Source organism: Pyrus communis, chromosome 7 (assembly GCF_963583255.1).
Source record: "Pyrus communis chromosome 7, drPyrComm1.1, whole genome shotgun sequence".
Classification (NCBI taxonomy): Eukaryota; Viridiplantae; Streptophyta; class Magnoliopsida; order Rosales; family Rosaceae; genus Pyrus; species Pyrus communis.
Window position 1 is genome coordinate 15,821,059 of NC_084809.1, and position 72,089 is coordinate 15,893,147.

Below are 72,089 nucleotides of genomic sequence, written 5' to 3' on the forward strand. Positions count from 1 at the left end.
TATGAACCTGTGTCTAGCTCGATTTCTGAGATTAAATTGTTTGGTGTGGTGATCATATTGGATCGCCCACTGCTCGTTTATATGATTGGCGAAGATCCAACTGTTGAATCGTTGTCAGTTTGTACAATGTTGTTGTGGAAGTATATTAAAGCCCTTAGAAATTTAAGAATCAAAAATCCGATATTTGGCTCTTTCAGATTGGGTAATCTTGGATTGTTGACCTTAGTAAGGCCTACTTTGACTGATGGTTAACTTTTAGTCAACATGCCCTTATTCTAGTGTGTTGTTTATTTATAGAATGTTGATGAGGCTTAATGAAACTTAGTTGATTCATCACAATGACGTTTCGTTCCTGGTTAACGCGCGTCTCGGTTTGATGCAAGTGGCATTGGGCCTCATTTTGCATGTCGATCTTACTAACTTTCCTAAGTGGGGTTTCATGTATTGATATTAGGTTTCTTGGAGCAGTGTGGTGAATTTGGAAATGAGAATGACCCAGGTCAGTGACTTTAATATTATGTGATATGGTTATTACCTATGAAACTTCCTTACTATAGATTGTGGATACAGCATAGATTTACAAATGATTTTATAGAAATATGTGCTACTATAATTTGTTTACCAAATTGTGTTATCGAAAATATATATCTATGCTATGTTTGAAATGATTGTGATATGTGATGGCTAATATAGGACTGCTAACCCAATACATGGGGGTGATGTGGCATCGAATCAGAATCTGCACCATGTAGCAGTGGTACATGGTCTCGCCTAGCTATTCCACATTTGGGGACCATACTATTTACATGTTACGCCTGGTTAATTCGCATTGGGCAACCATACACTACCTACATGGCTACTTGTTCTTAAGAGTGGTTCTACTTAGTTAAACCTCAATAGGGGACCACATCCTATTCGGTTACCTATTGTAGGCTTTGGTTGAACTATGTCTGCCTCTCTATAACCCTAGTGTTTCTTGCACATACGAAAGAAGAGATTGAAGGCATGTGTGGCTTAATCTAGAAAGAGATGAGTAAATCAAATGGTTTACTTGATAGTGTATATAAAGTGAACATATTTGGATGTGACTCATTCCTACTTGATAGAAAATAAAGATGCAATGATGAAAAAGATAATATTCTCATTCCTATGTGTGATTGTATTATTGATGGTGTGTCATTCCTGGACAACTTTGGATTGTGTGATGACTGAATTTTATCTTGAAAGACAGTGGTGAAATTTAGAATTGAGAACTATGTATATACATTTTAATGAGGCATATGATGGTTAAATTATGAAATATGTGGCAATTGGATCTTTGTGATAATTCAAAAATGATGAAAGACAAATGGTGAGTCACAATCTGAGAAGAGAATGATGGAATAATGACAGTGATCAGATTGACCGATTGATCCAGTATTTAGAGGAAAGTCATGTGTGGACGTGGTCACTACTTTTACATTTAATCATTTAATTTTACTTATATTCATATACGTTGTATTATTGTCACTCACACGAATTTCATAGCTTATCCAGGTTTTGCTTTGCTTGGAACACCATTCCCACGACGCAGGGCTATTTTGTAGAGTAACGGGTAATAGTTAAAGAAGATAATTTCGAGTGGTGCAACTATTATAGGCAGTGCACTCGAGAGTAAAGATTGCCACCCTTTGTTGTAAATTATTTCCGTTGAGCTTTGATGTTTATGGTATGTATGAGTCTCAACATGAATTATACATTGTACCGCTACTATACTACCTGTCACCTGTCAACTCCGAGTGTATTTCGAGATCGAAGCATGACAGTGCGACCCTAATTTAAGAAGACTCAGGGGAACAAAAGTTGGTGTATTATATTTCTAAAGCTCTTCTCAAACCAGAAACATGATATCCTAATGTGGAAAACTCATCCTAGCACTAGTTACCGTGGCCAGAAGATTCAGCCGTACTTTCAATCATTCAAGGTAGTCAACTTGATGCAATACCCCTACGATCTATCTTGGATAGTCCAGACGCATCTTCCAAGATCAAACAGTGGGTCATCGAATTGGGGCTACATAAAATCGTCAATTGTCTTAAAACCTCCATCAAAGCCCAAGTACCCGTAGACTTCATGGCATAATTCACAATGCTAAATCAAGACATTTATTCTTTCACGAATTCGTGGGACACACACGAAAGTCTCAAAATATGGAAGCTTTAAATGGACAAATCTTTGAACATAAGCGAAGCATGAGCATGCATGGTCTTGATGAAACCAGATGAATCCATACTAGAGTAGGTTATAAAGATGGGATTTAAGGCTAGCAGCAATAGGTGGAGTATGAGACACTGCTCGCTGGGCTGAGGATCACAACAGAACTACAGGAACTATTAGTATATTGCAAATCAGTGCTAATAGTGAATCAAGTCAAAGGTGATTAGGCCGCTCATCATCTAACGATTGGGGCTTTACCTCACTAAAGTCAAAGCACTACTTGAAGGGTTCAACAAGTACCTAATTAAGTAGATCCCCAGAAATAAGAATGGACACGCTGATGCCCTAGCAAACATCGCACCAACCATTGACTACACGCTCTAGTAAACAATCTCATTCAAGTATCTCATGGTTTTGAGAATCCACTAGTCTGAGATGGAGTTAATAGCCGCTACAAACACTAGAAAAAATTGGATGGATGAGATAACCGACTATATGCAAGACAAGAAGCTACCAGAAGACCTTCAATTAGCCAATAAGTTGGTCCCAAAGGCTTCAAGACACACGGTCATACACATAAAATATATCACCGCTCATACTCTAGACCCTACACGGTATACGTCACCTCAAAAATGGGTATGCAGATCTTAAACGACAACCATTCTGGTGTATGTGGGAACCACATAGGAGGAAGATCCCTTACGTAAAAAGCGCCGATGACAAGAAATATTGGCCAACCATGCAACATGATGTAGTAGACTATGGCTAAACTTGCGACAAATGTCAAAGGTAACGCCTCAATGAACCATCAACATACTGAAGAACTTTACACTTTAACAGGATCATGGCATTTTATACAATGGGGCATTGACCTTGTCAGGCCACTAAAGAAGGCATAAGGCAACAAAGAACACTTGATAATGGCCACATACTACTTCTTCAAGTGGATCAAAGCAAAGCCTTTATCCAAAATCACTAGGCAGCGGTAAAATCCTTCATATAGAAGAACATCATATGTCAATTTGGCATCCCTTATACCATGCTCATAAATAATGGATTGCTATTCACTAGCTCCGAAGTTACAGACTAGTACAAACAGCTAGGCATCCGCTATGTCACCTCCACTTCACGTAGTGAGTGCAATGGGGAAAGTTTTCTCTATTCATAGTAGGTACGAAGACCCTAACAGACCTTCCTAACATTCGAATACGTAACATGATCTCCCTCAACCCACTTTTTTGCCTATGGCAGAGTCATAAACTATATATATCATGGTGGAACTCTAAAAAAAAAAACTTTTTCTAAGAACTGAGACCTGAAGCTTTTTTCCATCATTAAAAATACATTTTGTGTATTGCACCATGAGTAGTTCATTACCCCATCTTCTTATGTTGTAGCACCAAGTGAAATGTGAATGGTAAATGGAAAAGTCTCTCATATGCCTGTAAGGTAATGGACAAGTAAAGGCTTTAAACAAAACCATTCTCAGTGCTTGAAGAAATAATTAGAAAAGAAAAGAATGACCAAGAGAATTACCTGGAGTTTTGTGAGTATATCAGATCACTACTCGAAAGACGACTAGGGTCTCCATGTCATATGAAACAAAAGTGGTCATTCATGTTCAAGTCACCGTCATTGCCTATGGAACATAAATCTTTTCAATAAAAGAATTCTTAGAGTTATTCTATGTACTTGTTTGTTTGTTTGTTTTTTTTTTTTTTTTTCCGGTAGTGAGAATACCCTAAAAGCCCAAATCACACAAAACTTTGAAACTTCGCATTGCAAGTCAAACAACTCAAAGTGATAGTGTCGAAAAGTTTCCTTTAGCCCACTCCATAGTGTTCAGTTAGTAGCTTAGGAGACTCGAACTGTAATAAGCGCGATAACAATTCGGGGGCTACGAGCTCGGGGACATGGCATCCTAACTCAGAAGTCCAGTGCACTATCCAAGTTCTGGAAAGTTTATGCAACCTATAGGTTGTGGGTATATAACATTCAAAGATCCAAAAAGCGTTTTTGACCCACTTGCAGGCAACCAAGTCCGTAATGAACTTTAGTTTAAGATTCACTAGGGATAGATCAACAAGCTGGACTGGGAGGGTAGCCATTTCTTAGTTACACACATTGCAATATCTAAAATCCTCTGACCCAGAATGGGGCAAGGTGAACAAACAAGAACGACATATCAAAGAAGGACCGCTTATTCAAAGTTGAACTCTGGGGTTATTCCGAGTAAATATATTATAAGTATAAAGTAAAGGATTTTTCATAGGCATTAGACTAGGTGTCAGAGTAAGATGGTAATTCGATAGTCGCAGTGGGAATCCTTATTAATGCCAAGTTTAGGAGATTATGTTTTTCCGAATCAATGTTAGCTTAGGGATATTGAGCTCTATCTCGGGCCCACAAGCTTGCTCGAGTTCTATTCAATTACTTACTATTTTGAAGTTGGATTATTTTGAAGACATTTGTTGAATTACCAAGTTTTTACATGATCTGGATCAAGGGACAAAAAAAACTTTCCAACATTTTATTCAAACAGGATAAATGACTTGAATGAAATGGAAAATGTTTATAACATATAAAGTGCATGTTTATTGAAGTCTTATGAACAAGGCAGAAAAGGTAGAATTATTTGGTGAAGACAAACCTTCATCCCTAGCATGCAAACTTTCTTATAAAAATATGGAGCATGTTTTACGAGGATCATCAACTATGCTGAGGTTCATTCGGGGTCAAAAAACTCCTACGAAAAGAGGCGAAGAGAGCTCCAATGAAGAAGAACTCTCTCAAGAATCTCATGCCCTCCTAAACTTGAACATGTATGAGAAAACTAGGAAGATGATGTCGTATACATGAGGGCTAGGGATGAACGTTATGGAAATATTGCGAGCAGAAATGTTGGCTATTGTAAGATTATGGTTCATCTTTGTCTCGTTTAGTCTTGCTTGACTAAGATAAATATGGTTAAGGTATGTTTTTTTGCTGCAAATCCTAATCAACAAAGGCTTAAGGAGAGAAGTGGGTTTATAAGGTAAAACATGATGCAAGTAAGGAGGTTTCATGGTATAAAGGATAAAATGAGGCTAATTTGAAAACCATTGTTGCAATGAAGTTATTTAAAGGCAAAATACCAGAAAAATCTTACTGTTGAACCTGAAAAGTTTTCCTAAAGATTTGTGTGTTCAAATAATGAAGATTGCTTGGTGACATGGAGAGCTACTCTTTGTTTAATGTGCACAAGTAATATGCCTTCTTTCATCATTGATGTATTCTTCTCAATATTCAAGGTCACACAGTTGAATCTAGAACATCAAAAGTTCACAAGAAACAATGCCACTTATCTAAACGGAAGAAAACAGTACGTATTCTGACTTACTCCGAAGATGATGATCTCTGGGTAACTATCAATCTTTAAGGGGAACAAGTCTTTTATGATGCCTAGTTGGGGCAATTATGAGACCTTGATTTTCTAAGGTTGAAGTAAGACGGATCAAAGTACGCCTACCTCAGAAGTCCGGTCATAAACTTAACAACCTCCACACCAGAGCTAACTAAATGGATCAGCAGTGCCACCATCATCCTGTTCTGAAATCTGATGTGAAAATTAACTTGACACACAAATTAAACCCTATTTGTGACAATTGTAGTATATATGCAAGTAGGGATTGTTCTAGACCGGAGATTAACTAGGGATGCTAATCAACACAAATAAGACTTAAAAACACTAAACTAGACTCTATAGACTCCAAACTAACTTAAAACACTTAAAATAGCAACAAACAATAAAAAAGACTCAATTCTAGACCTAAAAAGTGGTTTTGATGAAAATAAAACTTAAATTGACTCAAAAGACTAAATGAAAATAGATTTTGACTCAAATAACAAGACTAAATGAAAGGGGGATTGTTTTTGATGAATTTAAAACTTGAAACATAAACTTTGCATAAAACACTTTGTAAAAACGAATTTGGGTGAATTAAATGGGTGAAAGGCTAGTTAGAGGGTCTTTCACCACACATGACATATGCATATAAACCAATTTCCAGTTATTATTCCTTTAGACTATGAATGACAACGCTCCAAGTTAGTTGCATCGCACAACTAACTATCAGATTTTCCTTATTTCATTGAATTGAATGAATACGCATTACAGCCAAATTATCTTTCTCAGGTTCTTTATATGAAACGCATAATAAAGATACATATCAAAAGTCATTAAGTTTTGTGAAAATCATAAGCATTGACAAGGCATTCATCACTATGAAACGCATGAGACTCGTACCAAGGATTTACTTAACACGATTGTGACTAACAACCTCCACTACTTGTAAATATAAGTGAATAACTATTACGTGAAACTTCTTTATGCTCTAGCATCAAATTCATGCATGCAAATTAAGTGTCGATCCTCAACCAACATACATAAACAAGTTTTGATAACTTAGATAAGCAAATCACATTCAAGACTTAAGAAACAATAATTGGATATCATCAATTCATATAAAACATATAATCATGACTTCGAATTCACCTCCAACTAAAAAGAAATTAGTTCCACATGTTCATCATAATTGAAAACCAAATTAATATAAACATTGAACTAAAACTAAGGATAAAATACACCTAGAAACACTCCACACTCCAATGGCAGATTTCAAACCCTCCTTGGATGGCAAATTGCATAAGTCTTCTTCTCATTCCTTCCTTGCTTGTGGCACTAGGGTGATGTGGTGTGAATTATGGTGTTTGATGGCTGAATGTATGAATGAATGGATGGATGGTATGAATGGTGCAGCAAAAGCTTGAATTTATAGGCTAGGTTTTGCACAATTTTATGAAGGAAAAGGATTGCACAATCCAATAGGAAAAGGACTAGGGTTTTGAACCTTCTAGAAATCTGAAAACCAAAGAGAATATGGAAAGGGTGCGGCACCTTTGTAGGAGGAAGATAGGGCTTCTAGAAAGGATGTTTGAGGGCATATTTCTGGACCTAAATGGACAATGACTCACGGCATAGGTGTAGAAGAGGGATTACAACTCCTAAACCTCCAAGGAATGGCCTATATGCGGCACACACAGGGATTAGGCTTCTAGAATCTGAATTATGTGTTTAAATGTATAACTAATCCCTTCTAAATAGCTCGAATTAAGGCCCAAACTAATTTGGATAAGATAAGATAAGATAATGTTTGATTTAGGAAAAGATAAGGTTGGCTAGGATAGGATAAGATAAGGTTGGATAATGTTCCTTATTTCTTGCTCTTTCCTTATCTTCTTTGTATTTGAACTTCTTTCTCTAGATTTGTAGCATTTCCTAGCCTTTCTTGACTTCAATTTCGTCCATCTACTTTGCTCCATAGTTAAGCTATCCAATCCATGCCCAAAACTATTCCAAATGGCTCCAAAATGCACTTTCTTGCTCCTGTTGCCATTAGGACCTAAAAATATACGAAAATAGCTTAAAAGACTATAATAAGTAGTAATTAACTAACTAAATGCAAGGAAACAATATAGCTAAGTAGCATAAATATGCTCCTATCAAAATTAGTGGGTGAAGTTTGTCGACGTCATTGAGATAAACCATTCTTGTTCCACAAGTTTCAAGAAAATAATCCAGTAAGAAATCAACAGGTTTCCTATAATCTTGCAATCCTTACAATCTAAGGATTGACATGAACCGCAAGTAATCACACTCCTACGAGGATGCAATATCTACTTCCTAGATATCTTGGTCATCACTCTCCAAATATTCTTGGTCATCACTCTCCAATTTCCACATCTTTGCCCAAGTTTTTTTTTCTTCACTCCCTGATAGATTACAAAATAAAAAAAATAAAAAAAGGATTATACATAAGTAGGAAAAGTTAATTTGACGTACATTCATTAGTTGATTTAATCTTTCTTCTTGTGGGATTTGATGGCCAACTTTTTGTGTTAGATTGTACTAACTTATTGCATGAATGATATTTTCTTTTCTTCTTTTGTTATGCCAACTCAATACCACGTTTTATCATTTTCAAATTGCTAATATTATCCTTCTTTCTACCCTTAGTGTATGAGATATTTGGGTCCAATAGTGCCAGTACAAAAGAACAAATATTAGTCATGAGTTACATTTTGTTGAAGAAGCAATGGTTGCATGTTGACAATAATATTTTGATAGCTTTTTGGATAGCTTATATATAGCTTCCATGAAAATTGTGTATGCCTCATTTGAAGTTGTAATACAAGTCAACTTAGTTGCTTAATGACATATATGGCTAGTCTCAAAGTTTCAGATTTTTCTTTACCATCATTTGTGACCAAACTTGTGGAATAAATGATCCTAAATTTGTTTGCTTCTTGTTTCCATCTTGGTAAAATAAAATATTCAAGTATTGCATCAATTTCTAGGCGGACAAATCTTTCAACAAGTGTCTACAAAATATTCCAATAAACTCACACATACCTTTGTGCGTTTGCACATTTTGCTTCACCACAAATTCTTCTTGCTCTCTGAGTCATGCATGATATTCATTGTCACGTGGCATTTCTTTAACCTTGTACCGATTAATTTTAATCCATTTATCTTTGAATTTATTGAATACATTTCTAGTATACAATTTACTGCATGTTGTAGAAGAAATTCTCCGTCATTGACAATGTGATACTTGTGTTTTGATTCAAAATCTTCATCACTTTCCTTTTTTCATAATCTTCTTTAATGCTTGTTCATATTTGACGACAAGCTCTCTAAGATTTGTTGATGTGACAAATCCACAAAAAAAAGTTCAGTTATGTTTTATCTTATTAAAGCACAACATCCAAATTGTATTAACTTCAAGTGGTGATTTTCGCTAGTGAATGATGTAAAAGGCATATCATACTTGTTTGTCCAGTAGGTTGTATCGAATATAACATCACAAAAATAGCTATATGTCATGCGCAACTGAGCATCCACCCAAAAGAAATTAGTTGCTCTTCCATTTTCATCACATTGGATTGCCTTAAAAAATTGAAGATTTTCTGCTTACTTATCTTGAAACAAGTAAGCATTGAAAAAACTTTTGTGATTGGCAAGTACGTGGGCCACCAAGAATTGAAGAAACTTTTTCGATTGGAAAATTTTCTTTATTAAATGTTTCAATGAGGACTTTAGCAGTTTTGGACAAACTTTATTTGACTTCATTTTCATTCTTCTTTCTAGTGTAATTGGTTTGTTGTTGTGAACATCTTTGAACACTTAAACTTTCCATTTATTTGACTATTTATCAAGTATAATTTGAATACTTGCTTTACACCCACATTTCACTGTAGAACAATTCTTATTCATTTTCTTCCTATTCTCAATCTCACATGTTTTTCTATCTTCATTCTCTTCCAAAGCCTCATGTACTATATTTCATTGAACGTGTTTTCCTTGATGTGCACAAACAACTTGTCTACTTGTTATTTCGTCTAAACCGTTTCTTGTCTTGAATAAATATTAAGTTCGAATCCAAAATCCCTCTTGTGGCTCGTAATCTTGATAATAGTTTTTATCTTATTCCATTGTGTCAAAAAGCATTCCTACATATAGAGCTTTCAAGCATTTTGAATTCTTATTTGGACTACTTGTTTAACCTTTCTCGACTTGAATTGTGTCTTGTACCTATTTAACATATATTAATCATGCTTAATGATCTAAGTTAAAACATACATGATAAATATATAGATCGTTAGAATAAATAGAGATTGTGGTCATATGCAATTGGAATTGTGGTCATAGGATAAACAAAAGGCTTACGTTCCCAACAATCTTGGTTCTCTAGATAAACTGTTGACATAAATGTTGACTAAAAAGTACAACTATAAACATTGATCAAAATAAAAATTGAGGAATATTAAATTGAGTACATACTAGAGACATGGAGTGAAAGTTTGATGAAAAATTTGCCACGTTCTCCACCATTTTGAATGAGAATAGATTAGAAACAAATTGAGCAATGATGAGAAAGAAAAACTTATTAAGTTTGCATAGAAAGAAAGGAGAAGCTGACATATATTTAGGGTTTTTGCTTTGGGCCAAATTGGATAAATGGTAAGCCCTTAATGTAAAAATATTGGATTTAAAGCCTTGTGGTGAAATCTATTAGGATTTATGCCCAAAATTGACAATTTTGTCATTCCTTCGTAAGTAACATGCACGTGTAAGGCTAATATGGTCATTTCATCCCTTTCATAATCACTCTCTCATCCTATGGCCACAAATAACAGGAGAAACACAAACCCCTTTGATCCACCGTCCACGATAAGACTTTTAGAATTTCAGCAAAGTTTTCCTTTTCACTTTCCCGACGGCCAAACAGAAAAAATAGAAACCTTCAACTGAGAAGATCTACGAGGGATCGACGAGGAAGTGCTCATGACAACTAAGAAATTCACAGGACAGCGACCTCTTTCTCCCTATGGATGCTCAAGGTTTCTCTCTTCCCTCTCTCTACTATTGGTAAAAGTTTTGAATTTTTATTCCAATTTCGCTTACTGGGTTGTCAAATTTACAAAGAAAAAAGAGTTGGTTCATGAATTCAAGAAGAGTCAAAGTCAAGAGAATGGTTTATGGAGGGTAAAGGTTCTCTCCAACTAAATAAGTTTACATTTTTTTTACTTTTTAGTTTCTTACGAAGTTTCTCTCCAACTATTCAATTTCAGTTCGCAATGTCTTGCTTCTAATTGGAGATCGACTATTGAATGGATGAAATGACCATCTTAGCCTCACATGTGAGGCTCATGTACAAGTTACTAACAAAGGAACAACTAAAGTTTCAATTTTGGGCATAAATCCTAACAGACTTCATCACAGGAGTTTAAATTTGAATTTTTTTACCACATGAGCTATTTTCCGAATACCTTATGATGGGAACCATTTATATGATTTGGCCTTTTGTTTTTGTTTTTCATAGATTATTAGAAATAGATGAGAGAGATTTGATTGAAATTTACTTTCCTCGAAAAAAGAGTTAGATGAGAGAAAATTTGATTTCTTTAATTTTCAAAGTTAAAAATTCATGTTAGTTATCATCTAAGTTGAGAGTCTTTAAATCTAATGGGTAGAGATTTTGTGTCAAAAATTGTGCAAAAAATGTGGTACCACGAATTCACCACATATATATCCAATATAACGTTTCTAACACTAGATAGATAAATTCGGAAATATGTAAATACTTTTTTAATTATTAAATTTAAATATGTTGATATATGAATGTATCATTATTCAAATACTGACATGGATAAAAACCCAAGGACCTAGATCGAAAACTAGAAATGAATTAGATTCAATCAATGAAATAGGGAAATGAGATATGAGAACCTAATTTCTCATTTATTCGAATTAGGCAATCATTTTATTTTCAATAAAAACAAACTTACATAGTTAATATTTAGAAGAAGAAAAAAATTGTAAATAGTAATTGTCCTTACCTTTACTTTTGCTTTTTCCAAACGGATGGAGTTGTGCAAAGACATTTATATTGTTGAATGTGAATAGTAAGAATAATAATTTAAGGGAAAACTAATGAAAATAGTTTGAAAACTTTAAGTTTTAACGATAAGGACAAAATAAAGGATAAAGTGAATAGTATCATGATTGACTTTTTAATGTAAAAATGTGGTTTTTCGTTAAAGTGAACAGTACTGTGAGCTTTTTGTTAAAGTTCCCATAATTAAACGTCTTAGACACTTACTCTTGCATTTGTCTCCTAAAATGGTTAGACTAGCTCAAAGAATGTTACAACATGGATAGGAGAAAAGAAGACGGAGTATTTAGTGTCGAAACAATGAACTCTTGCATTTTATTTTGCATATATGCGCCCACTAGGGCCTACCACCCAGCTACCCTGTTTGGCAGAACAAAGCACCTGAGGGAAAAAAGCCAGAATTAGAGAATAATCACCTAAAATCTTCTATGTACAATTGACACACCCCGACCGAGATCGGAGCGTGCTGGCCGTCACACAAAGGTGACGTAGCCATGTGCACGTGCGGAAGCTAATAAAGTAGTAATATAAAAGTACGAATAATTAAAAACTAGCATACAAGGTACTAATATAAGTGCTAGTAAGTGAGATACAATTTCAGAGCAGGTCTATAGCAGCCCAAACGAAAAAGACAACAGTAGTACGCCCGAAGGCGACCCTACAATGGGGAGTGTCTGTCAGAAACGCCGGAAAGCCCTCAAGGGAAAACACCGCAACGGCTAAGCAACTAGAACCTGGAGGGGCGCAAAACAAAAGCGTGAGTGGGCAAAAACAAAGCTTTCGAAAACCATTTATAAATTACTTATTAACCCCTCGCCGTAAAACCTGTATACTTCCCAGAAAATATATATACATAATACATATGCCAAATATGCTCAGGGTATATCAATCATGCTTGATAATATGCCATGCCGAATTCTCATAACGATATGCAAGTGCCCAGGTATAAACATAATCAATATCATGTAATCTGGCAGCCGGAGTCACCTACGTGACCTGTACGGCTACATCTAGAGCTCAAATCTCAATCTCAATAACTAAACCTGCCCACGAGTCGGAACCACCTAAAGTGGTCTGTACGACAGGCCTGCGTGTAATACATATATACGCTCTAGTGCTACGATCACGTGAAGGCTGTGCGAATAATCGCGGGTCACCTACGAGTCGGAACCACCTAAAGTGGTCTGTACGACAGGCCTATGCACCTAACTTGGATCCAAGCTGAGCGTGTGGTGCGGGAGGTGAACATCACGTGAAGGATTGTGCCCTACTCTGGGTGGGAGCACTAACACCGGGGGTGCAGGTTATGAGCTCTCTATGCATCTCAACTACTGCTGAAATATAAACGTGAATAACACTTACCTGGCACTTACCTGTTCGTCCACAGCACCAATATGCATATATAAATGTATGCCACTACTAATGCATGTGATGATGCATAAACAATAACAATATGGTGCATGGCATAACATACATAACCCTTTTTTAATCAATTTCTGGGAATGTAAATGTATATAGGTATATACGGAAAACAAAAGCCCACTCACTGATACGTGGAAGGGTCGTAGCCCCCTGCCTCGCGTGACCACGCTCGTCCTCGGGGTACGTGTCACCTATATGCGAAATAACTACGAAAACGTCAATCTAAAAGCACATAACCAATTTCTCGTAATAACTTCTCATACATTGCTCAAAATGGATAAATGAATATACCAACGTGCTCTACACAACCTCAGGATCACAACCATATTTTTAAAATAATTTTCCTCCACCGCACGCGCCCCCACGCGCCGGCCAAGGCACGGACCTACGCGCCCCCACGCGCGGCCACGTGCCATGCACACTGACGATGTTAACAGACGCCGTCAGGAATATTCCGTTAAACTGACGAAATATTCCGTTAAACCTAACTGACGCCGTCACTGCCGTTAGGAATATTCCGTTAAACTTAACGGAATATTCCCCTTTCTTCTCCGATCTACCCTCGCCGGACTCCGGTCGCTGGAAAACTGGAAAAACTTCAAATTCACTATCCTCCTTCGTTTTTCAACCATTTTCTATGATTCTTGTACCAAAAGAAAGCCCTAGACTAGTAGAATCACGTTACACAACTTTTAAAAGCTAAAAACCACGCGATCATACCTGTCTCAAAACTCAAAACTCGGCCAACTTCGAACCAGGCCTTCCCGACGTCCAATTTCGTCCAACGAGCTACTCCGACGCTCCTTAGGACCTCACTAAGACACCTACGAGCTCAGAAATCCCAAAAACTCAATGTATAAACTTTGCATGAATAGTACTCAAATCGGCCATTGTTGAATCGACGTGAAAACCAAGGATTTCTTACCTGAAAATGGTATGGCTGTGCTCGCCTCGACCTCACGAGTTCAATGGTGTAGTTGGTTCCCTCGATCTGCTAAGGTTTGAGGGTTCTTGGTGTGTGTCCGTACGTTAATGGTGGAAGAGAAGAGAAAGAGAGAGAGAGACACGGGAGAGACAGAGGGAAAATGAGAGTGACTGTGTGTGTGAGTGTGTGTGTGGTCCAACACATGCCACACTCACAAAACAACCCACATCGTGACAAAAACGAACTAGGGGCAATAAGGTAATTTCACACGTGCGTTCTAGTAATCCCGGGACGGGATGTCACAACAATGGATTGAATCCTGAATTGAAAAAAAAAACACAATAAAATAAAAGGGAAAACAAAAATTTAGAGGCATATTTAAACAGACTTAAAAATTTCGTACATTTGGGATGATAAAAGGCTTTTAGGTTTGCATTTGGGGTTTAGGCTAACCTCACCCCAATTGATGCATGTGTTTTGGAAAGGGAAGACCAAGTAAAATAGCCAGTAGACCACCACTCAAGACTTGCTTACTGAATCGTAGCCAGTAGTCACCAATCGAGACTTTTTTTACAGAAGAAGAAAGTGAGTTCTAGAAACTCGGAAAAAGGTGTGGAGGATGGGTTCTGTATAGAAGACCCAATTGCGTTTGAGAAAATCATCCAGTTTCATTGTATGCATTGTGGGGATCATGGCGGTTCCATTTCCGATAACCGCTACAACCACATAGATGGGTGGACAGTTTGATTTATCTGAATTTCTCTTTTTTTTAATTTATTTATTAACCTTTTATTTTTATATTTTTATATTTTTTTACGGTGGAAGTTAGAATATGATGAAATAGTGTGGGATAATCAATCTAAATGTAAACGTATTAGGTTTATTTTTTATTTTTTATTCAATTACTGCAAGCAATTTGAAAACTGCAGTATCTCCCACAATCCCACGTTTCTTTCCAATTTTTTTCAATTTTCGTTTTTTTTTTGGATTGGATTTTTTAGTGCATCTCTCACCTTATGTATTTATGCACTAAAAAATCCAATCTAAAAAAAACGAAAAATGAAATGGAAAGAAATGTGGGATTGTGGGAGAGATACTACAGTTTTCAAACTGCTTTCAGTAATTGAATAAAAAAATTAAAAAAAAAAGAAACCTAGGACGTTTACGGGTAGATTGATTATCCCACAACTATTTCATCATACTCTAACTTTCCACCGTAAAAAAAAAATAAAATAAAAAAATTAAAAAATTAAAAATTAAAAAATAAAAAATAAAAAAAAGTTAATAAATAAATAAATAAAAAGAGAAATTCAAATAAATCAAATTGTTCATCCATCCACGTAGTTGTAGCGGTTACTGGAAATGGAACCACCACAATCCCCACAGTGCATACAATGAAACTGGATGATTTTCTCAAACGCAATTGTATCTTCTGTGCAGAACCCATCCTCCACACCTTTTTCCAAGTTTCTAGAACTCACTTTCTTCTTCTGTAAAAAATTCTCAATTGGTGGCTACTGGCTGCGATTCAGTAAGCAAGTCTTGAGTGGTGGTCTATTGGCTATTTTACTTGGTCTTCCCTTCCCAAAACACACGCATCAATTGGTGTGAGGTTAGCCTAAACCCCAAATGCAAACCTAAAAGCCTTTATCATCCCAAATGTACGAAATTTTTAAGCCTATTTAAATATGCCTCTAAATTTTTTTTCTTTTTTTAGTTTATTGTGTTTTTTTTTTCAATTCAGGACTCAATCCACTGTACATGGAAGATTTCAGGTGATTATTCTCTAATTTTGGCTTTTTTATCTCAACAAAAAAACTGTATTGGAAAACAAAATAAATAAATAAAAAAAAGAAAAAAGAAAATGGAATTTAAAACCAATACTAGTCAAGAGTCCACATAGTGGGTAAGTGATTGCTAGCTGATCTTCATTTAAAAGAAAGGAAAAAAAAAGTAGATAAATCACCTTATGTATTTATCTTTTTTTTTTTTTTAATGAATATCAGTTAGCAATCACTTACCCACAACGTGAATCTTGACCAGCATTGGTTTTAAATTCCATTTTCTTTTTCTATTTTTTTTTCCAATATAGTTTTTTTTTGTTGAGATATGGTTTTTTATTAGTTTGTCTTTGCTTTTTTGAATTTTTTGGGTTTTGATTGTCAAGGAAACAAATGGACATTTTTGGCATTTTGGAAAGCTTCACCAAACTGGGCTCTCCCTATATATATATATATATATATATATACTAACATTTGCCTACACATTTTGTGTGTATGAACATATTTTTTTAATTTTAAATATTAAAGATATTTTAACATTACTTGTAGGTGATGCTTCAATAAAAAACAGTAAAATTTGGACCTGGGAAATTACATTGTTGCCCATCATTTTTTTTTTTGTGTGATAGAAGACTAAGCTGTTTTTTGATTGACAAAAAGGGTTTCATGAATTAATAGAGAAGATATAGATAAATTTTTTTTTGATACCTATAATAGTCATTTGCACTAAAAAAAAGTAAATAAAATGCATAATTTCCATTTCACAGGCGGGTACATAGAAACTTCCCCTATCAAAAATTCAAAAAAAAAAAAAAGAAAAAAGAAAAAGAAAGAAAAGAAGTAAAATCCTAACAGCTTCGAGGTCTTATTTTACTCGTTCGGTCTCTCTTTTGCTTCACCTTCACAGTAGGGTTGCAGCAGATAAATAAACGCCACCATTTTCTTCCTCTCCTCTCCTTTCTCCCTCTCTGTGAACGCAGCTCATCACCGCCGACCGCCGCACTCCCGGAAGCCTCTTCGGGCCCTCTAGTACGTGAGGCCCTTCTTCTTCGTCTGCAACAATGGGTGCCTCACTGCCCCCCAAAGAGGCCAACCTCTTCAAGCTCATCGTCGTAAGCTCCGATGCCGCTCGTTGTCTTACTGCTTATCACTAGGATCCAATTTTTTTTCACTTGTTCTCACTAACATAATCCAGAAGATGAAAAGAAGCAAAACCCTAGATTTTCTGTGCGATTCTGTGCTTTGCTTGTATACTGTATTATATCTTGCTCAGGAATTAGAGAACTTTGGTAAATTGTAGTAATTGGGGCTCTTTCAGATTGATGTCAGGGTTTTTATGCTAAGTGAATGGTTAAGTCTACTGGGTATTCTGCAATTTCATCAGCTTCGTTGATTTTTTTTGGCTTTCGTCTGTAAGGAAGCATTACAGTTTAGGTTTTGTTTGGTTTTAGTGAATGTAAAGCTTATTACTTTGGTACTGCTTCCGTTAAAGGATTGAGTTTTCAAGTAGAAGAAAACGATTGGGAAGTGAAATTTTGTGGGTAGTGATTATTATAAACAAATCAATAAGTAAGAAAAATTAATTTGAAATAACTTACCATCTCTGGTAATTTGTTGCACCTTCTTAAGCTTAATTGAGAACTGTATAATGTGCACTCCAAACCTCTGTGCTGACCGTGATTGTTAACGTAAAGTTGGTTAAATATTGTCTATCCATATGGTGCTGGTTCTAATCCCGGATTGTTAATATGGAATGCAAGCATTTTACAGAAACTTTACCTTATCACGACTGCTCTGCACACAGTTAACCTCTGGGTTTGTTGTGTTGCCAGTTACAAAAAACCCGCATATAATTTCACCTTTTCATTTCCATTGAATGAGCTGTCTTGGTAGAAGAAAGAGATACATCCAGAAAGTTTCCAGTAAATTTTGTTTTGGTCGAATTTAGTATCCAAGTTATTATCGCAGGATTACTTTTTGTCACCTGCTGGCTTTTCTACTTAATATATGGTTATGATGCTGGGTCTTGTTATTTAGCCTGTTGTTATATTAATATGGTGATAATAATTGGCAGTATGATCTGTATCTCTTGTAATTAACTTATCACACATTATTAGTGGCTGAAGTCTTTGTGCTACTACTAATTTAAACCTCTTTTTTCTTGTTTACATCATTGTAGAAATCATATGAAACTAAACAATATAAGAAGGGACTGAAGGCAGCAGATGCCATATTGAAAAAGTTTCCAGACCATGGAGGTATGCTTACAGCCTTTACTAAATGTGTTGTTTAATTTAAAGGTGCTTGTCTTTTGGCCCAAGTAAATAATCTGTTTTGTTTTCTTACTGAGACAGTTCTGTGAATTTAATGTTTTAATTCAAATATGCTCAACTTACATAAAGTTTAACTGAAAGTCTACCGAAATGCTTTTATGTACCCCACTGAATATTACGTCTCATTGTCATTGGTAGTAGATGATTTCTTATTTAGACATTCTCATTGATTTGTTTAATGCGTTATATGGGAATTAGTGAACACTGAAAAGAAAAGCCATGGGTTCACAAATCCAGTAGGACAGGTGATATTAAAGAATCCTGTTCTGAAAAGAAAAAGAACCAGTACAACTTAAATGCAAGAAATATATGAAACTATGGGATGTTAGAAGTTCTTGAGCTCAAAAAATGATTGCTTCACAACAAAATACTTTATTATCTATCCCATATGTCCAAATACATAAACTTAGACTATGATGATTAGCACTTCTCAGAAAATTAGACTGATAATGAAATCATGATGCTGGTGATAATCATTGTCGCTCTCTTCCTGCGGGTATGGATGTCATTAGTTAGGTTGTTGATTTTGTTGTATCTCTCTGTTGTTAAATATATAGTTTTGGAATAGATGATACTGTAGTTTGGATTTGACCATGTATTTGAGCCTTTATTTCTGTGAAGTATGTGGCTCATGAAACTGGAGATATTGGAGATGGTGATGAGTTTAGCGTTTTCTTTGGTTTTTTCTTCTTCTTCGTGTTTTGCTATGTTTGTTTTTACTGGAGCTATGCTATTTTACTTATCCACCCAAAAGTTTCCTTTCGTTTTTTCCCCCATTTTGCTGTGGTTTCCTTGTGAACGCTCATACTTATGATTGTTTCTTAAGGCAAGCTGAAAAAAAAAACCAGTTGTTTCTTGAGTTGTTAGTTGATTATACTTGCTGTTTTTCTTTATGGTAGACTGATATTGAGCTTTAATGTAAATGTACTAATTTTTGTGTCAGTAAAATACTTTCTGTTTCCCATCCCTAATAAAAGAAAATATCAAACTTATGGAATCATGCTACCCTTTCAGAAACTTTATCAATGAAGGGATTAACATTAAATTGCATGGACCGCAAATCTGAAGCATATGAACTTGTCCGGATAGGACTCAAGGTAAGGATGTGGTTTCAATTCGTTTTATACTTTATACTGTTTCGTGGATATATCCTAATTACCCTGTAATTTATAGGACTTACCCTTATGTCTTTCTTTACCCAGAATGACCTCAAAAGTCATGTTTGCTGGCATGTTTATGGTCTTCTTTACCGGTCAGACAGAGAATACAGGGAGGCAATAAAATGCTACAGAAATGCTCTGAGGATAGATCCAGACAATATTGAAATACTACGGGATCTGTCACTCCTACAGGTATGCATTAGATGTCACTTAAAGCTTAGAACCAAGTAAATGCCTTTGTTGAATTTTTCTTATCAACTTGCATGCAACAAGAAGATAGTGTTGCCTAAAAACATAAAATGGCCATTGTCACTTATCGACGTTTGACATGGGTGCATGCTTTACATTTTCTAACCTACTATTGCAATATGTTTTGTCATTTGAAATTGAGATGTTATAAGTCAAGAGTGTCTTTGCATAATATTGATGATATTTCCTGTGTTCTCTCATTATACCAGTATTGGAGGTTAATGCCTATCTGGAAAAGTAATAGGATGCATTATGGTGTACCATGTAATGGTTGTTTAGATCCATTGAGATTTTATTTGCCAAAATATATGCAGGAACGACTGACTATTATAAAGTAAGACTTGTGAAAAGTTAACATGAGGTTTTATATAAAGAGTGACTTTGAGTTTTGGATGGCTGAGAGGAGAGAATGTTTCCAAATCTTGTGATCTCATTGCTTTAATAAGTTGTGAATTAAACTTGGCATAACATGGATAAGTTTTTGACATTATCTTGTGTGAGTAGAAAGCATAATGATAAATAGAGGGCTGAACATTTTTGACACAAATTCAAGGGTGGTGCAAACTGAAGTCAATGTCGGAAATGGCTAAACAGCACACATCAGTTTGGCTGCCACTGGAAAGATGGTCCACAGTTGATTTTGTATTGGCTATCTGCCATTGCCTAAATTAATATTCTTTATCCAGTTCAAATTTTTTTTTTTTTTTTTTTAATATTCCTTATGGGTCTCTGAACTTTACCACAAAAGGGGATTGTGCTACATTTCATTAAGGGCTAATTTCACCTGTATGTTATACGGACCAGAAATCCTCATCGTTTGCAATTTGGTGCAATTGTTTAGGAAGTGGGACAATAAGGACAGGCGTATTTTTAACTTATGGAGATACTAATTACTATATATATGTATATGTATATGTGTACTATATATCATAAATAAGTTTATACTTGCCACTTGGGTTCTATCAGACTTGTAGAAAAGAGAATTTATAAGAAAATATTTTGATCGCTGGTATACATTTGCTTTAATTCTCAAGTTCGTCAGGGTTTTTCTGCTTAACATATACATTTCACCTGTGTCGCTAATTTGTTGGTTACTGATATGATGCTTTTGTTAATTTTTATTTTTTCTATTGTGCTATCTACAGCAATCTTTGACTTTTTTTAATTTGGTTTATTTATATGCAAATTTCAATCAGCTACTGATGCATTTACCCATCGTGTTACAGGCTCAAATGCGGGATTTGACTGGTTTTGTTGAGACAAGACAGCAACTTCTGACTTTGAAACCAAATCATCGCATGAATTGGATTGGCTTTGCTGTTTCCCATCATTTAAATTCAAAGTATGAATCATAATTTTTTATTTTTTATTTTTTATTTTTATTTATTTATTTTTTTTAATTTTGCAGTGAGTAGTACACAAAAATTAATTTGTTATCTTTTAGTGCTTTGAAAGCTGTTGAAATCCTGGAAGCATATGAAGGGACTCTAGAAGATGATTACCCTCCAGATAATGAGCGTTGTGAGCATGGGGAGATGCTTTTATATAAGGTATTTTTCACTGATGCTTTTTCTATAGGTTCAGCTCCTCTCTGCAGTATGAAATGGAGAAGGCCTGTAAAAACAGGAACTGTAAGTCCATGTGAGAATTGTCTATGCCCTGCAGAGGGGTCTGCTTCCAGTATTGGGGGAACTGTACATTCAACTGTATGGATCAAATGAATGTACCTCTCCATTTTCTATTAAATGAAGAGGATGCGTGCTTTTTAATATAAATATCTTGTTCTACCTCTTGTACATCTGTTTTTAGTTTTAAGTTGGGTTTCAAACTGTCAACATATGATGAGATCAATTTTGGTTTGAAATAAATTGATTCTACATAGGTGCTTAAGTAATTTGTGTAAGTGTCTTATATTACCTATATTTGATGAATATATTTTGGAGTTTGGATAAGCCATGGAAAGACTCAAAAGAGCTTAAATGGCTGAAATTGGAAGATAAAGTTGGGGTTTGTTAGGTCAAGTTTTGATCACTACTGAGTACTTAGCTACTATACCACAAGGAAAAAAAGACTTTTAATTTGAAATGACTTTCTATTCACGGGTAACGTATCATCAAAAGGACATGTTTCATAATAATCGTAACCTTTCAATCATCATTCATTTTTAATGACACTTTAATTATTATTTTTAATGTAATGCTTTCTATAGATCTTTCTAAAGAATGATTTTAAGTGATTTGAGAAACTGTTTTTTTGGTTGTCGTAAATGGTGCCATTGCTCAAGCTAGGAATAACTCAATTTGGCAAATTTCCTTCTGCATAATCATGCCTAGTTCCTTATAACTCTGCCAGAATGACTCCATTAGCTTTTTATTGTACCAGATTTGTACTTTCATGCAAAATTAATGGTATTTTTAGTGGCTACCTCTTAAGTTTTTGATCATTGTATGTGAATGTCTCTAGATTTCGTTGTTAGAGGAATGTAGCTTAATTGAGAGAGCTCTTGAGGAGTTGCACAAGAAAGAGTCAAGAATTGTAAGTGTGTATTTCAATATTTTCTGGTCAATCAGGTTGTTTAATTTCATGCTTTGAATATTAGTGGCTTCTGGCTCTAACCATTCTTTGTTGATTTTTTTTTTCTAGGTTGATAAGTTAGATTATAAAGAGCAAGAGGTTTCTCTTTTGGTGAAGCTTGGTCACCTAGAAGAAGGTGCTGAATTGTATAGGGTATTGCTTTCCATGAATCCCGACAACTATGGGTAATGTCCATCTTCCACTTTCCATGTTTGCGTTTTTCAAACCATTTATAGGTCCTAAATTTCATTTTTTGATATTTGGACAAGGTGCAAGAATTTTATTGGATGAACGATATGTGCTTATTTTGAGTTGGGATTCTTGGGAACAGTAGTTGGAGTTTTATGTTATTTTTAAACCTTAGAATTGCTTAACCTATGCTATCCTAGGACAAAAACTTTATTGATTAAGCAAGTTAAATCAGTTTTGTCCAACAAAAAAAAAAATTGTAAATCAGTCAAATTTGTATCAAAGTTACTTGGGTTGGTATTATAATTAAAATGTTGACTCCTGGTGGAATATTCCCATTCCCAATACCCAAACAGAGTGGAAACAACGAGAATATGGTGTGATTTCTCATGCGTATTGACTTTGTAAACACTGAACAGGTTCCATTCTCCTTCCCACTAAACATGTCCTTAATCAGTGGTGCGTGACCTTTGTTATCTCAAGATTGTGTTCATTTTTTCTGTTTTAGTTTTTTTCTTTTTCTAATGTTGTTGACTAAGTTTTTGGTTGGAAAGTATTACTATGTATAATGTAATCTTTCTTTACACAGTTCCTATTGTTTAAGGTGAGTTTAATTAATTGCTTTTTCAATGGCCAGATATTATCAAGGGCTGCAAAAATGTCTTGGGCTGTATGCAGAGAATGGCCAGTATTCCCCTGATGAAATCGAACGCTTGGATGCCTTGTACAAATCCCTTGCGCAGAAATACAATTGGTCGTCTGCCGTTAAGGTAGCATACTTTCTATTGATGTTTATAGTGCTATATCTCTTTTCCTCAGTTAATTTTTTATTTATCTATACTATCTTAGCATTCCCACATATTCAGGGGTGCGATGTTTGTTTAATTGCATGATTATTTTCTCTCTACTGTCTTAACTCTTTTGTTTCCTGTTTTGTTCAATCAGAGAATTCCACTTGATTTCTTACAAGGTGACAAATTTCGAGAAGCAGCAGATAATTATATCAGGCCTCTCCTTACTAAGGTATCTACGGTCATATGCATGCAGTTCTTATCGGACTACCCAGTTTTGGAGTTTAAATTTTAACTAATCTTTTTTGTGTTTCTAGGGAGTTCCTTCCTTATTCTCCGATCTTTCTCCTCTGTATGATCACCCTGGAAAGGTTAGTCTAATCATTTGTATTATGGTTTGAATATTTTGAGGAGGTTGTGGGAAGTAGATGATGGTATTGGGATTATTAACTCATTGGGTTTGAAATTTTTATTTTGGGAACTCTTATCCAGGCAGACATTCTGGAACAACTTATTCTTGAGTTGGAACATTCTGTTTGGACGACTGGTCGATACCCTGGGAGGTAATACGCAACTGTAATTATTATATTGTGAAATTATGATTTGGGTATAAACCATGTTATCTGGCCGAGCATTACAACATCATTATTGTCGTATCCCTCCTTGCTGAGTGTGAAAAGCTACAACGGGTGGATTGGTTTTTAGACTCTAAATATTATTCTCTTCTGGTACTAACAACTAGCTATTTTTATTAAAAAAAAAAAAAAAATTTTTTTTTCTCTTTAATTTTTTTTTTTTTTTTTTTTTTTTTTGTGCCTTGGAGTTCTTTTAGTATTTGTTTACGCTTATGTGCTGTTGCTTTTCGTCTTGAATACAGGGAGGATAAGGAGCCCCCTTCGACACTTTTGTGGGCCTTGTTTTTGTTGGCTCAGGTTGACTGTCATTTATGGTTTTTTTTCTCTCTTTGGTGCTTCTGCACCTTCAATTCTTATTGCTTTGAATTCACATACACTTATAGTTTTTGTACTGATGCAGCATTATGATAGACGAGGTCAATACGACATGGCTCTATCTAAAATTGATGAGGCCATAGAGCACACTCCAACTGTGATTGATTTATACTCTGCAAAGGTTGGTTTGAACCACCTGTCTCTGTGCTTTTGCTGTTTATTGCTGTCTTCTGGTTTCACCTGCTGTGGCTTTAAATAATTGTTTTCTGAGGTGTTCCTATTCTCTTTTTTCTCTGTGATGTTTGCGAGCAAAATATAACAGGCGGTTCAAATGGTGGAGTTGTCAAGATAGTCTATTTTAGTAATCTACATATAACAAAGAAAATCAATGCATATTTTTGTTTCTTTTGGAGTTATTTGAGTTGTGAATGTGGTGCAAAAATGAGATTCAGTGCTGAGATAAAAAGCCTTGATAAGTTCTAACACATGCCATAAGGTCAACTGTAGGTGCTGTATTCTGGTATGTTCTTATATGCGTTGTTGGAAGGCATTGAATAAAATTCTTACCCCGTATATTGGGGGCCCACAAGTTTCGAGACCACAAGCAAGGCCTTATGCAGACTGTTTAAATTTAATTGTTGGGCTGCCGCTGTATTTTTGATTATTTATATTTTGTATTAACGTCAGTTCACTCTTAAGGATTACCTTAATTTAAACAATTCAAATTAGCATCCTTGGGTAATACTGTTTCTCATTGTATTCTATCTTCAACTTGCACAAAAAAAGTAATGGATCATTTAAGTTGAACAATGTTTTACATGTTTAGTTGGAAAGCTTTGTTTGTGTCAATAACTAATTTTGTCTCGCCTCCTGTTCAGAGTCGGGTTTTGAAGCATGCTGGTGATTTGCCTGCTGCTGCTGCACTTGCAGATGAAGCTCGATGTATGGATCTTGCAGATCGTTATATAAATAGTGACTGCGTTAAGCGTATGCTGCAGGCTGATCAGGTTTTAGATCTCACCTTTTGTGACCTTTTCTCTTTGTTCTGTTAATAGGAAAATATTTTGTAGAATGAGGAACATAGCAAGGGGGGGGGGGTGGTGAGGGGAATGGGCATAGGGTCCATTTGAACCAATCACCTAAAACAAAACAAGTAATGCCACACTTATATAAAAAACAAACGATATAGGGGAGCCATACTTTGTAGGCATTTTTATCGTAGAAATTGTTGAATTGTGTTGCCTTTTCTATATAGCTTCTCTTAATACTGAGCCTGTTTTCTACATGTTTTTTCCCCTCCTTTTCAAGGTTCCTTTGGCAGATAAAACTGCTGTATTGTTCACAAAAGATGGTGACCAGCACAACAACCTTCATGATATGCAGTGCATGTGGTTTGTATCAATTTTCTCTGGGACCGTTTACTGCTTGCATGAAATAACATTTTTGGTCAGGAACTCTTAATATTCCATACTTTGTACTTTTGAAGGTATGAACTTGCTTCTGGTGAGAGTTATTTCCGCCAAGGTGATCTTGGACGAGCCTTGAAAAGATTTTTAGGCGTGGAGAAGCACTATGCTGATATTACAGAAGATCAGTTTGACTTCCATTCTTATTGCTTAAGGAAAATGACACTGCGGGCCTATGTTGAAATGCTTAAATTTCAAGATCGGTTGCATTCACATGCATATTTTCACAAAGCAGCGGTTGGTGCAATCAGGTGAAGTAGAATTAATGGTTTGCAGTTTTCATATAATTTTTCCATGTCACAACTGCATCCAAAATTTGATGTTATTTACGCCTTATAGAATTTGTTGGGTTGTAGTCTGTCATTCACTTTGAAATAGAATAATGTGCAGTACTTTAATTCTTGGCCCATGTTCATGTTCGTGGTTATTGAATTTGACATGCAGATGCTATTTGAAGCTGTATGATACTCCTTTGAAATCTACATCCGAAGAAGATGATGAGATGTCTAAGTTGCCCTCTTCTCAGAAAAAGAAGCTGAGGCAAAAACAGAGAAAGGCAGAAGCACGAGCTAAGAAGGTATTGTATTTTCTTTGTGTAGCTTGTGGTTGTCATTGTTGTCTTCCCCATCCTAATGCTCAGCATTCTTTTTAGGAGGCAGAGGGGAAAAATGAAGAATCTAATGCAGGTGGTGTTTCTAAGTCTGGGAAACGACATGTAAAGCCTGTCGACCCTGATCCGCATGGGGAGAAGTTGTTGCAGGTTATTTTTGTTTCCCAATTGCTTCTTACCCCTAAGCTTCATATTTCAAACTGCTATGCAGGCATCTTTAGATTTCACTATATACTGCTGTTACATAGTAAATGGTGTTATTCTCCCTCTTACATTTGTACATATTTGCTCAGGTTGAGGATCCCATGTTAGAAGCTACTAAGTACTTGAAACTGCTTCAGAAGAACTCGCCCGAGTCCTTGGAGACGCACTTGCTTTCTTTTGAAGTAAATATGAGGAAGCAGAAGATTTTGCTTGCCTTTCAGGTAACATTGAGCAAGATGTTTCTCATTTATTTTTGTTTACTTGAAGCACTCCCATTTTGTTTTATGGTTGGAAGAGTTCGAATTTTAGTATCCAAGATATCTGTCACAAACAACTGGAAAATAGTACATGGAATTTATACTTGTTAGTTTACCATCTATCACAGAGTGCTTCTGCCAGGAATGGAATTTCATTATTGCTAGTTAAATCACTTTGTATTTTGGAAGTTACTTGACCTGTTTTGCGTAAATCATTCTTTTGATTTGGACAACAATTTTACTCATATTTTGTAAATTTTCTTTTGGCTGTAGGCTTTGAAGCAGCTTCTGAGGTTAAATGCTGAACACCCAGACTCACATCGCTCCTTGGTATGTCAGACATCATGTCTCGCTTGTTTGTATGTGTACATGTATGTTGTGATTCTTTTAGAGGCCCTTATTGCAAGACTTAATATGTTAACAGATTAAATTCTTCCATAAAGTGGCTTCAATGCCAGCTCCTGTAACTGATAGTGAGAAACTCATTTGGAGTGTCTTGGAAGCTGAGCGCCCAATGATCAGGTTTTCTTTGAATGTGCACTTTGCTCACTCTCTCTCTCTCTCCCCTGTATGTGTTTGACATCAAACTCGCTTACTGGAGATCTCTTCTATTCTTTCTGTAGTCAATTGCAGAATAAATCTTTGGTGGAGGCAAACAAGAATTTCTTGGAGAAACATCAAGGTGACTTTTAAGATTGCCCTTTAAACGATAAACACTTAAGCTCCTCATTGTTTGAATTGTTTACTTATGTCATAACGATAAACGCTTAAGCTTCCTCATTGTTTGAATTGTTTACTTATGTCATCCTTTCTTTGTTCGTCTTTTCAGATTCTTTGATGCATAGAGCTGCAGTTGCAGAAATGCTATATGCTCTGGAACCTGACAAGAAATCTGAGGCTATTAAATTAATAGAAGAGTCGACCAACAATATGGTTCCCAAGTAATGCCCTGATCCATTTTTTGAATTTTGTTTCTTTGAAAATTGAAAATCGGTCTACTTTCTTTAAAAGTAATTATTGTAAATCTTTGCATGTATCATTAGAAATGGAGCACTTGGACCTGTCAGAGAGTGGACACTCAAAGATTGTATTACTGTCAGCAAACTCCTTGAAACAATTCTTGGTGACCCTGCGGCTGCTTTGAGTAAGTACTTTAACTAAAGTGTATTTTGTTCCTTCCGTACGCTTATTCATGGTCAACCTTCCTTTCGTACTCAATAAAATAATAAAAGCAGTTTTACATATTGGTGTTGGCATTTTAGCCAATTTATGGTATATCTAAGAAGTTGGTTTACTTCTCACAAAATTGAATATATTGGTATCAAATAGCGCATTGGATTGCTCCAGTTCATCTCACTCAAGTTTAAATTGTTTGTTTCGAAAATTTGTTACCTGTACTCGTTATCTTATGTTTTTCTGTGTTGAATCTCGTCCTGGTAGTAATCCATGTTACAAAGACACTTTTTGGTTGGGAAGTAGTCGGAATTTGTATTGCTTTACGTGTATTTAGAGCGCTTCATCTGATGCAAAGTGATGTAATTCAATAATATGCTATTTGATTCCTTTGTAGGATGGAAAGGGCGATGTGCCGAGTACTTCCCTTACTCAACATACTTTGACGGTAAATGTAGCTCTGCCGTACCCAACTCAGCATACAGCCAAAAGGGCAGGGAAAAACATTCGGAAGAGCAGGAAAGTGCAGATTCCATTGCAGTAAATGGAAAATTAGAGGCTTTCAAAGGCCTCAGTGTCCAATCATGAAGTTGAATGGAAACTTTAACTAAAGAAACGTGCAACTTTGCGGTGTTTGATTGACAAATCACAAAACCAAGCTGCAGGTCAAAAAGGTAAGCGTGGGGGGGTATTAGGTTGCAGTTCTTTTGGGATAACTATACCGAATTTTTGTGCATGTTATGGTTTGCTTTAAGATGAGGTTTTCATGAAAATGTGTATAATCTACTTTCTATTGTGCCTCTAGGGTTGATTTTTCTTTCTTAATTTTGAACCTGCTCACATTTGTGTGAGTATGTTAGTTGAGTCTGCTTCTTGGTACGTGCGACCACGCCCAAACTTACTAATAGGTCAGGGAGGAGCTACAGAAAATCATTTTTTCAGCGATGGGTTTAAAGCCGGTCGGAATAGATGCCGGAGCAATGTTGTACTTTTCCCATTTTATTTCCTTTCATCATCATGTATAAACACTAATTTATTTGAAATTTTTTGCCATGGATATGACTTCAAATCAACGCGTTGGTAGCGTTGGACGTGAACCAATTTTATGTATATTTTGCCAATCGAGCTTATGGTGTGGGATGTTTTCCGAGTTCATGGCGTTGGCAGTTGGTATTTGTGATCTGCCAGCTTTAATTTGTTTTGCAACAAGATTTTGAGACATGATTTCTTCAAGAATCCATGGACCCACGACGTTCCACATTTCTTAACCCCGGAAAACTACGAGCATCCGAACATAGCTGAATATACTCTACCTGAACAGAACAGAATGGCTCCAAGGTAGAATGGTCATGGACGTGAAACAGTGGTCGTTTTTTTCTCTATAGCAATGGATGCCAACCACAAAAAGAATAAGGCAAAGTACAAAACTCAAAGCGTATATTTTGAATAGTATCCATGAAATTTACGGATATACTTAACTGCGAGTCCACAAATAAAACCCAATACAACGGCCTCAGTTGTGAAATGAGATGGGAGATTTTCGCACTTGGATGAACCACCCGAATTGGAATAGTCTCTGCTTTCATATACGCCATTGCTGGGTTCATCTTGCTTACCCTATTGTTGGCTGGAGTCCCTGGCCTCACCGCTGCTCTCTCCGACCTCACCTTTGCAGAGGGGACACGATGCATTGATTTTCAACCATTTGTCAACACACTCCACGTGAAAGACATGTAAACATGGTAGCTCCCGTAGCTCATCGTCATCTGCATACTTTGCCAAGCAAATACAACAAACCTGCACCATATGGAAGGAGCAAATCAATCAAATGAGAATTGCAGGTAGGAAACGGTCTCGTTGTTGCACTTTCCAAAACTTTAGGAATGTTCAAAGCTTTGTTCCTATAACAAACGCAACGCTATATATAACCAACTACGCGAGCATATAACTCCAGTTCAAGCTAACCAAGAAGGTGATTATTGCCAGTTAACCAATACGAGTGTCATTGATTGTAATATTTTGTTTTATGGTAACATTATAATACGATTAAATAAAATTCGATTTGTTCGAATATCTGATACCTCCAGCTAACTTAATAATTAATGATGCGTGTTAGGCAATATGTAAGAAGTATACTGGATTTTAATTTAGTGTCAGGTAAAATTTTATGAACTTGATGGTTAAAGTTGGTGTGAGAATCAAATTTGATTAAGCACGGTTTAATTTCAAGACCATGAACTCGGCAGGGACAGAACCTACTCACCGCATCTTCTCCAGATATCTCACGCTCCTTTTCTGTCCCTGCAGCCAAGAGCCCACATTCACTACCTAGGTTGCCCTCCTGATCATCATTGCTCTCATTTTCCTTCAACTTGAATTTGTACGTCGGGAGAGCATTAATTGATTCCACGGTGGCTCCTCTAGTCTGAGAAAGATCCTCTCGAAATCCGAGGACAGAAATGATGCAAGGTAGGCAGCAGCAAATTGTTGCACACAGTATGAATGGCATTGCATATCCAATACAGCTGAAGGTAAGGAACACTATGCATAACCTATAAGAAACACCAGATACGTAAAAATGACTCGACAACCTAGAAGAAACCAAGGAAATGTTAGATGACTCAAACATAGCACATATTAACTTTACGTACTTGTACAGTTTAGGAGCATCAGAAGGAGAAGAGTGACTTCCAAAAATCCACACATTGCCTACAACAAACCAGACTGCAAAGAAGCAATCTAAGGCCATCTTGAAATGATCCACTAACCCATTGATTCTGCAAAATTGAATGAGCTTCCTCACTTCACGACACCATCTATAAATTGCATAAAACACATGGAAAGATAAAAAAGATAAGATACTTACAACTTGAAAATAGTATTTAAACTGTTTGATGTATCAAAGTGGCCTTAAAATCTTAGCATTGTCATCGTGCTTCAGTTTATTGTCTTATTTCTATGCACATGCTACAGTAAAAATAGATCTCCTTTTGATTTCACTTTCCAAAGTAAGTAAATTTCTAATACGACCTATGATTTTATGCAAGCATGGATGACAACAGGTATATGATAGAAACCCAAGCAGAAAACCTTTAGAGAAGAATTAGAGCCAGAGCAACGGACAAGAAACTCAAAACTGAAATTTAACATGTGGTATTTTATGTCAGCCACTTCTTGGTGATCTAGCATGCACTATCAAAATTGTAAGTTGTGAATGAATGAGGTAGTTCATCCTTCAAGTACTGTAGATCACTTGGTTAATCGATAATCCATCCATTCACCCTTTCAGTCCATCATCAATGTCTGGAAGGCATAAGGTTCCTTGCAAGGTTTAATACTTGCTTGCATTGTTGCTCATGGAGGCTCAATACTTAAGATTACTATTCGACAGAAGAGGCCCTGTATGTTGTCTTTCACCTTCTTGGTGTGTTATGAACACGAATGAAGAGGTTCTTCAAACATTGATCATTTATTTTCTTCATTATCCAATTAGATAGTGCAAAATATTTTTGAGGAAAAGATTCAGTTGGGTGATTCTGCCGTCTTGTGTATCTTTATTAGCTGTTCGTGCATTTTAACTTGTAGAGAAGACTTGCCTTTTCGGGGACATACTGTTGAAAAAGTTATGAAATGTGTGTGTTTAATTGTCATGACAAACACAACTTAATGTACTAAACTAAATTCATTTTCCTTAAAGCATGCTCATTAGGAAACTTGACAGGTGAGGTGACTATATCAATAAGTAAAACGTAAGACATGACCACCAATTACACATAAAATGGGAAGATGAAGGAAAAATGGAAAACCTTGCACTTAAGGGTCCTCCAATTTGAGGGTTAGTTGTAACCGTTTCGGAGGTGCGATTGTGCTCTTCATCTGAAGCTTGAGTAATTGAAATAGCTGTATAAGACGTTGGTTCAGCACTGCTTACAGAAGACCCTTGATGCGATTCAATGGATTCTTGCTCAGCAGCCCTGTTGCGGTTACGGAACCTCCAGTAAAGAACAGGAAGTGTTGCAACACAACCTGATGCATAACCCACAACCCATGCAAACAAAGGGGCTTGTGGATCTTCGTTTGTTGACAGTGACAAAACAACAATAGATGCTATAATCTGACTCATTGTGACAAGAAGCTCAACAGAAATCCATAACCCTGAATTTAAGGGGCTTCTTCGGTGACGACTATACCCATCACCTCTCCTCACAAATGAGGAATTCCTAGAATTTAATCTGTTTGATGAAAATGATTCACCTAGATAAGTTGGGGCATGTGTACTCGCTGATGGTCTGTCTTCATGCTGGGGCATGTCCACTCTAGGACGCTGGTCATCACTAGATGTACTTGATGAAGCATCATCATTCCTTGTTACATCAATTACGTGCACACGATTGTTATGACTTTCCATCTGCTCTAGTAGCAAAGGAAATTGGTCACCTTGGGTGTCACTATTTGGTGCTGCAGAGGGAACATCCATCTAACTCCACCAACCAAATTGGAAAGTGAGAATGCATAGATTATGCTCAACTTTCTAGATTTTTCCCTTTATCAAAAGTCTTCCTCTTTCTTACTCGCAATACATGCCATGGTCTGGAACTGGAAGAGTCAAAGAATTTATTTCTATTTCATACCTAAGGCTGTAAGCTGCAACAATATCAGAACTATGATTAGTTCTTTTAATCATTTCTATAAAACATGAATCAAACAATACTAATTAAATGCAGCAGAAACGGACTGCAATATCACATAATTGATCAGGATCACACAACCAAACAGATGGGTGGTTACATGGTTCAAGTGACTAGTTGACGTTCATACATTACTAAATTACTCCCCAATTTTTCGGGGATATCACCACGACAAAGAAACAAGAACGAGAACAACACATAAAAAAACATAACCAAGATTCAACAAAAAGATACAACCGGACAAGCAGAAAGTGAATAAACCTCATACCCCATCCAATAAACACTAAAGACTTGTTCTATAACATAATAAAAGCCTCAAATTTTCTTCCTAAGTGGATGATCATGCACAATTATGCGTTCATACGATATGCATTACATTTTTGACTAGTTTTTCGTTCTCGAACAAGTAGTACAACACAAGTCAATGCACAAAACAGCATCAAAACACAGAGACCCACTTCATGGAAAATCAAAATAAATCAAATTTAAGAAAATCAGAGCCTTATTTCAATCTCAGAAGCAAAACCCATGTCTGAAAAACTTCATACACTCGCTCAATTCACTAAATTACACTTAGTAGTGATAGAAATTCAAGACCTTCCAAAAATTCACTGTCCCAAAACGATCGAACCAAAGAAATGGCATTAAGTTATAAACTCGATTTAAAACTTAAAAACCCCACTAATGATCATACAAAATTAATCAAAATATAATCAAATTTCCCAGAAATAACCACCCTACAACCCAAAAACAATCACAAAATAAGGAGGAAAACTTGCAGGGATTGAATCAATCAAATATACCTGGTATAAAAGATACGGTGAGTATCACACAGTCAAGATAAAAGCTTCAGAGCTCGCTTTTTCTTCCCATTTCTTTTATTTTCTCGAAGATTTTCAGTTTTCTCTAGAGAAAAAAAATAAAAATATAACGTCAGCTCTTTTGCTGCGTCGCTCACGCAAGCTCCTCAGAGAGAGAGTAAACGTTGAGAACGGAGATGAGCTGGTGGGACCTGGGGGAGTGACTGCGAATGTTTTTGCGCCGTTGGATTGTGGAGGGTGATATCAGTATGTTGTTGGGTTTGATGGACGGTTGAGATTCACTTGATTTGGTAGGAGGCACTGCACCAAATCTACTAAAATGAGACTACAACTCGGGCTTGTCGAGTCCCAACTGAAGATCAATGTTCTGAAAAATGTCACGTGCTAGTCGGACGGAGGGTGGAGATTTAAGCAGATTTATGTAAGTTTATTGTAGAAAAAATTAGTATTCGATCTCTAGTTATTAATATTTATGGACTGAAACCTTATTAGTCTTCAGATTTTGATTCAAGTTCCAAGCATTAATGTAATAATAAATTTACATATCAGTTACATAATTTTTTAAAATAAAAATTAATAATTGATTTAAAATTTTAATACTCACACCTTTATTAAAATCCTAACTAATTTTCAATTCAAAACATTTTCAAAATAAATAAAAAAATTAGAGTAAGTTTGTACCCATTAGCTTTTTTAAAAAATGTTTTCAATTTTGTAATCTTACATGTTGTAATTTTTTTTCAAATTTTTAATCTTAAAATTTACTCATTCTTAAATATACTAATTTGTTATATGTAAAATGTACCCTTTTTGTTTTATATAAAATCTATTCAATTTTTGTCTAATCCATTTTTAAACTTAGATGGGTACATTTTTTTTTCTTTGATTTGAGAATGTATCTATGTTAAGTTTAATCGAAGAAATTTACTAATGTTATTAAGCCTAATACCCTTTTTTTGTTTTTTTTTTGTTTTTGTTTTTTTTTTTTTTTTTGTGATTTTTAAGAATGTACCCATGTTTTGGTACAATAATTTTTTGGTTAATTTTGATGAATGTACCCATGTTTACACACACACACATAAAACAATATATTTATATTTTAATATTTTTAATCCCACAAATTATGATTTTTTATTTAAAATGTCATTAATATAAACAACTATAAATTTTAATTTTTAATTTAAAAAATTAGTAACATACATAAAAATAAATTATTACATTAATTTCAGGGACTTCGATTAAAAATTAAAAACCAATAAGGTTTCGGTAAAAAAATATTCATAACTAGGGACCGCATCTAAGGTCTCCCCTTATTGTATATCTTGTAATTAAGTGCCTATTTACACTAAAAAAAATTATACTTGTATGAATAATAAAAGAATGATAAAATATTCCTAAAAAAAAATGATAAAATGCGAAAATAAAAGTAGAAGAATATACAAAGTATATCCATCCAACAAGTTCAATATTTAAAAATAAGGTGGCAGCAAGAGAGTGGTCCAAAAATTTCTGCAAGGGAACCCAAGGACAAGGGAGGAGTGGTGTGTGGGCCCCACGTGGCCCACAAAACAAGACAGAAAGTATCTTCCCAATATGAAATTACCAATTCGCTTTCGGTATTCGGTGTGTTGTAAAATCTTCACTATAACTCCCAATTCAATTTTTCTTATGCCCACACGTTCGTACCATTGAGTACAACACAAATAAATTAATATAATAGCTCATACGCGTCACGAAATGAATGTCAACGAAAGTCAACAATCTTGCCTTTAGGGGCATTTTCGTAAATTTACTCTTTTAAAATTTATAAAATTGTAAAACTAGGGAAGGGTTGTTACACAAGTTTTAGTACTAATTTATTTGTTATTTTGGGATAATTTTAATACTTTTCTATATGTTTTGATTATAGGTCATGTGAGATCTACTTTGCTAAAATTGTGGTTAAATGGTGGAATTTTAGTGCGATTCCAAATGGAGTAGATTTGCAAGTCTTCGAAGATGATTGTGTCAAATTCTCAACCCTAAATTCCAAGTGTGTTTGATCATGGCAAATAAAAGAAGGTTAACTGAGCAATGCCGCCAGATTGACGTTTAGGCTTATTTGGGGTCATAAATCATTGAATATGATGTCTTTTTAGGAAAGTTCTTTCTACAAAGTTGAAGGGGCCGTCCTAAGATTTCCAACACCACTTCATATGTTGGTGTAGATTTGATCAATGAACGTGTTGATTCTTTGGCTGCCCAGATTACCCAATTAGAATAAGATTGTGTTTTTGAATTTATTATTTTATTTGGTTTTCCAAATTTATTGGGATACCTATTTTAGGTAGGATTCATATTTATGGGTAAATTACATTTTATGCTGTCAGGTTTGGGGTCAATTTCAATTCCTTTCAACATCTTTAAAACATTTCAATTTCATACATTTACTTATCATTTTATTTCAATTTCATACATCCGTTAAGTGATGTCGTGGTTGCCAAATTTGTGCCACGTGGCAATTTTTTTAATGCATTTAAAATATTATAATAATTTATCCTATTAATAAAAAAAAAAAAACCCATCTTCTTCCTTGAACACACCTCACCCCACCTCCCCCGCAACCTCCCCCCCTCACCCCACAAACCATCTAGAAACCCATCTCCCACCTCACCCACAAACACCTGCATACTGAATTCAAAAATCCGATCCCAAATCAAAACCCCAACCACAAACACCTGCACACTAGCATATTGGGAAGCTTCTAGGGCTTCTTTAAGATCGAGCTACAACGCGACTTCACGGCCAATGCGGTCGGCGACGACGAGGCCTGCATGGGTGACATCGCGCATAACGATTTTGTCCTCCCAGGACATGGGGTTCGAAACCCTAGAACTTCGAACGAGCAAAATTGAGAAAATTGAAACCCTTCCAAGGAGGTGAAACTAAAATGTTGAGCCGGTTTTCCCTTCCTTTCCGAATATCCGGTTCTCGAGGGTGGGTTTTGGGTAGGGTGAGGTGGGGTGGGGGGTTACGAGGGAGGTGGGGGTGGGATGGGTGTGCTCAGGGAAGAAGATGGGTTTTTTTTAATAGGATAAATTATTATAATATTTTAAATGCATAATTTTTTTTTTTGTTGCCACGTCCTCACTTAACAGTTTACTTAATGGATTTTCTAACGGATGTACGAAATTAAAATAAAATGATAAGTAAATGTATGAAATTGAAATATTTTAAAGATGTTTGTAAGGAATTGAAATCGACCGCAAACCTAAGAGGGTAAAATGTAATTTACCCCAGGTTTATTAGTTTATTTATATACCGAGTATTTAGTCCAAAGGGGAAGAACACTTTTTGTGTGAATTCTGTTTATAGAGCTTTGGACGATTGTCTTATGCGTAACTAATTCTCCATTGCTAGGGCGAGGCCAGAAGCCTTAGCATGAATATGTAGTTTTTTATTCAATTGGATTGTGATGTTATAGATGCATGCTCTGAATTATTAATCATTGTGTTTAAACTATCTATATATCTAGATGTTTGATCACCATTGGGATGTTTAGACAAGTAATCGGATGCAATTTTTGTTAGAATGTTATCTTGAACTTGGTTAATGTTGACAATTGTAGGTTCACTTAAGGTGAACCATGCTCTTAAAGGTTGCATGGTTTTTCAAAAGGTTTTATTAATGAGTCTTGCATATTTATATTTGATATGAATGCCATAGACGGATTGCATGTTAGATATATGTTCTAGGTTGAATACCACAGGTAAAATATGCATTAGGAAAACCTAACCTTCAAAATTTGCATGTGTTAACTAATAAGTAACTGGAAAAAATACATAGGATTGTTAATGGTGACAGCTAAACTCTAGTGTCTTTTACCTTTGAATTTTCTAAACCGTGTATGACACACCCTGATCGAAATCAAGGCATGCTGGTTGTCACTTGAGGGTGATGTAACCATGTGCACAGTGCGGAAGCGATAAAGATATAAGAAATACGAGTGAATAAAAACCAAACTACTAGCAGTACTAGCTAGTATAACATGCTAATGCGAGATTAAGTGTGAAATACACAATCAGAGCATAAATAGCCTAAATGCAGTCTGACTAGACAAGTACTAATTAAACAACACCCAAATATGATCCTACATTAGTGTTGTTCTGTCAGATCCACCGTCAAGACCCTCGTGAGACGCCAAAGCACTTCTACCTAAAACCTGGAGGGGCGCAAAACAGAAAGTGAGTGGGCAAAAACAAAGCTTTTCAAAACCATTTCAATTATCAAAGCTAGTAACCCATCGCCGTAAAACCTGTATAATTTCCCATAAAATAGAATATATTTGTATCTCAAAACCATGCTCAACAAGCTTTAATCATGAATATGCCATGCCAAATATCTCAATATGAAATATGTAATCCAGGTGATATAAATCAATGCAAATGATATATCAGCCGGAGTCACCTAACGTGACCTATACGGCTAAATCTAGAGCTAAAATCCACATCTCACATATATACATATCTCATCAACAATATGCCTGCACACGAGTCAGAACCACCTAAAGTGATCTGACGACAAGTTGGGTGTACATAAATACGCTCTAGTGCTACAATCACGCGAAGGCTTTGCGAAGTATTGATGCGAGAATTAAACGCACACAAATTAAACCCTCTTTTTGTCAATTGTAGTATAAGTATAAGTAGGGATCGTTCTGGACCGGGGATTAGGAGGGATTGTTAACCACTTGGATTTGACTCAAAAATGTAAAATAACAATATGAAACACTATACTAGACTCAAGGAATGCAAAACTAAACTTTAAAACACTAAAACAAACCAAAAGACTCAAACATTACCCAAAACACTCAAAACTGCCTTAAAATCACTTTCTGGGCAGTTTTGAGCACTTTGGACAAATTTATGTAACAAATTGAATCACAACACTTATAAACACAAACTAAATTGATTTCTAACTAATTTGACAAGAAAGTAAAGGGGGATTTAGGTTTTGACGAATTTAAACTAAAAGAACAGATTGTAAGTAAAAGCAAAATGTAAATGTGAATGTGTGATAGAATTGAATGGAATGAAGGCTAGCTAAGGGGTTCATCTCCATACATGTTATACTTGCATAATAAAACGATTTCCAATTGCATTTCAATAAATCATTAATTCTCAACACTCCAAGTTAATTAGGTCCGCTTAAATTAACTTTCAAATCTTCCTAACGTTATTGGATTGGATGATTGCATACGACAACCCAAAACATTCCCCACAAGTCCCCTACATGATTGCATAATAGAGATACAAGCAAGAATCATTACGCTCTATGAAAATTATAAGTGTTGACGAGGCATTCGTTACTATGGAATACGCATGAAACTTATGCCAAGAATTCGTTTAACGCGATTGTTTATAAGCAACCTCCACTACTTGCGAATATAAGTTCGTAACTATTAGGTGAAACTCACTTATATTCTAGCATCATATTCATGCATGAAAATTAAGCGCGCATTCTCAATAAACATACATAAATAAGTTATCAATCAAACGGTTAAACAAATTGAATCCACAACTTATGAAACGCAATTAGAAGTAATCAAATCAAAATGCAAGCATAAATATATATTTCGAATCCCCCACTAGCCAAGGGGGGGGTTTAGTTCCTCATAACTTTGAAATCAAAGAAACACCTAAATATTCCAACAACTCAAACTTGAATTGTATGAACGTTTAGGCACTCTTCTCTTCCATTCCTCATACGTACAAAACAAAGAGAATTGAATTTAACCATTGAAATCAAAGAAACACCTAAACATTCCAACAACTCAAACTCGAATTGTATGAACGTTTAGGCACTCTTCTCTTCCTCGTTGTTGTATCACAAGGTCTAAGGATTTGTGAGGAGTGATAGGCACGGCAATGGATTGTTTTTGTGGTGTTTGGATTAGTAGGGAAGTGGTGGATTTGCACGGCAAAGGGGGAGGGGTTTTGGTGAATTTCTGAATATGGAAGAATGAATGAATGTTTGTGTGAAGTGTGTATGGTTTTTATAGGGAGATGGATGGATGGGAGAGGGAACATGACAGCTAGGTTGCATGTGCAAATGCTGGAATTCTGAAATGGTGATAGGAGATGCATGTGGCTGATTTATGCATGTGATTAAAGGGTGGGAGTGCATGTGCAATGAGTGGTGTTGTTGGTGTGTGAAAGTGGCTGAATTGGTGGTGCATGTGATTAAAGGGTGGGAGTGCATGTGCAATGAGTGGTGTTGTTGGTGTGTGAAAGTGGCTGAATTGGTGGTGCTTGTGTTGAATGATTAAAGGGTGTGGAAGATGGCTGAAATGATGAAAGAATAAAGGGTGCATGTGGGTTAATTAATGAAGGAAATGCATGTGCAATGACAATGTGTTAGAATGGATGTGTGTTATGCATGTTAAGTGATAAGTGATAAGTGATGATGATAAGTGATAAGTGATTATTGATTATGATAAGTGATATGATAAGTGATGATGATAAGTGATAAGTGATAAGTGATGAGTGATATGATATGTGGTTATGATATGATAAGTGGTGATGATAAGTAATGATATGTGGGAGTGTGGCTGAAATGAAGGAGTGGAATGTTGGAATGTTATGCACGGCTAAGGAAATTGGAAAGGTTTAAATGTCCTAAAACTAAAGGGAACAAGGTTCCAACACTTTGGTCTTCAATTAGGTCTTCAATTTCGTCCAACACTTTGGCGCCAAGCATAAGCTATCCATCCTTAGCCCAAAAGTGCTCCAAAAGTCTCCAAAATGCATCTTTTTGCTCCTTTAGCCCTTTGGACCTACAAACACACAAAAATAGCTTAAAGTACTAAAATAACTAAAGAAACATAACGTAAATGCACGAGAACAAGCCATTTAAGTCGCATGAATATGCTCCTATCAAATACCCCCACACTTATCTTTTGCTAGTCCTCGAGCAAAACAAAACAACAAAAGAACACGAAACTAGACAAAACGAACAAAACACAACCTACACCTTCCAACAATCGTCTCACGGATTTCCAATGCACATGACAAGTTAAAAATCATTATTCCCACAGATTTTAGCCATCTTTACACTTAAGTATATTCTTAATCATAGTCACCACATACTAGTTCACAATTAAGCATTTAAAACACATTTCGAATGTAGTAACATGCCTTAGAGAAATTGCTCAAATCCTTACAAGATATGCACTCGTTTTTCACACAGATTTTCTGACTACACACCCTACACTAGTTATATGTGAGAAGATTGATGTAAATATGAATTCTAACACTCACATATGTTATATCAAAGAAAGCATTTTCTGGATTTACGACAATGACATGAATATGATCTCATGAATGGAATGCTACTACTTAGAACGAGAACCAGTGATTCCATAAGCTCATATCAGTTCCAAACTCCACATTATTGAACACATAACGATCAAGATAGAAGTCAAAGGTTGTAACGGGGCTTGGGGAGTTGGCTAACAATGAAATGATAGGGAAAACAAACGTTCTTTAAGCAATAGTGAGCAAAGTATTGAATTAGGCACTTAGAATTCCCTTTAGAACGCAGAAGTCAACTTTGAACACCCAAGGGGAAGTCACACAAAACTTAGGGCCATATTCAAACTTTTTGGGCCCTTTCTTCAACAATCACACTTGTGAGTCCATTCTCACTTATTTTCATTCTTTTTCTTTCTTTTCTTCTTCTTTTTGGTTCTCATATGTTTTTCACAATTTTTTTCTTTTCTTTTGACTCTCAAAACATACAAACTTAAGAACAAACTTTCCCTCCCCCACACTCATTTTCTTGCAAAATGTAACTCAAAAGGAATTCAATTAAGTCAATGCTCACTATACTTTAAGAACAAGGGTACGGATGGTCCTACTCTAGGCTAGGTAAGGGGTGATGTGGTTAGCAAAGAAAATAGGCTAAACGAGGCTCAACAGGGTTAAAACTAATATATACGAAATATGGGAAGTAAGGCTATTTGGCTATGGTGGCAACTACACAACTTCATCTTGATATATGTTATGCAATTCAATGTCATGCTTTGAATGAAACGGATCTAAGTTCTAGCATTTAGTTTTATCATGATACAATTGCATTCTAAGTAGCAACCAAGCAAGGAATAATGAGATCATGCAACAACTTTAGAAAACAAAGAATCACAGAAAATAACTCTCCAAAGAAAGTAATGGCTCGAGTCTCACAGGGATGTAGCGTTATTATGAGTTTCTTCCTTCAAGCATGTTACAAAAACGAATTTTTCTTTTATGATTGCATGTGAAGTCATACATTATAACCATAACCAAGCATATACCAAGAGTAAATCAAACTTTCATCCATGTTTATAACTCTCTTTAACAGTCATGCAATTACAAACCAAATCCTTATCATTGTGTTGGAAGGTACCCTAAGACACAAACACACAAAAACGACTCAAAACACTCTTTTTAGGCTTTTCAAAACATGTTTTTCAAATTTTTATGTGATTTTCGGAGTTATAAAACAAAACATACTAAAACACTCTAAAACAACTTAAAAACACCTTAAAACAGCAAGGAACAACATTTGAAGTTATGGGTGATAAAATCCCACGAATTTGCATCAAAATAAACTTAGTTACCCCCCCCCCCCCCCCCCCCCACACTTAAATCAAACATTGTCCTCAATGTTTTAAGCATAGATTCACACAAAACATAAGTAAACACACAAAAAGCACTTAAACTTACTAAACATAGCAGAATGTAACTAACAAAGAGAAGAGTTTAGGGACGCAAATCTGGTTATGGAGTGTAAATTCCCTCTTCTCCTTGGTGATTGCATGGGTTAATCTTGATGATTCCACAGGCTTACTCTTGAACTGGTTTCCGCCCATTGTTGATTTTCCTTTGTGCTACTCTTGAACTGGGCAGCAGGATTCCCTTTAGTGTCTCCCCCGAAGGTCTGAGCTTCCTCCTGCTATCTGTTTCTTTGTTCAATCTTTGCAGGAGTGGTCCCTTCTCTGGAAGTGTATCAACCGTTGAAGATGACTACTCGAGAGCAACGCTAGGTAAGCAACCAGGAATAAATTCCAGGCAGTCGGAACCAGATCGGAAGACTGACTCCAAGTGCCGGCTGATTGCTTCTTTCACTTTGCCATGCGAGTAAGAACAAGGACAAAGAAAAGGACAGGGAAAGAGCATGATATGAGATACTTTTGCTTTTGACCTTGATGATATGAGATATCTTTGCTTTGAAGAAGCGGTGAATGAATCAGCACATGCTTCAATCCACCGTTTCCTCCTGGGTCATATGTACTCCAGGCATCTGGTATCATCTTTGGGGAAGAAGAAAGAATTGAGTATTTCGAAAGGCTTTGCTGGGAGTGTGCCCTCAGAGGTGAGGGAGAGTTGGGCATTTTTCTTCAGGTTTGCCTTGCCATAAAAGACGAAGGTCGACATATATAGAGATAATATCAAGTGGTGGTATTGTTCTTTTACCCTTGTCGACAAACGTTTTGATCCCGCAAATCCGGCTTTTTGAAATAGTGGCGCCTCTTCGATCTTTGAAAACGCCTCTTCGATTTCTGAACAGACGCCTCTTCGATCTCTGAACGACGCCCCTTCGCTTTCTGAACGACACGTAGTAGTGCGGATGCGGCTCTTTTGACAAAGCTGCATGCGTTTTCTGAAAAGCAGAGAAAGCGTCGCCGAACTTTGCGCTTGTCGGCTAAAGATGTGTAGTTGCGATGATGGCCTCCACGTGTTGTCTGAAAAGAAGAAATCTTTTGACAAAGTTGAACGCGTCTTCTGAAAAGCCGAGAAAACGTCGCCTAAATTACGCCGGAAATTCTGGCTTTTTGAATCGGTGGACGCGTCGCCTTGGCTTTTTATAGAGCTATCGATCACCACAACAAACACACTCTGAAGATTTCCCATTCTTGAAAATCGACTCCGGCCCTTTGAGAATTAACTCCATCCACCCCACCTCTTTGAACACTTTTGAAAAATGGCAAACCCATCGAACCTTAGCTTAGAATTGAGTCTCAGCAGTGATACGGGCGCGCCGCGTCAAGGTAACGTATGGCGCCCTTCTTTCTTATCTTCTAACGGTTCTCTCACAGGTGAAGACTCCGTGATGCAGGACGCCACAACAGCTACAATAGTAGCTAGGAACCTCCTCACTCCAAAAGATAGTAGGCTGCTGTCAGGACGGTCTGATGAGTTGGCCGTTCAAGAGTCCCTCGCACTTAGTGTTCAGTGTGCGAGTTCTGTGTCCAACATGGGCCAACGCCTGCTTGCCCTCTCCCGTCAGGTGGAATCATTGATGGCAGAGGTGGAAAGTCTCAAGCAGGAGGTCCAGCAGCTGAAGTATGAGAATAGAAGTTTGCACGTGCTTGCAAACAACTATTCGACGGGCATGAAGAGGAAGCTTGATGAGCTGCAAGAGTCTGAAGGTCGGATTCAAAGCGACCGTCAGAGGTTTTCGGCTTATCTCCAGAGGCACCTTTTTCCTGGGTCATCCAGCGTTTGGCCAAGTATTGAGGCCTGGAATGCTCTAGCTCCGATGCCTCCTGCTCCGATGTCTTTCGCTCCTATGTCTTTTGCTCCGATGCCTTCCGTTCCGATGCCTTCTGTTCCTACGCCTTCCGCTTCAAGAGTAAAGCCACGTAGTGGGGCCTCAAGCAAACAACCTCTGTGAAGGCTACATCTGCTTTATTTTATTTATTTATTTATTTATTTATTTATTTTTATTCTGAATCAATCGGCATGGAATTTATCTTTGAATGGGCGGTGATACTTGAAATGATCCGGTAATGGTTTAAATTCAAGATTGGATGCCTGAATCATTAACAACATGTTAGTATAAAAGAAAATTGAAATTGGAGGAGGTGGCTTACGTATGTGCTCCGACATGAACTCAAGGATAAACACATCTTCTTTGAACATTTCAGGAACTTTGCCCTTGGACAGATTTGATGTGAGGATTGGTCCTTGTCTTGTGTCATAAAATTCAACTTCTTTGGGGTTGTTTGCCTCAAGAACATCCTCTTTGATGAATTCATGATATTCCCTACTTTGCACCTTTGGAAGGGCTTCCAAGATGTCTTTTTCACTTTCTTCTTCCTTGGAATTCATGAACCTGCAAGGAATAGGGATATTAGGTGGAATGGGGTTAGAATTAATTAAATTTGGAACAACCTTACTTGAATTAGATGGCGTAGGAGCAATAGGTGCCTCCGGCAAAGGTGTTTCCACCCTTTCCGTGGGTTGGGTGTATTCCTCTTCCTCAAATTGCAACTCCTCATCCACTTCTAGGCTATGTTTGGACACTTTTAGGTCAGCTCCAACCTCCATAGCACTTCCCAAAGTGATAGCATTATGGATTTCAAAATCTTCCTTCGAGTTTTCAATGGTTGAACTAGGGAGTTCGCCTTGGTCTCGAAACTGTCCTACGAACTCCGCGATCTGCCCAATTTGCTTTTCCAAGAGGTCCAACCTTTGTGGTGTCTGCATAGGCGTTGAATAGAACTCCTCTTATGGCTGCCAATATCCTTCTTGTTGAGCCTCATTCTCTTGATTTTGTGAGCCCTGCACCAAACAAATTAATTCATTAAGCTTTTGATTATAATCTATTGACGAACTTGAATTTGGTTGGGCATATTGAATATGAGGTTGTGGTGGCTGCCAATATCCTTCTTCTTGAACATGTTGAGCTTCCCACCACATAGAGTTTGAATGATCACTCCAATCTGAATTGTAAGTATTGGAAAACACGTTATTCCTTGATTGAAGATCAAATATATCAACGCTTTGCATTTGGGACCGTTCCATGAGCTGTGACAAAAGAGAAGCATTATCAAGTGCCATGTTGTTCTTCTCTAGTACTTGAATTCAACAAATAAAACACAAATCAAAAACTAAAACTAAAATACATAACAGAAACGAACAATCCAAGAGATTAGCAAATTTGCTAATCCCCGGCAACGGCGCCAAAATTTGATGCGAGAATTAAACGCACACAAATTAAACCCTCTTTTTGTCAATTGTAGTATAAGTATAAGTAGGGATCGTTCTGGACCGGGGATTAGGAGGGATTGTTAACCACTTGGATTTGACTCAAAAATGTAAAATAACAATATGAAACACTATACTAGACTCAAGGAATGCAAAACTAAACTTTAAAACACTAAAACAAACCAAAAGACTCAAACATTACCCAAAACACTCAAAACTGCCTTAAAATCACTTTCTGGGCAGTTTTGAGCACTTTGGACGAATTTATGTAACAAATTGAATCACAACACTTATAAACACAAACTAAATTGATTTCTAACTAATTTGACAAGAAAGTAAAGGGGGATTTAGGTTTTGACGAATTTAAACTAAAAGAACAGATTGTAAGTAAAAGCAAAATGTAAATGTGAATGTGTGATAGAATTGAATGGAATGAAGGCTAGCTAAGGGGTTCATCTCCATACATGTTATACTTGCATAATAAAACGATTTCCAATTGCATTTCAATAAATCATTAATTCTCAACACTCCAAGTTAATTAGGTCCGCTTAAATTAACTTTCAAATCTTCCTAACGTTATTGGATTGGATGATTGCATACGACAACCCAAAACATTCCCCACAAGTCCCCTACATGATTGCATAATAGAGATACAAGCAAGAATCATTACGCTCTATGAAAATTATAAGTGTTGACGAGGCATTCGTTACTATGGAATACGCATGAAACTTATGCCAAGAATTCGTTTAACGCGATTGTTTATAAGCAACCTCCACTACTTGCGAATATAAGTTCGTAACTATTAGGTAAAACTCACTTATATTCTAGCATCATATTCATGCATGAAAATTAAGCGCGCATTCTCAATAAACATACATAAATAAGTTATCAATCAAACGGTTAAACAAATTGAATCCACAACTTATGAAACGCAATTAGAAGTAATCAAATCAAAATGCAAGCATAAATATATATTTCGAATCCCCCACTAGCCAAGGGGGGGGTTTAGTTCCTCATAACTTTGAAATCAAAGAAACACCTAAATATTCCAACAACTCAAACTTGAATTGTATGAACGTTTAGGCACTCTTCTCTTCCATTCCTCATACGTACAAAACAAAGAGAATTGAATTTAACCATTGAAATCAAAGAAACACCTAAACATTCCAACAACTCAAACTCGAATTGTATGAACGTTTAGGCACTCTTCTCTTCCTCGTTGTTGTATCACAAGGTCTAAGGATTTGTGAGGAGTGATAGGCACGGCAATGGATTGTTTTTGTGGTGTTTGGATTAGTAGGGAAGTGGTGGATTTGCACGGCAAAGGGGGAGGGGTTTTGGTGAATTTCTGAATATGGAAGAATGAATGAATGTTTGTGTGAAGTGTGTATGGTTTTTATAGGGAGATGGATGGATGGGAGAGGGAACATGACAGCTAGGTTGCATGTGCAAATGCTGGAATTCTGAAATGGTGATAGGAGATGCATGTGGCTGATTTATGCATGTGATTAAAGGGTGGGAGTGCATGTGCAATGAGTGGTGTTGTTGGTGTGTGAAAGTGGCTGAATTGGTGGTGCATGTGATTAAAGGGTGGGAGTGCATGTGCAATGAGTGGTGTTGTTGGTGTGTGAAAGTGGCTGAATTGGTGGTGCATGTGTTGAATGATTAAAGGGTGTGGAAGATGGCTGAAATGATGAAAGAATAAAGGGTGCATGTGGGTTAATTAATGAAGGAAATGCATGTGCAATGACAATGTGTTAGAATGGATGTGTGTTATGCATGTTAAGTGATAAGTGATAAGTGATGATGATAAGTGATAAGTGATTATGATAAGTGATGATGATAAGTGATAAGTGATAAGTGATGAGTGATATGATATGTGGTTATGATATGATAAGTGGTTATGATAAGTAATGATATGTGGGAGTGTGGCTGAAATGAAGGAGTGGAATGTTGGAATGTTATGCACGGCTAAGGAAATTGGAAAGGTTTAAATGTCCTAAAACTAAAGGGAACAAGGTTCCAACACTTTGGTCTTCAATTAGGTCTTCAATTTCGTCCAACACTTTGGCGCCAAGCATAAGCTATCCATCCTTAGCCCAAAAGTGCTCCAAAAGTCTCCAAAATGCATCTTTTTGCTCCTTTAGCCCTTTGGACCTACAAACACACGAAAATAGCTTAAAGTACTAAAATAACTAAAGAAACATAACGTAAATGCACGAGAACAAGCCATTTAAGTCGCATGAATATGCTCCTATCAAGTATGGCAAGTCACCTACAAGTCGGAACCACCTAAAGTGGTATGTACGACAGGCTGGGACCTGCCTTGGATCCAAGTTGAGCGTGTGTGGTGCGAGAGGTGAACGATCACGTGAAGGCTAGGCCCTCAACTCTAGCAGAGCACTAACACCGGGGTGCAGGTTAATGAGCTCTCTAAACATCTCACATAATCCTCACTTTACATAAACATTCGATAACTCACCTGGTACTTACATGAGCGTCCACAGCGTCAACCATAAATATATGCAACTATTAATGCATGTATAAAACATATGAATACTTGGGATGGTACTTCAAAACATACATTCATTTAAAATGAATTTCTGGGAAAAATCAAGTATATAGATATATACTAAAAACCAAAAGGCCACTCACTGGTATGTGGAAGGGTCATAGCCCCCGAGCATAGAGTGACTGTACTCGTCCTCAGGATAAGTCTCACCTATATGCGAAACAACTATATAAACGTCAATTTAAAGTGCTAATAACTTCTCATACATTGCTCAAATGGGGTGATTGAATATACCAACGTGATCTACTCGACACCAAGAACATCTCCATATTTTTGGAAAAATTTTCCGACCACCCACGCGCCGCCACGCACCAACCAAGGTACGGCCAGACGCGCTGGCCAAGTGCAGGCACGTGCTTGGCACATGCACGGAAACCCTAACGGCGTTAGGGAATATTCCGTCCAAAAATGGAATATACCGTTATATATACCTGACGCCATTAATAACGCGTTAGTATATCCCGTCAAAGTTGACGGAATATTCTTCGTCTTCTCTGGTGAGTCTTACTGGTCACCGCCGTCAGCGCGCTGTCTGCAACTTGAATTTTCACCGGTTTCTGGAAAAACTTCAAAACTTCATATCTTCTTCAATTCTTAACCAAATTCCATGAAATTTGTACCAAAATGAAGCTTACAACAAGTAGAACAAAACCTTACTACTTTTGGAACTTAAATCCAAAGGAATCTCGCCAGAAAAATCCACGATAATCCGGCCAAACTTGAAACTCGCCAAACTCAACTTCCCGACGTCCAAAACATTTGGTTTTTCTTCTCCGATCTTCGTGAAGACATTTTAAAGCTCCCTAGAAGCTTAAAAACTTCTAAAAGCTTTGCGATCATGATTGCATGAACAGTGCACCAATACGGGATTCTTGGTTTCTCGGGAAAATGAAGGTCTCACGTCCAAGCAAAGGTATCAATGGGTTCCTGAGCTTGCAAGGAACTCAAAAACACCAATAATGATCTTGATCTGTGCCTGAAATGGTTACGGAAATGCAGAAAAATCCGAGAGGGAGGAGAGAAATAAGGGTTAATGGGGTTGTTTAGGTGTGTGTGTCTGTCTAGATGGCAGCCATCAACCAAAAACAAATCACCCATGCCACCAACTAACGTCCAATGGCAAAATCGTCATTTGACGCCATCGATACAAATATTTTGGGATGAGCTGTCACAACTTACCCCCTTAAGAAAATTTCATCCTTGAAATTCACACAATAAATACAACCACTAGTAATCATAAAACAAGCGTGGATATAAATCTATCATCCGGTCCTCCGTCTCCCGAGTAGCCTCTTCCACTGAATGATTTCTCCACAAAACTTTCACTAAACACACGGTCTTGTTCCTCAGAACCTTTTCTTTCCAATCCAAAATAGTCACTGGTTCCTCGTCATAAGTCAAATTCGAATTTATTTCCAATGGTTGAGGAGGAATCACATGCGATGTATCTGTAACGTAATGATGAAGCATCAAAACATGGAATACATTACGCACTTGAGACAATTTTAAAGGCAACTGAAGCCTGTAAGCAACTTCACCAACTCGTTTGGTGATCTGATATGGTCCATTATATCTAGGACTTAGCTTGCCTTTCTTTCCGAACCGCACTACACCTCTCCACGGTGAAAGCTTTAAAAACACCCAATCGCCAACTTTATATACCATGTCAGTGGCATGCCTGTCTGCTAAGCTCTTCTGTTGATCTTGGACCACTTTTAGGTTAGATTTAACTACTTGAATATTTTGAGTAATCTCATCTACAATCTCAGGGCCCACCAAAACTCTTTATCCAACCTCTGACCAAAATAAGGGTGTACGACAAGATTTACCATAAAGTGCCTCAAATGGTGACATGCCAATACTTGAATGAAAGATGTTGTTGTAGGCAAATTCCATTAAATCCAATTGCTTGTGCCAAGCGTCACCAAACTGCAATACTGAAGATCTCAACATATCCTCCAACGTTTGAATCGTTCACTCTGATTGTCTGTCTATCTGAGGATGATATGCCGTACTATAAAGTAATCTCGAACCCAAAGCTTCCTGAAAAGCCACCCAAAATTTAGAAGTAAATCTAGGGTCACGATTCAAGACAATACTAACAGGAACTCCATGGTTCTTCATAATCTTCGATATGAATAATTCAGCTAATCGGCTTAAAAAATACTTCTCCCTCACATGAATAAAATGTGCTGACTTAGTAAGCCGATCAACTATCACCCAAATGCTGTCATAACCATTATGTGTATGAGGAAGCTTGTACACAAAATCCATAGTAATGTTTTCCCATTTCCAATGTGGAATGGGAAGCGGATGCATCAACCCAAACGACTTCTTCCTTTCAGCTTTAACTTGCTGACTAATGGCACACCTGCTCACATACTCAGCAATTTCTCTTTTCATACCCGTCCAATAATAAAATGGTTGAATGGTATGATACATCTTAGTACCTCCAGGATGCATTGCATATGCTGAAATATGCGCTTCATCCAAAATTTCTTTCTTTAATTCCATATTATTCAGCACATACATTCTACTCTCCTGCATAAGCATGCCATCAGTTTCTCGAATTTTGAAGTCCTTATCTTTCCCTTGACTTCTTGCTTGAATTATTTCCTGGGTCTCTTCATCATCCAATTGGGCTTCAAGTACGCGATCAATTAAAAATGGCCTAACTTGAAAATTAGCAAGTAAAGCTTCCTCCCGATCTTCTACCCTTAACTTCACTCCAGTTGATCTCAAGTCTGCCAGAAGAGGAACACGACTAATGTATAAAGCATTAACACAGCCCTGAGATTTCCTGCTAAGTGCATCAGCTACCATATTTGCACGACCAGGGTGATAATCAATCGTGCAATCATAATCACTAAGTAGTTCCAACCATCTTCGCTGTCGAAGATTAAGATTCCTCTAAGTGAAGAAATATTGAAGACTCTTATGAATCGTAAAAATCTTACATTTTTCTCCATAAAGATAATGTCTCCATATCTTCAGGGCAAAAATGATGGTTGCTAACTCCAAATCATGAGTAGGGTAATTCATCTCATGAGGTTTTAATTGTCGTGAAGCATAGGCAATCGCCCTACCATGTTGCATCAGCACACAACCCAGACCATTCAAGGAAGCATCACTATAGATCTCGAAATTACCACTATTATCTGGGAGTGCTAAAACAGATGCATGAGTGAGATAATACTTCGACTGCTGGAAACTCTGCTCACAATTATCATCCCACTCAAATTTAACATAGTTAGCTTCGTCAGTGTTAAAGCAATAACGGAAAAATCTTTACCAAACTGTCTGTAATATCTTGCCAAGCCAAGAAAACTCCGTATCTCAGTGACAGTTCGAGGTTGCTCCCAATTCTTCACTGCTGCTACTTTTTAAGGATCTACTAGAATACCTTGAGCCAATATGACGTGTCCTAAAAATAACACTTGATCCAACCAAAATTGGCATTTGCTAAACTTAGAATACAATCGATGTTCCCTCAGTCTTTTCAACACCAAAGTAAGATGTCGAACATGCTCTGATTTAGACTTAGAATATACTAGAATGTCATCAATAAAAACAATGACAAACCTGTCTAGATATGGCTGAAACACTCAATTCATCAAGTCCATAATAACTGCTGGTGCATTCGTTAATCCAAATGGCATCACTAAAAACTCATAATGACCATAATGATTCCTGAAAGCTGTTTTAGGGACATCCACACTGCTGATCTTCAATTGGTAATAACCAAACCTCAAATCAATTTTTGAAAATACACATGTACCACGAAGCTGATCAAACAAATCATCTATACGCGGCAATGGATAGCGGTTTTTAATTGTTACTCGATTCAATTGCCTATAATCAATGCATAACCTCAAACTCCCGTCTTTATTCCTCACAAATAACACTGGAGCTCCCCAGGGTGAAGTGCTAGGCTGAATAAAACCCTTATCAACTAAAACCTGCAACTAGATTTTCAATTCCCTCAACTCAGCAGGAGCCATTCGATAAGGAGTTAAAGATATATGATTTGTACCTGGAAGCAAATTAATAGTAAACTCCACATCTTGGTCTGGCAGCAATCTAGGTAAATCATCAGGGAATACATTAGGAAAATGCCTGACTACTTTCACATCATCCACACTACAAGGAGCAACATCATTTAATACCACATGAGCTAAATATCCCTGGCAACCTTTTGATAATAATCTTTTTGCTCTCATAGCAGAAATAACGCCATGCCTCACCCCACTCTGCTTGTCCACAAAAGTAACCTCAGATAATCCAGGATGATGGAAAGTAACTATTTTCTCGTAGCAATCTATATTGGCACGATTATAATGCAACCAATTTGTGTCCAAAATCCCCTATCAAAATCAACAATATCTAACGGGACAAGGTAGGTTGGCATAACTATATCCTCCACCATCACTGGACATCCTAGATATACATAATCAACATAACATCTCTCCCCTCTAGGCATAGCAAACTCTAAATCATACCCTAGAGATGTCAGATGACGTTGCGTTACTTGAGTAAATATATGAGAAATGACAGAATGTGTAGCACTACAATCAATTAACACTCTAGCAAAGTGACCAAGAACATTTAACGTACCCATGATCAAGTCAGGATTATTCTGAGCATCCTGCAGCGTGATGTTGTGGATACGCCCCTGGGTCTGCTGTCGTCCACCACGACCTTTGTTAGTTTAACCACCTCGACCCTGCACACCTTGCCCCTGACCAGGCTGACCAAATTGCCTTGACGATCCTGTACTACTGGAAGCGATCTCTACTTGTTGGAGCTGTCCTCCCTGGTACCATTGAGATCCACTAGCTAAAAATTGCCGATATGGCATATAACCTCTAGAAAATTGGGGACACCTACTCTGCTGATATGGTTCCTGAGGATATGAATACCGCCCTGCCGAATAGGGGGCAACATCACCCTGATAATGATATGCACCTCCACGACCCATCTGAGGATAACTTCCAGGTCCTGGTGCTTACTGCATCGGCGCAGGTAGTGGTAAGGAATGTTGATGGGGCCTTTGTTGATTCTAAGGACAATTCATAGCTCTATGCCCCACTTGACCACAAGTAAAGCATCCTCTACCACTTTGCCTGCATTCCCCAAAATGTCGATTATTACATTTACGACACAAAGGAGCACTTTCTTTACCAGAATCCCCCTGTTTTTGGAATCTAGGAACTCCAAAAAATCTACCACCTCTCCTCGGACCAGTGGAACTAAATCCCCCGCTAGAAGAACTAGAACTAGCTCCACTTCTCTTAAAACTCTGGGTCTTGCGAGGTCCCTGAGATGAATGACCTTTGCCTTTATCATCTTTCTTCTGATTGTCGTCATTCTCTTCTTCCTCACTTTCACTAGGCATATTCTCTGAATCTTTAATCTTCAACAAAATCCCGTAGAACTCTTGGTAAGTATCGCAAGGAGTAGTGGTCGCCATAGAACGCCAATTCTTCTTAGTACCCAATCTAAAGCAATGAAGCATCTCAATTGGATTAGCAGCAACATCCGGATGATAACGAGACAAGTCAATAAATTTCCTGTAATACTCATTTGCTGTCATCTTCCCTTGTCTCAAATGAGTAAACTCTTACTTCTTATTGTCAATATAAGCTGGAGGAATAAACCTTTTTCTGAAACAACTGTTTAAATACCTCCGAGTCAGCTACTTCCTCGGGTGTCATCGAATAAGACTCATGTCTCCACTAGGATGCAGGCTGCGGACCTAGAAACCAAGTAGTCGTCTCAACCCACTTATCAGGAAGAAGATTCCCTTGACTTTGCATTACGTGAGAGGTCTTTTCCACATGATTCAACCATTTCTTTGCTCCTTCAGGTCCTTCATTCCTCATAAAATGATTCAACTTCAAATTACATATAGTCTCAAGAGGAGTCATCTGAAGAGGGCGAAGCGAAGACTGAATCGCATGAGCTGTAGCTTCCCCCAAATGAGCAATATCAGGAAAACTAGGCTCAGCTGAACGACGTGGCTCTCTACGATGCGGCATAGTTCTGACAGAAGACACCAAAATAATTAGGGAATTCACAAAATATGCAAGACTGCAAACCTATGCTCTGATACCAAACTGACACACCCCGACCGAAATCAAGGCATGCTGGCTGTCACGTGAGGGTGGCGTAACCATGTGTGCAGTGTGGAAGCGATAAAGATATAAGAAATACGAGTGAATAAAAACCAAACTACTAGCAATACTAGCTAGGATAACATGCTAATGCGAGATTAAGTGTGAAATACACAATCAGACCATAAATAGCCTAAGTGCAGTTCAACTGGACAAGTACTAATTAAACAACACCTAAAGGTGATCCTACATTTGTGTTGTTCTGTCAGAACCACCGTCACGATCCTCGTGAGCCGCCAAAACATTTTTACTTAAAACCTGGAGGGGCGCAAAACAGAAAGTGTGAGTGGGCAAAAACAAAGCTTTTCAAAACAATTTCAATTATCAAAGCTAGTAACCCATTGCCATAAAACCTGTATAATTTCCCAGAAAATAGAATATATTCGTATCTCAAAACTATGCTCAACAAGCTTTAATCATGAATATGCCATGCCAAATATCTCAATATGAAATATGTAATCCAGGTGATATAAATCAATGCAAATGATATATCAGCCGGAGTCACCTAATGTGACCTGTACGGCTAAATCTAGAGCCCAAATCCACATCTCAGCAATAATATATACATATCTCATCAACAATATGCCTGCACACGAGTTGGAACCACCTAAAGTGGTCAATACGACAAGCTAGGTGTAAATAAATACGCTTTAGTGCTACAATCACGCGAAGGTTGTGCGAAGTATCGCAAGTCACCTACAAGTCAGAACCACCTAAGGTGGTCATTACGACAGGCTGTCACCTGCCTTGGATCCAAGTTGAGCATGTGTGGTGCGAGAGGTGAACGATCACGTGAAGGCTAGGCCCTCAACTCTGGCGGAGCACTAACACCGGGGTGTAGGTTAATGAGCTCTCTAAACATCTCACTTAATCCTCAATTTACATAAATATTTGATAACTTACCTGGTACTTACATGAACGTCCATAACGTCAACCATAAATATATGCAACTATTAATGCATGTATAAAACATATGAATACTTGGCATGGTACTTCAAAACATACTTTCATTTAAAATGAATTTCTGGGAAAAATCAAATATATAGATATATACTAAAAACCAAAAGCCCACTCACTGGTATGTGGAAGGGTCGTAGCCCCCGAGCCTCGAGTGACTGCGATCGTCCTCAGGATAGGTCTCACCTATATGCGATACAACTATATAAACGTCAATTTAAAGTACATAAACAAAACTAGCTACTAACTTTTCATACATTGCTCAAATGGGGTGATTGAATATATCAACATGATCTACTCGACACCACGAACATCCCTATATTTTTAGAAATATTTTCCGACCACCCACGCGCCACCACGCGCCGGCCAAGGTATGGCTAGACGTGCAGGCACGTGCCTGGCACATGTACGGAAACCCTAACGGGATTAGGGAATATTCTGTCCAAAAATGGAATATACCGTTATATATACCTAACACCGTTAGTAACACCATTAGTATATTCTGTCAAAGTTGATGGAATATTCTTCGTCTTCTCCAGTGAGTCTCGCCGGTCGCCGCCGTCCGCTGCCGTCTGCAACTTGAATTTTCACCGGTTTCTGAAAAAAAACTTCAAAACTTCATATCTTCTTCAATTCTTAACCAAATTCCATGAAATTTGTACCAAAATGAATCTTACAACGAGTAGAAAGAAATCTTACCACTTTTGGAACTTAAATCCAATGGAATTTCGCTGGAAAAACCCACAATAATTCAGCCAAACTTGAAACTCGCCAAACTCAACTTCCCGACGTCCAAAACACTTCATTTTTCTACTCCGAGCTTCATGAAGACGTTTTAAAGCTCCCTAGAAGCTTAAAAACTTCTAAAAACTTCACGATCACGATTACATGAACAGTGCACCAATTCGGGATTCTTGGTTTCTCGGGAAAACGAAGGCCTCACGTCAAAGCAAAGGTATCAATGGGTTCTTGAGCTTGCAAGGAACTCAAAAATACCAACAATGATCTCGATCCATGCCTGAAATGGTTGATTTGGGTGATGTCCGTACGACTTGTACATAAATCTAGAAAAATCCGAAAGGGAGGAGAGAAATAAGGGTCAACGGGGTTGTTTAGGGGTGTGTTTGTGTGTCCAGATGGTAGCCACCAACCAAAAACAAATCACCCATGACACCAACTAACGTCCAAGGGCAAAATCGTCATTCCACGCCATTGATGCAAATATTTCGGGACGGGCTGTCACAGTGTACTATCTTTACTTTCGTTGATTTATATTGTTGCCAATAAGTTAACTTTAATTACTTGCGATTAGGGGTGGTTCGGTATGCGATCCCAAACCGAAAATGAAATCCCAAATCCCAACGAAAAAAAAATTTTGGGACGGGAATTTGAAGACAAATCCCAAACCAAAATTTAAGTAATCCCAATTTTTGGGATTCCCGAAATATTTTCGGTATTTCGGGATGGTTTGGTATTCCCAAATTTCATACAAATTGAAATGACAATCCTTCATACCAAGTTAAATTAACATGCAACCCAAATAAAATAAGAAACAAAACCCAAAAGCAAAAAAAATAAGTTACAAACCTAATATGTTAAAAAACTAACAATATAATTTTTTTAATTTCGTATTGAAGAAATAGACACATTTGCAGGAGGTTTATACCGACAAATGTGGTGATAATTGGTTATGGTTATTACCTGTAGACCATACAATTATATTGCTACTAGTAGTTAACAACTGTTCAAATGTATAATTTATATACATAAATATATAAAATAAAATAATAATCTATATATATAATACTTATTTTGAGTTCGGTATGGGATTACTGAAAATTGAATAGACAATACTAAATCCTGGACCAAAATTTTAGGATTGGTTTGGTATTTCATCGCGAAAATTTCGGGAATTTTGGTTTGGGATCAGGAATTTTTTGGTTTGGTTCAGAATTTTTAAGGATTTTTTCCAGTCCTACTTGCAATCTATATTTTATTTCATGATTTCAAAATTCAAAATTCAAAATTTCATATTTTGTGTTAAATAGTTAATTGGTTTTAAAGACGAGTTATTCATATCAATTCTTGTGGAGAACGACCTTACTTGAGCTATTTATGCTATAGTAACCTTGTAAGTATTTTTAGGTTTTTAATCCTATTTTCGCAGGTGGTAAAATCCCATCAATACTCCATAAAAGAATAACCTCCTTATGGTCATAGAAAATTCCGGTCCCAACTTGGATCAGTTATATATCGGACTAAACTCTACATTATAATAAGTTATAACTTTCCTAAGCTCCGTCTTATGAAATTTGCCTTTACATAACAATAATTTGTCAGTAAGTCAAAAGATCATGTCTACTATAAATGATATGAATCGAATATAGTTTAGTCATTTAAATGTATCCTATAAATCAACGATTCATCATGAATATGCTATTTGGTGTATACACCTTTGATTTATTTAATACATTTGGATGATTAAGCGATCTCTGATTTGAATGATCTTCAAATGAAGATTAAGAGATTAAACGGTTCCCATTAAGAAATTTCTACGGCAAAGATGCGTTATTTGGAAGTGGGGGAATGAGCTCATTTTCCAAGGAAAGAATACATACAAGTATTAATATTTCTCTAAAGTTTGGGACAACGATTTAGGAATAATCCTTGTGTTTCCCCATTGGAGAACCTAGTCGTCCTCCATTTATTATTTATGTATCTTCATCGTACAATTACAATCGGAACCGTTCATTTTCTTTATCATCAACTAAAGATCGTATATGCGAAAATCATTCAATTTGGAAATTTTCTTCTAATTTATATGTATCAAACAAACGGATGGTTCATTATGAGATACTACTTGTTACAAAAAACGCTGATTAGTTTAACATGCATGGATAATTAAACGATTTTCAAATTGAATTATTCGAAGCTCGAAGCATCACCACAATCTAAATTGTCTCAATCTGCTGCATGAGGCACTTGATCATGATAGACATTCTGAAAGAAATGATATGATTTAACAAAATAAATCACTTAGGAGAATGAAAAGAAACATTCTCCTAATTTTTTTCATACAGAAACTCAATACAAGGAAACAAGGAAATTCTGATTTTTTTTTTCCTTTCTAATACACTTGCTACCCACAGACCCAATCATCTCCTTTTGTTTTCCCCTCCGGTTGTAATCTTTATTAGGTTGTAGAAAGCCAAGGTTTAAGGATGCAAGTTGGAAAGAAATTTTTGATTTGCTATTAAAAATTCCGTTTTGAATCTAAAAATTATCGGATCCAAACATTTCCAATAGATCTGATGGAAATTGGAAGGATATCGATAATGTTGAATATTCAGTCTAATTTTATCCAAAATTACCAAACTCTTCTAATAATATAACAATTATGAATCTTGTAATCAACTTTTGATTTTTAATGATATAGAACTAGCTAGCTGAATTGAAGAGCAGCTCGAGAAGTGCAAAGCTGGCAATAAGCCGCAAAGGATTGTAGATTCGGGCTTCTGCGTTAGAATCAAGGCTATAAAATGTCGCTTCGAAGTAAACGATGTGTAGAACAGTACTCACTAACTTTGCTTGTAGGCAATTTTGACTAAATTCCCGCGTTTAAATCCCAATATATAGCATCTTAAATTTTGACGGAAAAAATGATGGCATTAGTGAAAAAGACCAATGGTACAACACATTTTTAAGTTCGAGGCTGGTTTGGTATTGTTGTGCTTTGAAAAGAAGCTGCTTCTGCTGTGCTGTGAGAATAAGCAGCTGTGAAATAAAGCAGCAGAGTGTTTGATAAACATTTTTGTAAAAGTGCTTTTGAAAAAAAAAAAAAAAAAAGCAGTATTAGAGTGTTTGGTAAACTTTTATGTAAAACAGATGTGAAAAAAAGCCGGTTTTTCAAAGCTGGGTTTTGGTGGCTTCTTGTTTTTGGCTTTTTTTCATCCAAAACTGTGAAAAAAAGCTGAAGCTGAGTGTTTACCAAACACAAAAACAGCTCCCAGCTTTTTTTTATAGCAGTTTTTTTCAGAATCACCTCAGTACCAAACCAGGTCTAAAGAAACTAATATGAGAGTTCAAAAACTCAAATTAAACTAGGGATAAAGCTCAGAGATCATTACTACAATTAAGCCTTATTTATTTTGTTTCCTAGTGCAACTTTGAGTCCTTATAGGGTTTGGTTTTATGTCTTGGACGTATAAGTATACCTCTTGGGTGTTATGATTGTTATCTTTCGACTAGTTTCAATAAACTTGAGATTCTCAATTTTCATGGTACATTCTAGGGTATTGTTGGTGGATTCTAGAGTTGAGATGTCGTTCGATTTTCTTTGTTATATATATCTTGATGCATCATTTTAACGTATTCATTATTTTTAATATGTTTTATTCAGAGTTTCTTATATTCATTTATCCACTTATATTAAAAATGACTCAGCATTTGATTATACGTGTTTAGTATGAACATACAATACTATTGTATTCTGTATATGCTAAACAATTCTAAAATACTAATATACTACAAAATTAACCAATTTATACACAAGCAGATAATAAATAATAAAAATTAACATTACAATGCGTATAACATAACATTTTCGAATATCCAAAAACTGTTAAAATGTTAGAATTTCGAATCATGTTTTGAAAACTTTCGAGATAATTTCGATTTTGAAAATTTCGAAGAATCCGAAAACTCCAAATTTCGTAAGGAAGTCAATCTGTTTGAAAATGACCCATACCTAAGTTATATAAAGATGGGTTTATTTAACTTCTAAAGCCTATGTTACCTAATTACTTCACTGCGGATGAAAATAACAATCAAAGCTTACGATTCAATTAAGTTCCACATATTATAACAGTTAAGCAGCATTAAAACCACCGACAAGATTTTATCCGGAAATTTAGAAAAATATCTAAAATTTGACGAGTATTTATCAAATATAGTAAAAAATTAACTCTTAATTTAAAAAATGTCACTTTTTATAAAACCTTTCAAATATATCCAAAATTTCCCTTAAATAGACACAAATACCCTCAAATTTAACAATTAAATAAATTAAAGGCTTTTTAGCTACTGTCGCCTTAGGCTCTGGTCTGACTTCACCTTCGCTTTTACGCTCCACCATCGCAACCCTATCCCCTTCGACCCCCTCATCACTGACAATGAGCGCCGCAGCGGTTACTGCAAGTGGGAGCAGCAAAGTTTCAATCATGCCTTCAACACCTTTTTTCTTACTAATATCATTTTTAGTTTTAAATATAAAAATAGTTTTTAAAGTTAATCCACATATCATTATATGATTGTATTTGTGATACCCATGTAGCGCCACATCATCATAGTAATAGAGCAATTGACAAATTTTTCACAAAAAAACTAAAATGACCACGATGGACAAATTCAAAGAAAGACTAAAATGATTCACAATAGACAAATTCAAGAACACTACTATTGATTATCATTAATTGTTAAGGACCAGATTAAGGAGTTATATCAGTGTCACGAATCATTTTGGCTAAAAAGCCTTTAATTTATTTGATTGTTAAATTTGAGGGTGTTTGTGTCTATTTAAGTGGAATTTTGGATATATTTGAAAATTTTTATAAAAAGTGACATTTTTTTAAAATTAAGGGTTAATTTTTGGCTATATTTGATAAATACTCAATTGAATAGTTAACTTAATTGAATAGTTACGTGGAAAATAACAATCAAAGCTTACGATACTTAGTGAGTCGTGGGAAGAGGATGAACTTGCTTGCGGCTAACAAATTTGGATCTTAATGTCGTGGCATAGGATTTAAGGGTACATTAGTATTTTAATATCAACTTTTGGTTATAATTATCAAAAATTCAAAAGTGTGGTTATAAGTATATATGGAGTCCAAATTTTAGTTACTTTTCCAAATTTTCTGATTTTATCGGGGCCCATATTTATGCAATCTATTCTCTTATTGGATAAGACTTAGGTGCTTATTAGTGAGTATTCTCTGCTTACTTTATGATTTGATCAAATTAAAAGATGTCGCATGTTCTTTGATTTTCAAAGCTGAAAAAGAAAAATTAAATAATATGTAAAATATTTTTAAAATTTTTTTATTAACACCTCAGATAAAAAACTTATTATTAACTTGCTTATAAAATGTCTATTTAGCCTATTGTGCAGACAATCTTATTGAAAGTGCTTAACAAAAGCTTTCTTCTTCGAACTCAAAGCCTCATCTCTTCCAACTAAAATCTGCCGTCTACAAATGTCTCAAGACCACCAAGGTTTCATATGAGGAGGAGAAGCCAAGGTCTAAATGATTTGGCATGGAGCTCACAAGGAGGTAGGGACCACTTTGGTCCTTATAAGCGGCCTTGCCACTGTATCAAGGTTCTAAACAATGCTAGGCACCGGTCGGGCGGTGGATTGGGGTCTAGCGCCTAGGCGGCTAGGTAGGGTCTAGGTGGGGGCCTAGGCGGATTTAAGTAAAATCCATTATATATTGTATAAATAAGTGCACTCTTATAATTAAAAAATACATAATTGCATTGAGATACATAAATTGCAAAATATAAAGACATATAGATCATAAAGTATTAGAACATAACGAAAACATGGGGAACAAGCATATAATTTGTGTTAATCTAAGTATTCAACAACTCTCTTACAATTTATTAAATAATAAAATGCAAAATAAAAGTTATTTATTTTCTGTCTAAGTGAGAGTAACGACCTAAGCGGGGTGTTTAGGCAGGTTTGGGCTGCCTAGGCCGACACTTAGGCGCTCTAGGAGAAGCAGGTCTAGACACCATTTCTTTATTTCAAAGCCTAGGGAGTAATCGAAGCTGTGACTAGCCGTCTAGCGCCTAGGTGAGAATTTTTAGAATAGTGCACTATATAAACACGGAACCTAAAATTTATATTTCACAAATTCTTGAAATTGATAGAGAACCAAAACTTAGAATGAACAAGAAACTAGATGTGCAAGAAATTGAATAGAGGATATGAAACCCTATATTGCCTAATAGTCAGAAACTCCAAAATTGAATGAAGACTTTGACCTAAGTTCTGTCAAGATTTTCTTTTTCAAAACTAAATACAAATAGATATGATCTGCCAATAGTACAAACGTCATGCATGGAACTGAAAATCCATGAACAACAAAAAAATCATCTCAACAATCAGCAGCATTGCGATTTTCTTTCTTTCTGTCGTTGATAGAGAAGAGTTTGATAGGGGGTTTAAGTGCAGTATGTGGTGTGAGGGCAATATTGAAAAAGAAATAGACACGAAATGTATTAAATATGTGAGAGTTTAATTAACAAAATGTTGGGTGTGTATAAAACAACCCTTGTGTTTTAATGCCATAAAACACGTGCTAAAATATCATTGACCAAATCAAAAGATGGAATACTCATTAGTGAGTACGTAAGGATTATCCCCTCTTATTTGTATCTATTCACCCTATAAATATCATACTTGTTAAAAGAAAACAACATTAAAACCCATAGCCCAAATAAAATAATCACTTTATTAGTCAATAAATACTTTTTTTTCCTCTTCAACTAAGATCAAAATCACTTACCAAAATTTATCTCGCTAATGTGAAAATGTTCGTTGACTTAGGCCCAGTTTGACATTTTTTTTTCACCAAAAACTGCTTTACTTTAAAGTTAAGTAGTAAAAAAGTATTTGGTAAAATTAAAATATGCTACTTATTTTAAAAGCAATGACCTCTAGACATCAACTTTTAAAAGTAGCCTATATGTTGCTTTTAAAAGCAGCCTATATGTTGCTTTTAAAAACTACTTTAATAAAAAATGGAGTTGAGCCTTTAGAATATTTTTAATTCTGTAAAAGGCTCATTAATTTTAAACAATGACATTATTTATCCTTCTAGACACTACTTTTACATTGTTTTTCATACTCACAACATTTTTAAAAATATAGTTTAACAAATGCTCAACTTTTTTATTTTACAGCTGATTATTCTTAAAGCATAGCAGAAGCAATTTATTAAAAAAAACACATAAATCCCAAACTGGCCCTTTATCCTAAAATCAATGTTTAAAAATCCTCATTTAGACCTTGCTGGTTAGGCGCTAAGTTGTTGGCTATCAACAAAATTTTCTCCTAGCTGTTTAAAATTCTACGATTTTATAAATTTAAAAGTGGGAATGGACGAAAATGCCTTTAGAGGCGAGGATGTTGACTTTCGTTGACTAGCGTATAGTGAGATGTACAAAACATTCTTTTAATGTATCCTAGTAGTGCTCGTCATTACAAACATGTAGGTGCAAGTGGAATCGGAATTGGAGCTACGGTGAAAAGTTTATGGAACTATGATCGTAAAGGGAGTTTTAGTAATTTCACGTTTACGGGAGATAATTTGATTTTGTCTTTTGGCCTTGGGTTCTGTACCACGTGGGGCCCACGCCCCATTCCTCCAACTCTCTTCCGTGCCCCCTATCTCTGGGGACAGTCTCACTTAAAAAAAAATAATAATAATAAAATAATTCCTTTACCTCACTTCCACCACTCATTGGCTGCCAACTCATCTTTTTCCCTCTAACCCTCTCAGCTTTGATCTTCATCCCTCTTAGACTCCCTCTTTCTCTGCACACCCGGAGAGGTCGAGATGGTCTACCCAAAAACCAAACCCTGATAATGATTTTTCACTCGACCAACACCACATCCTTGTTTCTCTTAAACCTTTCTCTAAACTCTCAATCTCTTTCTCATCCCTTCTACCTCCGCTGGTATGGAGAAAGCAATAGTGCATAGTCACCTAACTAAGCCAACTCCGGCGAGATTTCTCAAGATTCCGACCAAGGTAAGGTTTGAAATTGACAACAATCATCTTAGATCACTGTTTTGTACATGATTCTTGTTTTATTTGAAAGAAATGTTGAAGTTTTAGTGCATATCAGTTTGGGAGAAACTTTCCCCATTTTTCTTGTGAGAGATCTGGCGGTTTCGAATCGTTTCTTGGCCAGCTTCGGCGACGGCATGACCTCACATTGGTATATTTCTCTTCATTTGGGTAGGAAGAGTGTGAAAAATAGTTGAGAAATCAAGCTATTCGAACCTTGTTTTGTTCTCTGGCGAGATTTCCAGAATCCGGCGATCGTAGCGGTAACCGACCGGAGAAGAAGTAGAGAGAGAAAAATGAAAAAAAAGGCTTTAGGCCCAAAAACCTAGTCCAAAATCCTTGGCACAAATCTTTAGCCCAACCGGCCCAATCCTTTGGGCCATTATTCTAGCCGGCCTAGTTCTGAAATGGAATATTCTTTGTGTTGACTTTTTCGGAATTTTCTCGGAAACCCTCCTAGACTAATTTCGACATCCCGAGTCCGTTTTTGACATCCATTTAGTGAAATTCTAAAGTTTTAACGTAGTTGACTGCGGGGGCGTCTCAGTTGACTTTTTAGGGTTGACCGTTGACTTTTTACAAAATTTGTCAAGGACCCTCTTTAGCTTATTTTGACACCTTGATTTCAAATCCGCACTCCATTTTCCCAAGTTTAATTTTCTTAGCAGAGTTTACTAATGGGTCCCAATATTATGCTTAGGTGCAGAGTTTACCAAGTTTACTAATGTATGAACGGATGTGACACCACAAGTAACTGTGAGTGGGTCTTTACTTTTAAATAGTATATATTTATTTAATTTCCATTTATACATTGAAAAAGAATTTCCTACACATGCCTATGGTTAGACTAATGTTTATAAGAATTAGCGAAATGACAGAATTTACGAAATTATTCCAAATCCTGCGGGATGCAAAGGTATGCATACTATTATGGGATGCCTTAATTAAATTTATGGCTATGATGAATGTTATGTTGACTAGAATTATCAAATCATTGTGGCATGACTATATTTATGTTATTTGCTCATTGTTTGTTGCACCGGTGTTAGTACTCGCCTAGGCTAGGGCTAGTCTTTCACGTGTATTTGCACATCGCACCGTACACTCACTTTGGATCCATTGTAGATGCTAGTCTTGTCCTAGATTGTTATAGGCAATTAGGACTCGTATGCGTTGCGCATAGTGCCAGTTTTCACGTGCACTAGTACAAAAAACACTTTGTACGATGTAGGTCCTTTGTCGTGCAAAGTCAAAAAACGTCGCGCAAAACTTTGCACAATGGACCTTCGTTGCGCGCTAACCGTCGCGGCAAGGCAGTGATAGAAGGGTTTGCGTGACGAAGAAGATACCTACGTCACACAAAGGGGCTTTGCGCGACGCATGTCCTTAAGTCGCGCAAAGTGATTTTGTGTGACGCAGCCTACTACGTCGTGTAAAGGGGCTTTGCGCGATGCAGCCTACGTCGCGCAAAATGGATTAGATCACTTTTTGGTTTTGGTCAAAAATATATTTTTTTTAATGGTTAATAATATTGTAATTAAATTCTAAACGATAATTAATTAACCAAAGAAAAATATTTTATTATAAAATATATGAAAATGTACATACAAGATGTCCGAACAAAAAAAAAATTAAAAATTACAAGTAGTCTTCTAGGTGAAGTGGCTCGGAGGTTGAAAGTGGAGCAAGATCAGGTGCTGGTAGCGAGATTTGGATGCCGATCAACTGTATGGCTCGTACAAGGTCTCTCACGTGCCCAATACAGGCCTTCAGCTCCTCGCCTTGGGTCCTCATCTGCTGGCCCTGGACCGCAAGCTGACCCTTTAGGGTTGTCATTTCCTCCTTCAATGCATCGACCTCTGCGGTGTTCGACCTGGAGCAGTAGATGCTGATAATGCAGGAAGCTCATTGGTCACACTCCAACGACGAGTGATCAACTACGACATCTATACACTTTTTGAACCATAAAATTGTAAAATTAGAAACTAATCATTTCTTGCATTTGAAACTAATCAATTAACAGCCAAAGTAATAAGTAGGTTACCAACATTCTTAATTTCAAAACAAGAGGAACTACCTATCCATTTTCATGGCCAACAAAAAAAAGTGCATCAAGTGAAACAAAAAAGAATTGGTAGTCCGACACTATTTTATAAACAGTAAGCTTTATTTTATTTAAAAAACCTATAAGGCGTGTTCGCTTGGGTTGGTTCTAGTTCAAGCCCTCATTTTAACAAGGTCAAAATAAGGAGACTAGGTGAGGCACTAGTCCTACTTAGTGAGATTGCTAAATAGCACCTTGTTTGATACAACTTAGACTAACTCATAATAGCTCAATTCGGCAAACTAATGTGGTGTAGCAAACATAGCCATAAAGTCCAAGCGAAGCAAATAGCCGAAAATCCTACCCCCTCCATTTTTCTGATGTTACAAAATAAGGAACACAAAGAATTGGATCAAGGAAAGTTCTAGAATCTCTCATGTTCATCGGGCATAACCATGTTGTACACACACACACACACACACATATATATAATATATATCCCAGTAAGTATGCTTTATGAAGGCAATTTAAGGTCCCATGTAGGTCAATTCAATTAAGCAAATATGGAGTGTTCGTCTTCCAAACAAATTTAGGCATTCCAAATTGCAGTGGCAAACATTTTGCAATCCATCATCCAACCAATTAATCTTCCAATTTGCACATACACACACACACACACACACACACACACACATATATGCTTGGAATATGTATTTAATTATTGTAGAGAAGCAAAACAGAGAAACGAGAAAATTAAAGGGAAAAGGAAAAGGGGAGAAGAGAAAGAGAACTGAGCAATCTTTCTTCTTCCCCTGAAAAATTAACAAAGGTTTCAGAATGGTGTTGATAATGATTTCTGCAGCTTGCAACTAGTGAACGATTGTGGCTGAATTTATAGAGAGAGTGTTCTCTTAAAAACGATTCTAGGAAATCAACTTCCACATCTTTCAATCAGTGCGAGCATATAAGAAATGGAAAAGACATAATTTGTTTATACAGAGTTGACATCGGGAGGGCCACATTTTCGGCCTACCACTCCTCCGAATATTTTTGTAAAACGTGTAAGTTCAGGGCATGCAGAGCATCAAGAAAGCATTCAACTCAACATCATTTCAAAGACAAACTTATCAGTAAGAAATTTAACAAAAGAATAGAAAACAAAAAGCGAAAGCATAAATCTTTTCTCGCTAAAGAGAAAGCAAAAGGCTTAAAGCATGTCACACAAAATGCTGAAAGAATACCTTTTCAGCTTTTATAATATTTGCTTAATGGAATATAGGATTTCAAGTTCAACCACCAAGTTCTTGATGAGAAATACGTAACAAAAAGAAATTGTGCAAAGGTCTAATTAAACCAATGACAAAACAATGAAATGAAAAGTTTCACATGCCGAAACTGAAACACACACAACACTGCTACAACTTAGAAATTAAAATGCCAATTATCTAAAGCTAGTCAATTCTACTTCACATGGCATTGGACAATAACACAATTTTTTTCGACTAATGACAAGTCCGCTTCTAAATGTAATTGGTTTTCTCAAATCATCTTAAACACATAATACTGAATGTACAATTACAGGGATTATCGTACCTATGGACTCTTGCAGATGGGTAAGAATGACTTGTAGCAGGACGAGCTCTTTCAAAGACCAAATGAGGTGAATGCAGCTGCCCTGGAGCTTCAGGCCCCCTATGTTGAAATAAAAATCAATAAGTTTTAATACATAACGAAACCTAAATGCTCAATGGCTATTCAATCACAAGTGTTTATGCATAACTCAGGCACATTCATGCATCAATAATATATCACAGCACTATATTCTTCTCTGACATGTCATAAATTAAACATGTGCCACAAGAATGTGATCACATTGAGACAGATACACACGGAAAAAAAACATAAAACACTAAGTGAAACACGTAGTAATGAATTTATATGTTTAATTTACAAGGGTTGTCCTTACCCATGGACTCTTGTAGAAGGGTAAGGTTGACTCGCAGCAGTACGAACTCTTCTAAAGCCTAAAGGAAGAGAATACAACTGCCCTAGAGCTTCAGGCCCCCTATGTTCAAATAAACCAATAAGTTTTTACCAAAGCCAAATGCTCAATGACTATTCAATCACAGGTTTTTATGCGGGACTCAGCACACTCATACATCAATGATATATCACAGCACCATATTTTTCTATGACATATACATTAAACATACACCAAATAATTTTGTGATCGCATTGGGACCGATAACAAAGACAGAAATCATATAACACCAATTCAAACACTTTTAAGGAATTTAAAAGTTTATAGTTCTTGGTGTTGTCATTACCTTTGACAAAACATTTACAAAGCCGGTTTATTTCTTAAGAAAAATAAAGGTACGGTAGTGAAGCTTGGCAAGTCAGATTAACAAGGCACACCCCACCCCACCCCCCCCCCCCCCCCCCCCCCCCCCCCCGCCGCCCCGCGCCACCCTCGGGGGAAGCCAGTGCTTAATTTCATGGTGAAGTTTGACATAAGTGCATCAAAGTCACTACTAAGCCATAGATTATCCTAGTAAAATACTTAAGCTTAACGCTTAATTGAGCAGGACGAGTAGTACTTAATGTAAGATAAATCAATTTTCTTCCAATATTAATTCATTCTGGAAATCGAATTTGGCTTCTTAAATTTTGTCATCAACCAAACAGAAAGAGTTGGAAAAAGTAAATCTGCGAAATTCTTGCCAATGGAGCTCAAACTGTCCTAATTTTCCACAATGCTAACTTCCTGAAACCTAAAATTTGATTCTAGATGAACCCCTTGATTCCAAAACCCCAGCTTGACCAGAAAGACACCAAATTTAGCACTAAATTCTCCAAAAAAAAAAAAAAAAAAAAAAACATAAAAATCAGCAATGGCAGCAGAAAGAGCTAAACAAATTAAAAAGAAAACCCCAGAAAAATTAAAGACTAGGAAAACAAGACTCACCATTAGAGCCGCAGCTGGAAATATGGAGGCTTGGGAAAGTGAGAGATGTACTCAAATGAGCTATTATCAAAAACGCTAATAAGAAACGTACTCAAATGGAATGCAAACCTGCAAAACTGGAGATGCGAGTTTATATTTGCTAGAGAACATGCACATATTGTTCAATCTTGGTAATAACTTCAGCAAAATTGCATCAAAGTCATCGATAAAATTGCAAAAACTTCAGCAAGAACACCTCACCTTGATTTTGAGTAAACCCAACATGCAAAAATTACAAAATTACAGCAAGAACACCTCACCTTGATTTCAGCAAGAACACGAAAAAATTACAAAATTGCAAAAATTGCATCAAAGTCATCGACAAAATTGCGTCAAATTGAAAAAAGCAATTTGACAAAAACCCAACGTGCAATTTGAGCCTAAACCCTAAATAACAAAAACCCATCGAAAATTAGAAACCCTCACGTTGATTTTGGGACTTGATTTGTGTGGGCTTCGAGATTCGCGTGGCTGCCCATCGTTTAGAGCGAGAGGGAGAGAGACAACCGACAGAGTAGTGGTGGTGGTTGGATTTGAGATTGTGAAGAGGAAAGCTTGCGAACGAGAGGGAGAAGGACGTCTACGGGAAAGAGAGAATGAGAGATGAGCGAGAGGGAAGAGAACGGGAAAGAGGGAAGAGAGAGGTCAATTATACAGGAAAGAGGGAAAAAGGGAAAGAGGAGAGAGGTTCAAACTTAGGAAAATTGAAAAAAACCACGTAATTTTCACTATTGCACCGCCAAATTTATCATAACTTGCGCAACGTAGGTATATAATTTGACGTCGCGCAAAGGTTTTGCGCAACGACCACGTTAAGGCGTCGCGCAAGTTATTTATTTATTTATTTTTCAATTATTATAAAAATTACTGAAAATGTGACTTTACTTCTTTCAAATTCAAATTTTTTTTTATATAAACCCTACAATAATATATTTTTCTAACAAAAACCCACAATAATTTTTTTTACATATATATCATTCAATTTCTTAAGTGTTATAATCAAGTACAAAATAAATAAATTAAAATCTACTTAGTAAATATATACACCATTGAACTTGATGGGAAACACATTGTACGAAACTAATTTCAACGATCTAACCGTCAAACTTGTTTGTATATGCTTCAAGATCATGTACGCCAAAAATTGCAAAAAAAAAAAAAAAAACATTCAGATATCAAGTAACGGGACAACACTTTTCGACGGTTATAAACAAAAAATCACGATTTAACGGTAGTTTTAACTCTAATTTTGATGATTTTTTAGAGCTACACTCCTTGACCCTATATGAATACAATGAACTAATTCGATCTTCAATTTAAAATATTTACACTAGTGGATACCACAAAATCTTATGTTATACTTGATAAAAGTATAAATAAACTCCGAGTGTTAGTGAATGTATCGTTAATGGGATACATATTCTACGAAACTAGTTTCAACGATCCAACTGTCAAACTTGTTTGTATATATGCCTTGAGATCGCGTACGCCAAAAATCACAAAAAACAAACATTCAAAGATCAAGTAACTAGACAAAACTTTTCGACGGTTATAAACAAAAAAGCATGATTTAATGGTAGTTTTAACTCCGATTTTGATGATTTTTTAGAGCTACACTCTTTAACCCTATATGAATACAATGAACTAATTTTATCATCAATTTAAAACATTTACATAAATAGATACCACAAAAGAAAAAGGCAATGCAAGAACACCAAAATAAAAGCTACAGGGAAAAACAAAAAAATAAAAAATAAAAAAATAAAAAAACACTTTGCGCAACAAAATAAATAAATTAAAATCTACTTACTATATATATATATATATACCATTCAACGTGATGGGAAATGCATTGTACGAAATTAGTTTCAACGATCAAACCGTCAAACTTGTTTGTATATACTTCGAGATCACATACGTCAAAAATTGAAAAAAACAAACATTCAAAGATCAAGTAACATGACAAAACTTTTCGACGGTTATAAATGAAAAAGCACGATTTAACAGTAGTTTTAACTCCGATTTTGATGATTTTTTAGAGCTACACTCTGATAGGAGCATATTTAGGCAACTTAGTTGGCTCGTTTTCGTGCATTTATGTTATTAATTCTTAGTTATTTTAATTCTTCAAGCTTCTTTTGTGTGTTTTCAGGATCATAAGACGTATTTGACGAAAGGATGCATTGTGGAGCCTTTTGGGGCCTTTTGGAGCACATTTGGGCTAAGGATGGATCACTTATGCTTGGAGCCAAAGTGTTGGACGAAATTGAAGGCCTTGTATGCACTTTAGGACATAAAACAAAGGGCCTAGCCCATTCTCTTCCCAAAAACCATATTAACCCATGCATAACCTACCAATTTCAGCCACATGCACACAAAACACAACCTTGCCGTGGCTTTCCATCCAATTTCCAGCCATCCCACTTCATCATTGCAGCCACCATTCACCCTAGTTGTCACTCACATGCTTTCCCATTCTATAAATCACCCACATGCACTCTTAATCATTCATCCATTTTCTCCCATCACAAACACACAACCTTTGCTGTGCCTTCCATCCCATTTCCAGCATTCCCCTTTGCATTTTCAGCTTTCCACCAACCAACCTAGTTGTCATTCCACATGCATTCCCTCTTTAATCATTCCCTCCTAGCTGCCATTAACATGCTCTCCCATCCATTCTCTCCCTATAAAACCATGCAATGCATTCATACACACCATTCCATTCACCACACAAAACAATCACACAACACACCAACACAAAACAGCCCATTCTTTGCCGTGCATCCCCTTCCATTTTCCAGCATTTTTCTCTTCCATTGCAGCCACTCCAACCACTCCTCATCCCTCCAAAACACTACCCTACCATCACACATCCATTCTTCCATACAAATACCATCCCAAAACCTATCCTTAGACCTTGTGCCGTAACAAAGAGCAAGAGAAGAGGGCCTAAACGTTCATACAATTCAAGTTTGAGTTGTTGGAATGTTTAGGTGTTTCTTTTCCTTTGATTTCAATGTTTAATTTCAATTCTCTTTGTCTTGTACGTATGAGGAACTAAACCCCCTTTAGCTAGGGGGTGATTCGAAACCATGTTTATGCTTGCAATATGAATTGATTACCTTTGGTTGGAATTTCATAAGTTGTGGATTCAATTTGTTTAACCGTTTGATTG

The 72,089-nt window shown here is 36.4% G+C and overlaps 2 protein-coding genes and 1 long non-coding RNA gene across 5 annotated transcripts; 1 reads left to right on the top strand and 2 right to left on the bottom strand.

Moving 5' to 3' along the window:
* Positions 1–16,710: 16,710 nt before the first annotated feature.
* Positions 16,711–28,846, top strand: LOC137738861 (N-terminal acetyltransferase A complex auxiliary subunit NAA15-like). Its single transcript, XM_068478333.1, has 26 exons — positions 16,711–16,933; positions 18,001–18,079; positions 19,169–19,251; positions 19,357–19,506; positions 20,790–20,905; positions 21,008–21,113; positions 22,027–22,098; positions 22,207–22,322; positions 22,964–23,096; positions 23,272–23,349; positions 23,435–23,488; positions 23,610–23,680; positions 23,995–24,049; positions 24,153–24,248; positions 24,946–25,074; positions 25,376–25,458; positions 25,554–25,784; positions 25,978–26,110; positions 26,186–26,293; positions 26,437–26,568; positions 26,878–26,934; positions 27,029–27,126; positions 27,228–27,286; positions 27,434–27,545; positions 27,648–27,748; positions 28,175–28,846. Exons 1-26 carry the CDS (start codon positions 16,883–16,885, stop codon positions 28,363–28,365), a joined length of 2,694 nt encoding a protein of 897 aa, XP_068334434.1. The 5' UTR covers positions 16,711–16,882; the 3' UTR covers positions 28,366–28,846.
* Positions 28,847–28,987: 141 nt separating this feature from the next.
* LOC137738862 (E3 ubiquitin-protein ligase At1g63170-like) lies at positions 28,988–33,410 on the bottom strand. 2 transcript variants are annotated; one of them, XM_068478335.1, is made up of 5 exons: positions 33,269–33,410; positions 31,584–32,421; positions 30,429–30,554; positions 30,041–30,329; positions 28,988–29,574 (listed from the first exon to the last, which is right to left on the bottom strand). In XM_068478335.1, the coding sequence occupies exons 2-5, from the start codon at positions 32,252–32,254 to the stop codon at positions 29,395–29,397; spliced, it is 1,266 nt and encodes a 421-aa protein (XP_068334436.1). In that variant the 5' UTR covers positions 32,255–32,421; positions 33,269–33,410; the 3' UTR covers positions 28,988–29,394. The 2 variants fall into 2 exon arrangements, with proteins under 2 accessions (XP_068334436.1, XP_068334435.1); XM_068478334.1 differs by having other exon boundaries at positions 30,429–30,593.
* Positions 33,411–65,479: 32,069 nt separating this feature from the next.
* Positions 65,480–69,556, bottom strand: LOC137738654 (uncharacterized). 2 transcript variants are annotated; one of them, XR_011069040.1, is made up of 5 exons: positions 69,338–69,556; positions 68,873–68,988; positions 67,871–67,969; positions 67,498–67,596; positions 65,480–65,813 (listed from the first exon to the last, which is right to left on the bottom strand). It is a non-coding gene; the product is annotated as an uncharacterized lncRNA (long non-coding RNA). The 2 variants fall into 2 exon arrangements; XR_011069041.1 differs by lacking the exon at positions 67,871–67,969.
* Between the last annotated feature and the right edge of the window lie 2,533 nt (positions 69,557–72,089).

What these genes read in the sequence shown, in the direction of transcription:
- LOC137738861 (XM_068478333.1), top strand. Translation starts at nt 16,883, where the DNA reads ATGGGTGCCTCACTGCCCCCCAAAGAGGCCAACCTCTTCAAGCTCATC. An exon ending in ATGAATCCCGACAACTATGG is followed by an intron (nt 22,323 to 22,963) that starts GTAATGTCCATC and finishes TTCAATGGCCAG; the next exon opens with ATATTATCAAGGGCTGCAAA. An exon ending in ATGGGGAGAAGTTGTTGCAG is followed by an intron (nt 26,294 to 26,436) that starts GTTATTTTTGTT and finishes ATATTTGCTCAG; the next exon opens with GTTGAGGATCCCATGTTAGA.
- LOC137738862 (XM_068478334.1), bottom strand. Translation starts at nt 32,254, where the DNA reads ATGGATGTTCCCTCTGCAGCACCAAATAGTGACACCCAAGGTGACCAA. An exon ending in GGAGGACCCTTAAGTGCAAG is followed by an intron (nt 30,594 to 31,583) that starts GTTTTCCATTTT and finishes TGCAATTTATAG; the next exon opens with ATGGTGTCGTGAAGTGAGGA. An exon ending in GATGCTCCTAAACTGTACAA is followed by an intron (nt 30,330 to 30,428) that starts GTACGTAAAGTT and finishes TGTTTCTTATAG; the next exon opens with GTTATGCATAGTGTTCCTTA.